The sequence below is a fragment of the Bombina bombina genome, chromosome 7 (assembly GCF_027579735.1).
Source record: "Bombina bombina isolate aBomBom1 chromosome 7, aBomBom1.pri, whole genome shotgun sequence".
NCBI classification, from domain to species: domain Eukaryota; kingdom Metazoa; phylum Chordata; class Amphibia; order Anura; family Bombinatoridae; genus Bombina; species Bombina bombina.
Window position 1 is genome coordinate 617,609,484 of NC_069505.1, and position 72,089 is coordinate 617,681,572.

The 72,089-nt window shown below is 40.6% G+C and overlaps 1 protein-coding gene across 1 annotated transcript; it reads left to right on the forward strand.

The window, feature by feature from the left end:
* The first annotated feature begins 28,992 nt into the window (after positions 1–28,992).
* LOC128636730 (olfactory receptor 1G1-like) lies at positions 28,993–30,006 on the forward strand. Its single transcript, XM_053689714.1, has one exon. The coding sequence runs from the start codon at positions 28,993–28,995 to the stop codon at positions 30,004–30,006; it is 1,014 nt and encodes a 337-aa protein (XP_053545689.1).
* The last annotated feature ends 42,083 nt before the right edge of the window (positions 30,007–72,089 follow it).

The window sequence follows — 72,089 nt, forward strand, 5'->3', positions numbered from 1 at the left end:
CGAAGCTGCCCGCAGCATCTGTGAACAAGTGCAGCGACAGATTCGACATTGGGTCGTGACGCCAAAGTCAGACCCCGTTAAAATGAGACAAAAATGACTCCCATACCCTGAGATCATCTCTCATCTCAGAAGTAACCCTGAATCCGCCAGAGCTCCTCCTCTGACCTTTCAGCTGCTCTTCCAACTTCCTATTAAACACGTAGGAATTGCCCTACCCGTGAAATTCAGCATGCCTAACAAGGACTGCAACTGTTTAAGAGAAATGGAAGTGGATCCCGCCACTGTCCTGACCGCCACCAGTAACTTGGCCACTTTGTCCTTCAGTAACCGACATTCCGCTGCCACTGTGTCTATTTCGATCCCTAGAAAAGTAAGGCACGTACATGGGCCTTGTGTTTTTTCCTTGGCTAGCGGGACCCCAAAGTCCGCCGTCACCGACCACATAACCCTCATTAACCGATCGCATTCTCACGATCCTGTTCTGCCTATCAGCAGGAAGTCATCCAGGTAATGGGCTATCCACCCCACTCCTGCAGACTCCTGGACCACCCAGTGCATGAAGGAGCTAAACACTCGAACAGAGTGCAGGACAATGAACAGCCCATGGGCAGGCATCTGTCCACATAATATCCCCCATCAACCTTCAAGCCCATCAGCTTGAAAGCAGACGGGTGCAATGGGAGCAATCTGAAGGCTGATTCTATATCCAGCTTCGCCAGCATTGCCCCCCTTCCTGCAGCCTTCACTAGCTCCACTGCTTTGTCAAATGATTGATAGTGTACCAAGCTCATTGCCGGATCTATCGCATCGTTAACCAAAGCCCCTTTTGGGTAAGAAAGGTGGTGAATGAGCCTGAACTTCCCAGTCTCCTTTTTGGGAACTACTCCCAAGGGGGAACCACCATATCCTGGAATGGTTGGCGCAGAAATGGACCAACCACCCGCCCCAATGCCACCTCCTTTCTAATCTTCTCCCGCACTATGTCCGGAAATTTGTAAGCCGACTTAAGGTTACGATGTACTGCCGATCCCTGCACAAAATGTTGCACAGGAATCCTAAAACCTATCGTCAGCCCTTCCCGCAGCACCCCCGCCGCCTCCCTATCCGGGTAGCGCGCCAGCCACGGGATCATGGCGCTTGCCTTAAGAGGCGTTGGGGCCCTTGCCCCCAGCTCCACCTCTAGGCACTCCTTTGTCACCCCCATTGTCTTTTCTCTTAGCGCATTCGCTTCCCGGGTGTGGGCCGCTACAGAACCTGCAGATGTGACGAAAGGAGCAATTCGCTCCCATTTCACACAGTTTGTCTTGGAACTTCCAGCACTCCCTTCCCCGCTTTTTTGCGCGCGGCACTGACCTAGAACTGCCTGCCCTAGTACTCCAAGGAGGGGGGGGGGGAACGCTCCGACCCCAGTTTTGACCACAGGTGCAATTCCTGGGTGCCGAAGTGCAACAACGGGTTGCCTACCATCTTTCTCCGAAAGGCCATATCATAATCCCTCCAACCGCCCTCCTTGAAGCATTTATGAATGTCATCTATTGTAGCCACATATTTAAACACATTGTGCCCCTGTGCTGGCCACCTGTCAATATAGCAGGTAGCCAGGACCCTGAAGCACCTTTGCTATTCCTCGTAGGTTTCTGGATGCTTGACCCTCTTGGGTCCAGTCCCGTCCTCCGCCTTTTCTTTTTCCCTATACGCCTCAGCGGACAATTAGAAGATATTCACATACCTCCCCTCTTGGATCTTCTTGATAACTTTTGTTTTCAAGTGACCATAGAGGGAATGTACCAGGCAGGGATACGTGTCTCCCTGCATGGCCACCTTCATAGACATAGACACCTTCATAGCACCGCCCTCCCCCCGGAGCCTCCCCAACTTACTGGGAGCTCCGTGGGTGAAGACGCTCCTGCTCCTGTGTCTCCTCCGACTGCGGCCACGCCCGTCGTCTGACTCAGCGTCAGATGATGACGACGTGCATGCCGCGTCATCGGAGGGGGCGTGGCTAATCTCGGGCCTAACCGCCCCAGCCTCCATATTGACGAGTGGGCCCAAAGCCTCCCCCCTGCGCCCTCGGCCATCCCGAACTAACCCCGCCCCCGCCGGAGGGGCTGACAGAGACCGGGCCAGCATCAAGAGGGCTGAGATAGTGGCAGGAGGGAGGGCAGCTAACTCAGCCAGACCGGAAGCCTCCGGTAGCTGCTGCCTGGGAGAGGTGCTCCCCTGCTGCTGCGACTGCAGCACCATGTGGCCTGTGTCCTGAGTCAGGCCTGAAACAGAGCTAAGGGATATCTCTCTCTGTCCCACCCCACCAGGCCTTCCAACCACCCCTGCACTAGTGCTGGGGGCAGCCATTACTTTTTCTGGCCTAGCAGGGGCCTTGCTTTTTCCCCCACGCCCTCTAGCCCTAACGATGTGGGACACAGGGGACCGGGCCTGGGGAGTAGGTGGTACAACCTCATCTGAACTCTCCATGCTCTCTCCTGCAGGTCCCCGGACTCTAGATACTCCTAATTCTTCATCTCTGAACCTCCTTGGACGAACTGAAGCTCTACTCGTGCGTTCCATAGCTCAGCAGACAGATAGAAAATCCTCTTGAAGTCTGGAAGCAGGAAAAGAGGCCGGAACCACTGCAACCTGGACCTATAAAGGTAAGCACACTCTCCGCCCCTCAGATTGCAACAAAGTAACAATAATACCCCTGCAAGCTCCAGACTTCAACTCAGTTATCCCTTAATTTTGTTACAGCCCCACTAGAGGGCCCTCCACTGTCATATTGTGTGATAAATGGTATGTTAATATTCCTACGGCTAAATTTAGAGTTTGGCGGTAGCCGTGAAAACCAGCGTTAGAGGCTCCTAACGCTGGTTTTAGGCTACCGCCGGTATTTAGAGTCACTCGAAATAGGGTCTAACGCTCACTTTTCAGCCGCGACTTTTCCATACCGCAGATCCCCTTACGTCAATTGCGTATCCTATCTTTTCAATGGGATCTTCGTAACTCCGGTATTTAGAGTCGTTTCTGAAGTGAGCGTTAGAGCTCTAACGACAAAACTCCAGCCGCAGAAAAAAAGCAGGAGTTAAGAGCTTTCTGGGCTAACGCCGGTTTATAAAGCTCTTAACTACTGTACCCTAAAGTACACTAACACCCATAAACTACCTATGTACCCCTAAACTGAGGTCCCCCCACATCGCCGCAACTCGATTACATTTTTTTAACCCCTAATCTGCCGACCGCCACCTACGTTATACTTATGTACCCCTAATCTGCTGCCCCTAACCCCGCCGACCGATGTATTATATTAATTAACCCCTAATCTGCCCCCCACAACGTCGCCGCCAGCTACTTACAATAATTAACCCCTAATCTGCCGACCGCAAAGCGCCGCCACCTACGTTATCCTTATGTACCCCTAATCTGCTGCCCCTAACACCGCCGACCCCTATATTATATTTATTAACCCCTAATCTGCCCCCCTCAACGTTGCCGACACCTGCCTACACTTATTAACCCCTAATCTGCCGAGCGGACCTGAGCGCCACTATAATAAAGTTATTAACCCCTAATCCGCCTCACTAACCCTATCATAAATAGTATTAACCCCTAATCTGCCCTCCCTAACATCGCCGACACCTAACTTCAATTATTAACCCCTAATCTGCCGACCGGAGCTCACCGCTACTATAATAAATGGATTAACCCCTAAAGCTAAGTCTAACCCTAACACTAACACCCCCCTAACTTAAATATAATTTAAATCTAACGAAATTAATTAACTCTTATTAAATAAATTATTCCTATTTAAAGCTATATACTTACCTGTAAAATACATCCTAATATAGCTACAATATAAATTATAATTACATTGTAGCTATTTTAGGATTAATATTTATTTTACAGGCAACTTTGTAATTATTTTAACCAGGTACAATAGCTATTAAATAGTTAAGAACTATTTAATAGTTACCTAGTTAAAATAATAACAAAATTACCTGTAAAATAAATCCTAACCTAAGTTATAATTAAACCTAACACTACCCTATCAATAAATTAATTAAATAAAATACCTACAATTACCTACAATAAAACCTAACACTACACTATCAATAAATAAATTAAATACAATTCCTACAAATAACTACAATTACATAAACTAACTAAAGTACAAAAAATAAAAAAGAACTAAGTTACAAACAAAAAAAAAAATATTTACAAACATAAGAAAAATATTACAACAATTTTAAACTAATTACACCTACTCTAAGCCCCCTAATAAAATAACAAAGACCCCCAAAATAAAAAAATGCCCTACCCTATTCTAAATTAATAGAGTTAAAAGCTCTTTTACCTTACCAGCCCTGAACAGGGCCCTTTGCGGGGCATGCCCCAAGAAAATCAGCTCTTTTGCCTGTAAAAAAAAACATACAATACCCCCCCCCCCAACATTACAACCCACCACCCACATACCCCTAATCTAACCCAAACCCCCCTTAAATAAACCTAACACTAAGCCCCTGAAGATCTTCCTACCTTGTCTTCACCTCAACAGGTATCACCGATCCGTCCAGGCATCCGGTGCTGAAGAGGTCCAGAAGAGGCTCCAAAGTCTTCCTCCTATCCGGCAAGAAGAGGACATCCGGACCGGCAAACATCTTCTTCCAAGCGGCATCTTCGATCTTCTTCCATCCGGTGCGGAGCGGGTCCATCTTGAAGCAGCCGACGCGGATCCATCCTCTTCTTCCGGCGTCTCCCGACGAATGACGGTTCCTTTAAGGGACGTCATCCAAGATGGCGTCCCTCGAATTCCGATTGGCTGATAGGATTCTATCAGCCAATCGGAATTAAGGTAAGAATATTCTGATTGGCTGATGGAATCAGCCAATCAGAATCAAGTTCAATCCGATTGGCCGATCCAATCAGCCAATCAGATTGAGCTCGCATTCTATTGGCTGATCGGAACAGCCAATAGAATGCGAGCTCAATCTGATTGGCTGATTGGATCAGCCAATCGGATTGAACTTGATTCTGATTGGCTGATTCCATCAGCCAATCAGAATATTCCTACCTTAATTCCGATTGGCTGATAGAATCCTATCAGCCAATCGGAATTCGAGGGACGCCATCTTGGATGACGTCCCTTAAAGGAACCGTCATTCGTCGGGAGACGCCGGAAGAAGAGGATGGATCCGCGTCGGCTGCTTCAAGATGGACCCGCTCCGCACCGGATGGAAGAAGATCGAAGATGCCGCTTGGAAGAAGATGTTTGCCGGTCCGGATGTTCTCTTCTTGCCGGATAGGAGGAAGACTTTGGAGCCTCTTCTGGACCTCTTCAGCACCGGATGCCAGGACGGATCGGTGATACCTGTTGAGGTGAAGACAAGGTAGGAAGATCTTCAGGGGCTTAGTGTTAGGTTTATTTAAGGGGGGTTTGGGTTAGATTAGGGGTATGTGGGTGGTGGGTTGTAATGTTGGGGGGGGGGTATTGTATGTTTTTTTTTACAGGCAAAAGAGCTGATTTTCTTGGGGCATGCCCCGCAAAGGGCCCTGTTCAGGGCTGGTAAGGTAAAAGAGCTTTTAACTCTATTAATTTAGAATAGGGTAGGGCATTTTTTTATTTTGGGGGTCTTTGTTATTTTATTAGGGGGCTTAGAGTAGGTGTAATTAGTTTAAAATTGTTGTAATATTTTTCTTATGTTTGTAAATATTTTTTTATTTTTTGTAACTTAGTTCTTTTTTATTTTTTGTACTTTAGTTAGTTTATGTAATTGTAGTTATTTGTAGGAATTGTATTTAATTTATTTATTGATAGTGTAGTGTTAGGTTTTATTGTAGGTAATTGTAGGTATTTTATTTAATTAATTTATTGATAGGGTAGTGTTAGGTTTAATTATAACTTAGGTTAGGATTTATTTTACAGGTAATTTTGTTATTATTTTAACTAGGTAACTATTAAATAGTTCTTAACTATTTAATAGCTATTGTACCTGGTTAAAATAATTACAAAGTTGCCTGTAAAATAAATATTAATCCTAAAATAGCTACAATGTAATTATAATTTATATTGTAGCTATATTAGGATGTATTTTACAGGTAAGTATATAGCTTTAAATAGGAATAATTTATTTAATAAGAGTTAATTAATTTCGTTAGATTTAAATTATATTTAAGTTAGGGGGGTGTTAGTGTTAGGGTTAGACTTAGCTTTAGGGGTTAATCCATTTATTATAGTAGCGGTGAGCTCCGGTCGGAAGATTAGGGGTTAATAATTGAAGTTAGGTGTCGGCGATGTTAGGGAGGGCAGATTAGGGGTTAATACTATTTATGATAGGGTTAGTGAGGCGGATTAGGGGTTAATAACTTTATTATAGTAGCGCTCAGGTCCGCTCGGCAGATTAGGGGTTAATAAGTGTAGGCAGGTGTCGGCGACGTTGAGGGGGGCAGATTAGGGGTTAATAAATATAATATAGGGGTCGGCGGTGTTAGGGGCAGCAGATTAGGGGTACATAAGGATAACGTAGGTGGCGGCGCTTTGCGGTCGGCAGATTAGGGGTTAATTATTGTAAGTAGCTGGCGGCGACGTTGTGGGGGGCAGGTTAGGGGTTAATAAATATAATATAGGGGTCGGCGGTGTTAGGGGCAGCAGATTAGGGGTACATAGGGATAATGTAAGTTGCGGCGGTTTACGGAGCGGAAGATTAGGGGTTAATAATATAATGCAGGGGTCAGCGATAGCGGAGGCGGCAGATTAGGGGTTAATAAGTGTAAGGGTAGGGGTGTTTAGACTCGGGGTACATGTTAGAGTGTTAGGTGCAGACGTAGGAAGTGTTTCCCCATAGGAAACAATGGGGCTGCGTTAGGAGCTGAACGCTGCTTTTTTGCAGGTGTTAGTTTTTTTTTCAGCTCGAACAGCCCCATTGTTTCCTATGGGAGAATCGTGCACGAGCACGTTTTTGAGGCTGGCCGCGTCCGTAAGCAACTCTGGTATCGAGAGTTACATTTGCGGTAAAAATGCTCTACGCTCCTTTTTTGGAGCCTAACGCAGCATTTTTTTGGACTCTCGATACCAGAGTTAATTTTATGGTGCGGCCAGAAAAAAGCCCGCGTAGCGTTAACAGCCCATCTACCGCCAAACTCCAAATCTAGGCCCTACTTCTTAGTTTCGAATTCTGCTGTTTCTTTTGTTTTGTAGCTTAGCAAATCTGTTCTTTTAATTTTTCTTGCTACATCAATGTCTTGTTCAATTTTATTTCCATTGTATCCTCTATCTACGAATTTTTGTTTAGGTATTTTTGATTGCTGCTCAAACAATTTCTTTTTAATCTGAGGAATTGTCCTTTTGGAATATTTTTTTACCAAGCTTTAAGATGTCAACTTCTTTGAAATATGTTTTTGTATTAATTTTCTCAATTTCAATTGAGATTTCCAAATCTAGATAATGTATCTGTTTTTTATCGTAGGTGTATGTGAATGTTAGATTTTTGTCGTTTAAATTCATGTCTTTAAGGCAACAGATAAGATCATTTTCCGTACCTTTCCAGATGAAAAATAGATCGTCTATATACCTTTTATACATTATAAAATTGTCTTTATATATGGTCTTATTCATGAAGTCTTACTTCCAATGACCTATGAACAAGTTTGCGTAACTGGGGGCAAATTTTGTCCCCATCGCAGTCCCGCAAACTTGTTCATAGAGAGTTCCTTCATACAGGAAATAATTATGTGTTAGAATAAAATTTATGCCTTCCAAGATGAAATCTATCTGTTTGGAAGGCATATCTCCATCTTTAATGAGAAAATGTTTCGCTGATTCTATTCCATCGTTATGTTTAATAGAAGTGTAAAGAGAGGAGACGTCACAGGTCACTAATAGATCATTTTATTCCCACTTTAGACTTTCTAAGATGTTTAATAGACTTGTTGAATCTCTTAGGTGTGATGTGAGGTTTTTTACATGTTTTTGTAAAAATCGATCGATATAAGATGATAAATTAGCTGTGAGTGAATTTATGCCCGATATAATAGGGCGCCCCGGGGGATTTTCCAAAGATTTGTGTATTTTGGGAAGTGCATAGATTATTGGAATTTTTTATATTAATGAGCCTATGACTAGAAACATTTAGACCATTTGTTTTAACATATTAAATATAATTTATTTGAATCAGTACTTTTAGCTGTCTGTCTTAAATACTCTTAGGCATTAATACACGGATACAATCAGTTTTCTTCATGGCATAATTTAGCAAAAATACTTAATTTTTAGTTTAAATAAGTATTGGAAGTAATATTTTTCCTTTCTAAAAGACATACTCATATAGGTTTAAGCATCCATTTGCGCTTTTTCTCCTACCATTTGTAACAAATTTACATTTTTTATATTAATGAGCCTATGACTAGAAACATTTAAACCATTTGTTTCAACATATTAAATATAATTTATTTGAATCAGTACTTTTAGCTGTCTGTCTTAAATACTCTTAGGCATTAATACACGGATACAATCCATTTTCTTCATGGCATAATTTAGCAAAAAGACTTACGGCTAGATTACGAGTTCTGCGTTAGCTTTAAAAAGCAGCGTTGAGAGGTCCCAACGCTGCTTTTTATCTAACGCTGGTATTACGAGTCTGACAGGTACAGGTCTACCGCTCACTTTTCTTCCACGACTCGAGGCTACCGCAAATCCCCTTACGTCAATTGCGTATCCTATCTTTTTAATGGGATTTGCCTAACGCTGGTATTACGAGTCTTGGAAGAAGTGAGCGGTAGAGCCTCTACCTCCAAGACTCCAACCGCATATAATTGTCAGTAGTTAAGAGTTTTATGGGCTAACGCCGGAACATAAAGCTCTTAACTACAGTGCTACAAAGTACACTAACACCCATAAACTACCTATGAACCCCTAAACCGAGGCCCCCCCACATCGCAAACACTATAATAAAATTATTTAACCCCTAATCTGCCGACCGGACACTGCGGCCACCTACATTATAGCTATGCACCCCTAATCTGCTGCCCCTAACATCGCCGACACCTACATTATATTTATTAACCCCTAATCTGCCCCCCCAACATCGCCGCCACCTACCTAAAATTATTAACCCCTAATCTCCTGCCCCCAACGTCGCCGCTACTATAATAAAGTTATTAACCCCTAAACCTAAGTCTAACCCTAACCCTAACACCCCCCTAACTTAAATATAATTTAAATACAAAGAAATAAAATTACTATCATTAAATAAATTAATCCTATTTAAAACTAAATACTTACCTATAAAATAAACCCTAGCTACAATATAACTAATAGTTACATTGTAGCTATTTTAGAATTTATTTTAATTTTACAGTCAACTTTGTATTTATTTTAACTAGGTACAATAGCTATTAAATAGTTAATAACTATTTAATAGCTACCTAGTTAAAATAAATACAAAATTACCTGTAAAATAAATCCTAACCTAAGTTACAAATACACCTAACACTACACTATCAATAAATTAATTCAATAAATTAACTACAATTACCTAAACTAGAATACAATTAAATAAACTAAACTATAATACAAAAAAAAAAAACTACATTACAAAAAATAAAAAAATATTAGAAGAAGTTTAATCTAATTACACCTAATCTAAGCCCCCTAATAAAATAAAAAAGCCCCCCAAAATAATAAAATTCCCTATCCTAAACTAAATTACAAAGTAATCAGCTCTTTTACCAGCCCTTAAAAGGGCTTTTTGTGGGGCATTGCCCCAAAGTAATCAGCTCTTTTACCTGTAAAAAAAAATACAATACCCCCCCAACATTACAACCCACCACCCACACACCCCTACTCTAAAACCCACCCGAACCCCCCTTAAAAAAACATAACACTACCCCCTGAAGATCACCCTACCTTGAGCCGTCTTCAGCCAGCCGGCCACCAATGGGACAGAAGAGGACATCCGGACCGGCAGAAGTATTCATCCTATCCAGGCAGAAGAGGACATCCAGACCGGCAGACATCTTCATCCAGGCGGCATCTTCTATCTTCATCCTTCCGGAGTGGAGCCATCTTCTATCCAGCCGACGCGGAGCCATCCTCTTCTTACGATGTCCTAAGGCCGAATGAAGGTTCCTTTAAATGACGTCATCCAAGATGGCGTCCCTTGAATTCCTATCACCCAATCGGAATTAAGGTAGGAAAAATCCGATTGGCTGATGGAATCAGCCAATTGGATTGAAGTTTAATCCGATTGGCTCATTGGATGAGCCAATAGAATGCAAGGTCAATTCTATTGGCTCATCCAATCAGCCAATCGGATTGAACTTCAATCCGATTGGCTTGTTCCATCAGCCAATCGGATTTTTCCTACCTTAATTCCAATTGGCTGATAGAATCCTATCAGCCAATTGGAATTCGAGGGACGCCATCTTGGATGACGTCATTTAAAGGAACCTTCATTCAGCCTTAGGACATCATAAGAAGAGGATGGCTCCGCGTTGGCTGGATAGAAGATGGCTCCGCTCCGCTCCAGAAGGATGAAGATAGAAGATGCCGCCTGGATGAAGATGTCTGCCGGTCCGGATGTCCTCTTCTGCCCGGATAGGATGAAGACTTCTGCCGGTCCGGATGTCCTCTTCTGTCCCATCGGTGGCCGGCTGGCTGAAGACGGCTCAAGGTAGGGTGATCTTCAGGGGGGTAGTGTTAGGTTTTTTTTAAGGGGGGATCGGGTGGGTTTTAGAGTAGGGGTGTGTGGGTGGTGGGTTGTAATGTTGGGGGGGGGTATTGTATTTTTTTTTACAGGTAAAAGAGCTGATTACTTTGGGGCAATGCCCCACTAACAACCCTTTTAAGGGCTGGTAAAAGAGCTGATTACTTTTTAATTTAGTTTAGGATAGGGAATTTTATTATTTTGGGGGGGGGGTTATTTTATTAGGGGGCTTAGATTAGGTGTAATTGGATTAAACTTCTTGTAATATTTGTTTATTTTTTGTAGTGTAGTGTTTGTTTGTTTTGTATTATAGTTTAGTTTATTTAATTGTATTCTAGTTTAGGTAATTGTAGTTAATTTATTGAATTAATTTATTGATAGTGTAATGTTAGGTGTATTTGTAACTTACGTTAGGATTTATTTTACAGGTAATTTTGTAGTTATTTTAACTAGGTAGCTATTAAATAGTTATTAACTATTTAATAGCTATTGTACCTAGTTAAAATAAATACAAAGTTGCCTGTAAAATTAAAATATATTCTAAAATAGCTACAATGTAACTATTAGTTATATTGTAGCTATATTAGGGTTTATTTTATAGGTAAGTATTTAGTTTTAAATAGTATTAATTTATTTAATGATAGTAATTTTATTTATTTAAATTATATTTAAGTTAGGGGTGTGTTAGGGTTAGGGTTAGACTTAGGTTTAGGGGTTAATAACTTTATTATAGTAGCGGCAACGTTGGGGGCAGGAGATTAGGGGTTAATAATTGTAGGTAGGTGGCGGCGATGTTAGGGAGGGCAGATTAGGGGTTAATACAATTTATTATAGTGTTTGCGAGGCGGGAGTGCGGCGGTTTAGGGGTTAATACATTTATTATAGTGGCGGCGATGTCCGGTCGGCAGATTAGGGGTTAATAAGTGTAGGTAGGTGGCGGCGACATTGGGGGGGGGACAGATTAGGGGGTATTAAATATAATGTAGGCGTCAGCGATGTTAGGGGCAGCATATTAGGGGTTCATAGCTATAATGTAGGTTGCGGCGGTGTCCAGAGCGGCAGATTAGGGTTTAATAATTATAATGTTGGTGTCGTGATGTCGGGGGCGGCAGATTAGGGGTTAATAAGTGTAAGATTAGGGGTGTTTAGACCCGGGGTTCATGTTAGTGTGTTAGGTGTAGACTAAGAAACTGGTTCCCCATAGGAAACAATGGGGCTGTGTTAGAAGCTGGACGCTGCTTTTTTGCAGGTGTTAGTTTTTTTTTTAGCCAGCTCAGCCCCATTGTATCCTATGGGGAAATCGTGCACAAGCACGTTCAGCCAGCTTACCGCTACCATAGGCAACGCTGGTATTGAGTGTTGAAGTGGAGCTAAATTTGGCTCAACGCTCACCTTTCTGAGGCTAACGCAGCCATTCAGAGAACTCGTAATACCAGCGTTGCTTTATGTGAGCGGTGGAAATAAAAGGCTCGTTAGCACCGCAGGTCTTTACCGACAAAACTCGTAATCTAGTTTTTTTTACAAAGTAATCAGCTCTTTTACCAGCCCTTAAAAGGGCTTTTTGTGGGGCATTGCCCCAAAGTAATCAGCTCTTTTACCTGTAAAAAAAAATACAATACCCCCCCAACATTACAACCCACCACCCACACACCCCTACTCTAAAACCCACCCGAACCCCCCTTAAAAAAACATAACACTACCCCCTGAAGATCACCCTACCTTGAGCCGTCTTCAGCCAGCCGGCCACCAATGGGACAGAAGAGGACATCCGGACCGGCAGAAGTATTCATCCTATCCGGGCAGAAGAGGACATCCAGACCGGCAGACATCGTCATCCAGGCGGCATCTTCTATCTTCATCCTTCCGGAGTGGAGCCATCTTCTATCCAGCCGACGCGGAGCCATCCTCTTCTTACGATGTCCTAAGGCCGAATGAAGGTTCCTTTAAATGACGTCATCCAAGATGGCGTCCCTTGAATTCCTATCAGCCAATCGGAATTAAGGTAGGAAAAATCCGATTGGCTGATGGAATCAGCCAATCGGATTGAAGTTTAATCCGATTGGCTCATTGGATGAGCCAATAGAATGCAAGGTCAATTCTATTGGCTCATCCAATCAGCCAATCGGATTGAACTTCAATCCGATTGGCTTGTTCCATCAGCCAATCGGATTTTTCCTACCTTAATTCCGATTGGCTGATAGAATCCTATCAGCCAATTGGAATTCGAGGGACGCCATCTTGGATGACGTCATTTAAAGGAACCTTCATTCAGCCTTAGGACATCATAAGAAGAGGATGGCTCCGCGTTGGCTGGATAGAAGATGGCTCCGCTCCGCTCCAGAAGGATGAAGATAGAAGATGCCGCCTGGATGAAGATGTCTGCCGGTCCGGATGTCCTCTTCTGCCCGGATAGGATGAAGACTTCTGCCGGTCCGGATGTCCTCTTCTGTCCCATCGGTGGCCGGCTGGCTGAAGACGGCTCAAGGTAGGGTGATCTTCAGGGGGGTAGTGTTAGGTTTTTTTAAGGGGGGATCGGGTGGGTTTTAGAGTAGGGGTGTGTGGGTGGTGGGTTGTAATGTTGGGGGGGGGTATTGTATTTTTTTTTACAGGTAAAAGAGCTGATTACTTTGGGGCAATGCCCCACTAACAACCCTTTTAAGGGCTGGTAAAAGAGCTGATTACTTTGTAATTTAGTTTAGGATAGGGAATTTTATTATTTTGGGGGGGGGTTATTTTATTAGGGGGCTTAGATTAGGTGTAATTGGATTAAACTTCTTGTAATATTTGTTTATTTTTTGTAATGTAGTGTTTGTTTGTTTTGTATTATAGTTTAGTTTATTTAATTGTATTCTAGTTTAGGTAATTGTAGTTAATTTATTGAATTAATTTATTGATAGTGTAATGTTAGGTGTATTTGTAACTTACGTTAGGATTTATTTTACAGGTAATTTTGTAGTTATTTTAACTAGGTAGCTATTAAATAGTTATTAACTATTTAATAGCTATTGTACCTAGTTAAAATAAATACAAAGTTGCCTGTAAAATTAAAATATATTCTAAAATAGCTACAATGTAACTATTAGTTATATTGTAGCTATATTAGGGTTTATTTTATAGGTAAGTATTTAGTTTTAAATAGGATTCATTTATTTAATGATAGTAATTTTATTTATTTAAATTATATTTAAGTTAGGGGTGTGTTAGGGTTAGGGTTAGACTTAGGTTTAGGGGTTAATAACTTTATTATAGTAGCGGCAACGTTGGGGGCAGGAGATTAGGGGTTAATAATTGTAGGTAGGTGGCGGCGATGTTAGGGAGGGCAGATTAGGGGTTAATACAATTTATTATAGTGTTTGCGAGGCGGGAGTGCGGCGGTTTAGGGGTTAATACATTTATTATAGTGGCGGCGATGTCCGGTCGGCAGATTAGGGGTTAATAAGTGTAGGTAGGTGGCGGCGACGTTTGGGGGGGACAGATTAGGGGGTATTAAATATAATGTAGGCGTCAGCGATGTTAGGGGCAGCAGATTAGGGGTTCATAGCTATAATGTAGGTTGCGGCGGTGTCCAGAGCGGCAGATTAGGGTTTAATAATTATAATGTTGGTGTCGTGATGTCGGGGGCGGCAGATTAGGGGTTAATAAGTGTAAGATTAGGGGTGTTTAGACTCGGGGTTCATGTTAGTGTGTTAGGTGTAGACTTAGAAACTGGTTCCCCATAGGAAACAATGGGGCTGTGTTAGAAGCTGGACGCTGCTTTTTTGCAGGTGTTAGTTTTTTTTTTAGCCAGCTCAGCCCCATTGTATCCTATGGGGAAATCGTGCACAAGCACGTTCAGCCAGCTTACCGCTACCATAGGCAACGCTGGTATTGAGTGTTGAAGTGGAGCTAAATTTGGCTCAACGCTCACCTTTCTGAGGCTAACGCAGCCATTCAGAGAACTCGTAATACCAGCGTTGCTTTATGTGAGCGGTGGAAATAAAAGGCTCGTTAGCACCGCAGGTCTTTACCGACAAAACTCGTAATCTAGGCGTTAATTTTTAGTTTAAATAAGTATTGGAAGTAATATTTTTCCTTTCTAAAAGACATACTCATATAGGTTTAAGTATCCATTTGCACTTTTTCTCCTATCACTTCTCTTTTCTGTCCACCACGAATTGATATTTAAAGGGGGAATATCATAGGAGATTTAGCTTACCTTTAAAATTAGCAGCGCAAGAAAGATTTACCCAATTGCTTACTAGTGATGTCGCGAACCTAAAAATTTCGGTTCGCGAACGGCGGACTTGAACTTCCGCAACTGTTCGCGAACGGGCGAACCGCCATTGACTTCAATAGGCAGGCGAACTTTAAAACCAACAGGGACTCTTTCTGGCCACAATAGTGATGGAAAAGTTGTTTCAAGGGGACTAACACCTGGACTGTGGCATGCCGGAGGGGGATCCATGGCAAAACTCCCATGGAAAATTACATAGTTGATGCAGAGTCTGGTTTTAAGCCATTAAGGGCATAAATCACCTAACATTCCTAAATTGTTTGGAATAACGTGCTTTAAAACATCAGGTATGATGTTGTATCGATCAGGTAGTGTAAGGGTTACGCCCGCTTCACAGTGACAGACCAAACTCCCCGTTTAAAGGTACAGTCTACACCAGAATTTTTATTGTTTTAAAAGATAGATAATCCCTTTATTACCCATTTCCCAGTTTTGCATAACTAACACATTTATAATAATATACTTTTAACCTCTGTGATTATCTTGTATCTAAGCCTCTGCAAACTGCCCCTTTTTTCAGTTCTTTTGACAGACTTGCAGTCTAGCCAATCAGTGCCTGCTCCCAGATAACTTCTCGTGCACGAGCACAGTGTTATCTATATGAAATACGTGAACTAACACCCTCTAGTGGTGAAAATTTTTTAAAATGCAATCTGAAAGAGGTGGGCTTCAAGGTCTAAGAAATTAGCATATGAACCTCCTAGGTTAAGCTTTCAACTAAGAATACCAAGAGAACAAAGCAAAATTGGTGATAAAAGTAAATTGGAAAATTGTTTAAAATTACATGATCTATCTGAATCCTGAAAGTTTATTTTGGCCTAGACTGTCCCTTTAACGCACCGCAAACAACCGCAAACAGTCCATTTGCACAACCGCAAATTCCCCATTTGCACAAGGTTGGATACCAAGCTAGCCATGTCCCGTTCCTTGCCCTCACTGATGTCATTGAAGGTCTCTTCCTCCACCCAGCCACGTACAACAGCAAGGGTCCCCGAAAGGTGACAACAAGCCCCCTGGGATGCCTGCTGTGTTTGGTCTTCCACCTCCTCAAAGCCACCTTCCTCCTCTGACTCCTCTTCTTCAGACTCCTCTCTCTGCGTTGCCTCTCTCTGCATTATTATAAGGTGTGTTAAGTAGTACTATTCCTATCAGTTTAATCCCTGTGGTGTCCCCTATCAGGGGACGTGTATATGGCATGGATTTTAGGAACCGGGAGATGGAAAAAGATGCTTGGTCGGTCCTCCTACTTCAAATTTGGGGCACTGTGCATGCAATCTACTGTGCCACCAGATAGGAGTGGTGTGTTAAGTATTACTATTCTTATCAGTTTAATCCCTGTTAAGTGCCTTTTTTTGGTTTGGTTTTTGAAGCCACAGTGCAGCACCAGAGGCCAGAAAAATTTGGCATGTACACATGCCTGAAAAATTAGGTATTGTTGCAGCCGCTGCTGTAGCAGCAGCCAGAAAAATTGATCTTTATTTCCCAGGCAGAAAGTGCCCTAAAACATTGCGGATTGAACCCTAGTTGGTGGCGGATAAGTCACGCAAGTCATCCGGCATTCGAAGATAAAATACAGCAGCGTGTGGACCATTTTTAGCCCAAGGCAGCTCATCTCATCAGGCCATTTTTACTCAAATGTATCGCCCAATGTCAGTCCCTTCAGGATCCATCCCTCATTCATCTTAATAAAGGTGAGGTAATCTAGACTTTTTTGACCTAGGCGACTTCTCTTCTCAGTGACAATACCTCCTGCTGCACTGAAGGTCCTTTCTGACAGGACACTTGAAGCGGGGCAGGCCAGAAGTTCTAGTGCAAATTGGGATAGCTCAGGCCACAGGTCAAGCCTGCACACCCAGTAGTCAAGGGGTTCATCGCTCCTCAGAGTGTCGAGATCTGCAGTTAAGGCGAGGTAGTCTGCTACCTGTCGGTCGAGTCGTTCTCTGAGGGTGGACCCCGAAGGGCTGTGGCGATGCATAGGAGTTAAAAAGCTCTGCATGTCCTCCATCAACAACACGTCTGTGAAGTGTCCTGTCCTTGCCGGCGTGGTCGTGGGAGTCGGAGGATTACTTTCACCTCTTCCCCTGTTAGATTCCCGTTGTGCTGTGACATCACCCTTATACGCTGTGTAAAGCATACTTTTTAATTTATTTTGGAACTGCTGCATCCTTTCCAACTTGTGGTAATTTGGTAACATTTCAGGCACTTTATGCTTATACCGGGGGTCTAGTAGCGTGGACACCCAGTACAGGTCGTTCTCCTTCAGCTTTTTTATACGAGGGTCACTCAACAGGCACGACAGCATGAAAGACCCCATTTGCACAAGGTTGGATGCCGAGCTACTCATGTCCCGTTCCTCGTCCTCAGTGATCTCACTGAAGGTATCTTCTTCCCCCCAGCCACGTACAACACCACGGGTATCAGATAGGTGACAATGAGCACCCTGGGATGCCTGTTGTGGTTGGTCTTCCTCCTCCTCCTCAAAGCCACATTCCTCCTCTGACTCCTCTTCCTCACAATCCTCTTCCAGCGTTGCTGCTGGTCCAGCAAGCGATGCTGATAAGAGGTTGTTTCTGGTGGTGATGGTGACCACAACTCTTCCTCTTCACGCTCATCTACGGCCTGATCCAGCACTCTTCACAAGGCACGCTCCAGGAAGAAAACAAATGGTATGATGTCGCTGATGGTGCCTTCGGTGCGACTGACTAGGTTTGTCACCACCTCAAAAGGACGCATGAGCCTACAGGCATTGCGCATGAGCGCCCAGTAACGTGGCAAAAAAATTCCCAGCTCCGCAGATGCTGTCCTAGCACCCCGTTCATACAAATACTCGTTAACGGCTTTTTCTTGTTGGAGCAGGTGGTCGAACATTAGGAGTGTTGAATTCCAACATGTCGGGCTGTCACAAATCAAGCGCCTCACTGGCATGTTGTTTCGCCGCTGGATATTGGAAAAGTGCGCCATGGCCGTGTAGGAACGCCTCAAATGGCCACACACCTTCCGGGCCTGCTTCAGGACGTCCTGTAAGCCTGGGTACTTATGCACAAAGCATTGTATGATCAGATTACACACATGTGCCATGCACGGCACATGTGTCAACTTGCCCAATTTCAATGCCGCCACCAAATTACTTCCGTTGTCAGAAACCACTTTGCCGATCTCCAGTTGGTGCGGAGTCAGCCACTGATCCACCTGTGCGTTCAGGGCGGACAGGAGTGCTGGTCCGGTGTGACTCTCTGATTTCAGGCAAGTCAACCCCAAGATGGCGTGACACTGCCGTATCCGGGATGTGGAATAGTACCTGCGGAGCTGGGGGGGTGCCGTTGATGTGGAGCAAGATGCAGCAGCAGAAGAGGACTCAGCTGAGGAGGTTATGGAAGAGGATGGAGTAGGAGGAGTAGAGGAGGTGGCAGCAGGCCTGCCTGCAAGTCGTGGCGGTGTCACCAACTCATCCTCTGCAGAGCCACGCATTCCATGCTTGGCAGCCGTCAGCAGGTTTACCCAATGCGCAGTGTAGGTGATATACCTGCCCTGACCATGCTTTGCAGACCAGCTATCAGTGGTCATATGGACCCTTGCCCCAACGCTGTGTGCCAGACATGCCATTACTTGCTTTCGCACAATCGAGTACAGGTTGGGGATTGCCTTTTGTGCAAAGAAATTTCGGCCGGGTACCTTCCACTGCGGTGTCCCAATAGCTACAAATTTTTTGAACGCCTCAGACTCCACCAGCTTGTATGGTAAAAGCTGGTGGGCTAAGAGTTCAGACAAGCCAGCTGTCAGACGCCGGGCAAGGGGGTGATTTTGGGACATTGGCTTCTTACGCTCAAACATGTCCTTGACAGACACCTGACTGTGGGCAGATGAGCAGGAACTGCTACGGAAGAGAGACGGAGTGGTGGATGGTTGAGAGGGGGCAAGGAGGACAGCAGTGGTTGACGTGGCTGAAGATGCTGGACCAGGAGGAGGAGGGCGGCTTTGAGTATGTGTGCTGCTTCTACTCATGTGTTCATCCCATCGGCGTTTGTGATGTGAGATCATGTGCCTTCGCAAAGCAGTTGTACCTAGGTGGGTGTTGGACTTCCCACGACTCAGTTTCTTTTGGCACAGGTTGCAAATGGCATCGCTGTTGTCAGAGGCAGACACACACAAAAAATGCCACACTGCTGAGCTCTGCGATGACGGCATTCTGGTGGTGGCAACAGCATGCGTTGATTGGCGTGCTGTCTGGCTGACCCCAGGTGCTGATGCATGCTGTCTGACTGTGCCACTAGCTCCTTGCGACGACCTCCCCCTGCTTCCAACTCGTCTCCTCCTCCTCCTCTCTGTCTCCCCATCTGAACTTTCCCCCTCTTCTTCTTCTCTTCTAGTGGGCACCCACGTGACATCCACGGACGCATCATCATCAACCGCTTCACTTGTATCTGACAAATCAACAAAGAAAGCAGCAGCGGGTACAACATCATCATCATCACACCATACGTCCATGTCTGTAATGCTGCCTGACTGAGACATATCACTGTTATCTACATCCTCTGTCAATGATGGTTGCGCATAACTCATTTCTTCAAACTGATGTGTCAATAACTCCTCTTACAGATCAAGTGAAGAGGCTGTGATGCTAGTGTTGGTGGTGGCAGCAGGCGGGCGAGTGGTCACTTGAGAGGTGCCCGAAGCTAAGCTGGAGGTGGATGGTGCGTCAAGGTTCCGAGCGGAAGCTGTAGAAGATTGGGTGTCCTGTGTTAGCCAGTCAACTAGGTCCTCCTCAGAACTTTTCGCGTTCATGGTACGTGGCCTCTGAACACTGGTCATTATTGTAGGGTCAAAGGGAATCACAGCACCACGACCACGACGGCACCTGCGGGGTGGCCTGCCTCTGCCTGTCATTTTTTTTTAAATGTACACTTACACTACTATTAAACAAGATATGAGTTGTGGCACTGGGCAAGTGGGCACAGTATACGCTGTGAGCCTGACACAAAAAAGCAGACTGATGTTTCACAGTCCAAAAAGTTTTTTTTTTTTTAAATGTACACTTACACTACTATTAAACAAGATATGAGTGGTGGCACTGGGCAAGTGGGCACAGTATACGCTGTGAGCCTGGCACACACACTGGCAAGCAGGCAACTGCAATTAGATTACACAAGCAGACTGATGTTTCACAGTCAAAAAAGTTTTTTTTTTACAAAATTTACACTACTGTTACAACAGATATGAGTGGTGGCACTGGGCAAGTGGGCACAGTATATGCTGTGAGCCTGGCACACATGCTGGCAGGCAGGCAACTGCAATTAGATTACACTAGCAGACTGATGTTTCACAGTCAAAAAAGTTTTTTTAAAAAAAAAATTACACTACTGTTACAACAGATATGAGTGGTGGCACTAGTTGGCAAGTAGGCCTGGCACACACGCTGGCAGGCAGGCAACTGCAATTAGATTACACTAGCAGACTGATGTTTCACAGTCAAAAAAGTTTTTTTTTAAAATTTACACTACTGTTACAACAGATATGAGTGGTGGCACTAGTTGGCAAGTGGGCCTGGCACACACGCTGGCTGGCAGGCAACTGCAACTAGATTACACTAGCAGACTGATGTTTCACAGTCAAAAAAGGTTTTTTTTAAAAAATTTACACTACTGTTACAACAGATATGAGTGGTGGCACTAGTTGGCAAGTGGGCCTGGCACACACGCTGGCAGGCAGGCAACTGAAATTAGATTACATAAGTAGACTGATGTTTTACAGTCAAAAAAGTTTTTTTTTAAAAAAAATTACACTACTGTTACAACAGATATGAGTGGTGGCACTAGTTGGCAAGTGGGCCTGGCACACACGCTGGCAGGCAGGCAACTGCAATTAGATTACACTAGCAGACTGATGTTTCACAGTCAAAAAAGTTTTTTTTTTAAAAAAATTTACACTACTGTTACAACAGATATGAGTGGTGGCACTAGTTGGCAAGTGGGCCTGGCACACACGCTGGCAGGCAGGCAACTGCAATTAGATTACACTAGCAGACTGATGTTTCACAGTCAAAAAAGTTTTTTTTTTTTAAATTTACACTACTGTTACAACAGATATGAGTGGTGGCACTAGTTGGCAAGTGGGCCTGGCACACACGCTGGCAGGCAGGCAACTGCAATTAGATTACACTAGCAGACTGATGTTTCACAGTCAAAAAAGTTTTTTTTTTAAAAATTTACACTACTGTTACAACAGATATGAGTGGTGGCACTAGTTGGCAAGTGGGCCTGGCACACACACTGGCAGGCAGGCAACTGCAATTAGATTACACTAGCAGACTGATGTTTCACAGTCAAAAAAGTTTTTTTTTTTAAAATTTACACTACTGTTACAACAGATATGAGTGGTGGCACTGCAGGCAGGCAACTGCAGTTAGATTACACTAGCAGACTGATGTTTCCCAGTCAAAATTACACAGGCAAAAAAAAAAAAAAAAAGACTGATGTTCTAGCCCTAAAAAAAGACTGATGTTCTACAGCAGAGATCAGATGAGTCCTTCAGGACTGTAGTGGACACTGAATACACTAGCCTAGCTATCAATTTCCCTATAAAATCAGCAGCAGCTACACTATCCCTCCTCTCACTAAGAATGCAGGATCAGAATTAATCTAAAATGGCTGCTGTCCAGGAGCTGGGAGGGTCTGGGAGGGAGTGTCTGCTGCTGATTGGCTGAAATGTGTCTGCAGACTGTGAGAAACAGGGTCAAAGTTTACTCAATGATGACGAATAGGGGGCGGATCGAACATCGCATATGTTCGCCCGCCATGGCGAACGCGAACAAGCTATGTTCGCCGGGAACTATTCGCCGGTGAACTATTCGTGACATCACTATTGCTTACACTCTTAGAGGTTACAAGGGCCCCTATCTAGCAGATTTAGGTGTATTCACTGTAGATATTCTTGTATCTTACCCACAATATTTTTATCATACTGAGTAATGGACACCACTATGTATGTACAAATGTTTTTTGCACTGTTTTATCTTTCTTTGTTTGAGGTTCCGTTTCTTTTAGTATTTACATGGGGTGTCTTTCTCTGCAGCCTGTCTCCGTTTACAGTTGAATGTTGGGATAATATCCTTATTACTCATGTGAGACATTCATTATTCCCATACCCTTGCTAGTACCTACCAGGACTCATTTGGGGGCTTAATACTTTGAATGTTGAGTCTTTTTTCTCTATAGCACAGGCGTTGCCAGCAGCCGAGGCTCCGCCCTAACATTTATTACGTCCAGCAATATAGCTGTTATATAATGTTCAATTGCTTCGGCCCTTTTCCTATAATGATGTAGCTCCATTGTTGTCATCTAACTTATACAGAGTGTGCCGTCTGTTCCCACACCAACCCCAACCACAAGGTCCCCTATCATTCTAGGAGCAGTCTTTCATAGTTAAGTGTGTTTTATATTACAAAGGTCCCATTCTAACTCCTATAGTCCATTTTTGTTTATGCATATAACTTGCATATTTATGGTAATTTACCACATCTTAGCCTATTCAGACTACATGTGTCGCTTGTATAGCGCATCTAATGATAAATCATAGAGCTCATTATATTCGCTAAATTTAACCCAAACTGATATGCCTACTATTGGGAGCTTGCCAGACCTGAATAGAGGTTAGAAGTTACAATCCATTTGCTACTAGGTTTAGCTGCTTAGTTTACAAGTATCCTACTGAGTGTTCTGTTGTCCTAGTACGAGGCATAGTGTGCAAATTCATAAACCTGCTGGTGTGGACATAGATACACTGTGACGCATAGTTCTATTTAGAAGTCTAACACATTGTTTTTAGTGCAGGCAGGTCCTGAGTTACTATTATTATTTATGGCCTTATTATGCACCGCATTTCGAATAAGCTCCATAAGCTATGCCAGCCCTGTGAATATAGAACTTGAGGCTCCCTCGTACTGGGTATACCATCAATCCAATATATAACTAGCATATAAGTTACCTACTACGCTTCAATAACCACCTCCCCCCCACCACCACCACCACATAATACGCCTCCTAGTTTAGGAGGACTATCCACGCGGTTTCTCTAACCAAAACCGCAACCTACACTATTCTTTTATTCACAGCTCTTAAACTTTACCATAGTGTTGACTTTATCTTTCCTACCTAGCTCAGCAAAAATGATCAGCATCACTTACAAATTGAGTTAAAAGTTTTAAACCCAATAATTCAAATTTCATCATACTACTTATATAAAATAAAACTAGTTTCGCTACAATATAAAAAATAAGGAAGACACATGAGGATCATTCTTTATTTCCATATTATAAAATACATAGTACGATTATTGTTTGCATTTGACTTGTTTTGGAATTCTGAATTCTTTTCATTGGCGAGTTTGTGTATCATAAGCATGCCTACAGATTTAGAATATGTATAATCTTACATTTCTATACATTATTATGTGTCTATGTAACATTATGACAATATGTATGTAACCTTATTGCCTCTTCTATGTGTCTTCAATAAAAAGAAAAAGAAAAAAGAAAAAAAATTAAAACATTTTAGTTTAATAATTATAATAGTTTAATTGTTAGTTTAAAATTAATTTTTTTAATTTGACAGGTAAGTTTTCATTTAATTTAAGCTATTGAAATTGTAATTTTAATATAACGTTAGGAGGTTGTTAGGTTTAGGGGTTATTAGTTTAAATTAGTTTATTTTGTTGTGGGGGGCTTTCGGTTTAGGGGTTAATAGTTTATTTTAGTATATTTCGTTGTGGGGGGCTTGCGGTTTAGGGGTTAATAGGTTTATTATAGCGGCGGTGTGGGAGGACGGCAGATTAGGGGTTAATAATATTTCAAAAGTGTTTGCGATGCAGGAGGGCGGAGGTTTAGGGGTTAATAAGTTTATTATAGTGGCGACAATGTTGGGAAGCGGCGGAATAGGGGTTAATAAAAAAATTTAGTGGTGGCGATGTCAGGAGTGGCAGATTAGGGGTTAAATTTAATATAGTGTTTGCGATGCGGGAGGGCCTCGGTTTAGGTGTTAATAGGTAGTTTATGGGTGTTTAGTGCACTTTGTAACAGTTTAGTTATCAGTGTTATGCTACAGCTTTGTTGCGTAAAACTCATAACTACTGACTTTAGATGGCGGTACAGATCTTGTCGTTTTAGGCTGTAACACTCACTTTTTTAGCCGTACCGAAAAACTCGTAATACTAGCGCTATGGGAATCCTGTGAAAAAACTTACGGCTAGATTTAGAGTTTTGCGTTAGCCGTCAAAACCAGCGTTAAGGGGTCCTAACGGTGGTTTTTACCGCCCGCTGGTATCTAGAGTCAGCCAGGAAAGGGTCTAACGCTCACTTTCCAGCTGCGACTTTTCCATACCGCAGATCCCCTTACGCCAATTGCGTATCCTATATTTTCAATGGGATCTTCCTAATGCCGGTATTTAGAGTCTTGGCTGAAGTGAGCGTTAGAACTCTAACGACAAAACTCCAGCCGCAGAAAAAAGTCAGGAGTTAAGAGCTTTCTGGGCTAACGCCGGTTCATAAAGCTCTTAACTACTGTGCTCTAAAGTACACTAACACCCATAAACTACCTATGTACCCCTAAACCGAGGCCCCCCCCACATCGCCGCCACTCTAATAAAAAATTTTAACCCCTAATCTGCCGACCGCACACCGCCGCCACATACATTATCCCTATGTACCCCTAATCTGCTGCCCCTAACATCGCTGATACCTACATAATATTTATTAACCCCTAATCTGACCCCCCAACGTCACCGCTACCTTACCTACACTTATTAACCCTTAATCTGCCGACCGGACCTCGCCGCCACTATAATAAATGTATTAACCCCTAAACCGCCGCACTCCCGCCTAAAAAACCCTATAATAAATAGTATTAACCCCTAATCTACCCTCCCTAACATCGCCGACACCTAACTTCAAGTATTAACCCCTAATCTGCCGACCGGACCTCACCGCTACTCTAATAAATGTATTAACCCCTAAAGCTAAGTCTAACCCTAACACCCCCCTAAATTAAATATAATTTTAATCTAACAAAATAATTTTTTTCTTATTAAATAAAGTATTCCTATTTAAAGCTAAATACTTACCTGTAAAATAAATCCTAATATAGCTACAATATAACTAATAATTATATTGTAGCTATTTTAGGATTTATATTTATTTTACAGGCAACTTTGTATTTATTTTAACTTATTTACTATTTAATAGCTACCTAGTTAAAATAATAACAAAATTACCTGTAAAATAAATCCTAACCTAAGTTAAAATTAAACCTAACACTACACTAGCAATAAATAAATTAACTAAACTACCTACAATTACCTACAATTAAATCAACTAAACTAAATTACAAAAAAAACAAAACACTAAATTACAAAATAAAAAAAAAGATTACAATAATTTTAAACTAATTACACCTACTCTAAGCCCCCTAAAAAAATAACAAATCCCCCCAAAATAAAAAAATGCCCTACCCTATTCTAAAATAAAAAGTTAACAGCTCTATTACCTTACCAGCCCTTAAAAGGGCCTTTTGCGGGGCATGCCCCAAAGAAATCAGCTCTTTTGCCTGAAAAAAAAACCATACAATACCCCCCCAACATTACAACCCACCACCCACATACCCCTAATCTAACCCAAACCCCCCTTAAAAAACCTAACACTAGGCCCCTGAAGATCTCCCTACCTTGTCTTCATCCAGCCGGGTATCACCGATCCGTCCAGAAGAGGGTCCGAAGTCTTCATCCTATCCGGCCAGAAGAGGTCCTCCAGAGGGTCGGAAGTCTTCATCCATGCGGCATCTTCTATCTTCTTCCATCCGGAGCGGAGCGGGTCCATCTTGAAGCAGCCGGCACGGATCAGCCAATAGAATGCGAGGACCATTCTATTGGCTGATCCAATGAGCCAATCGGATTGAACTTCAATCTGATTGGCTGATTCCATCAGCCAATCAGATATTTCCTACCTTAATTCCGATTGGCTGATAGAATCCTATCAGCCAATCGGAATTCGAGGGACGCCATCTTGGATGACGTCCCTTAAAGGAACCTTCATTCGGATTTAGGACGTCGTTAGAAGAGGATGGATCCGTGCCGCTGCTTCAAGATGGACCCGCTCCACTCCGGATGGAAGAAGATAGAAGATGCCGCATGGATGAAGACTTCCAACCCTATGGAGGACCTCTTCTGGCCGGATAGGATGAAGACTTCGGACCCTCTTCTGGATGGATCGGTGATACCCGGCTGGGTGAAGACAAGGTAGGGATATCTTCAGGGGCTTAGTGTTAGGTTTTTTAAGGGGGGTTTGGGTTAGATTAGGGGTATGTGGGTGGTGGGTTGTAATGTTGGGGGGGGTATTGTATGTTTTTTTTTCAGGCAAAAGAGCTGATTTCTTTGGGGCATGCCCCGCAAAAGGCCCTTTTAAGGGCTGGTAAGGTAATAGAGCTGTTAACTTTTTACTTTAGAATAGGGTAGGGCATTTTTTTATTTTGGGGGAATTTGTTATTTTTTTAGGGGCTTAGAGTAGGTGTAATTAGTTTAAAATTATTGTAATCTTTTTTTTTTTATTTTGTAATTTAGTGTTTGTTTTTTTGTAATTTAGTTTAGTTGATTTAATTGTAGGTAATTGTAGGTAGTTTAGTTAATTTATTTATTGCTAGTGTAGTGTTAGGTTTAATTTTAACTTAGGTTAGGATTTATTTTACAGGTAATTTTGTTATTATTTTTTCATTTTATTTTTTTATGTTTTTTATTGAGGTTATAAGAGATATTACAGAAAATGTTCATCCAGTGAAATAAAGGGTTTAACATTGGGACATATATAGTATACTCATAAACATAGTGAGGAATTAAGGATATAATAATTCTGGACATATATTCTGTGCTTCTCCAGAAGAATAACAAAACAGTAACCATGTGGCAAGTGACTGCATCTGGTATTCCTGTTGTACAAATTGTGAATAAAGAAATTTGTAACAAATATCAAGTCAACAAAAGTATTATTGTAGAGTATAGATAACTGGTAAAACCACAAATAGTAATGAAACCTCATTTTTATATTATATAAGTAATAAACCTGGTCTCCACATTGCAACTTGTACTGTTAGTTTTAATAGAATAAAAAGGAAAATTGGGGCAAGTGGTGATTAGCTGTTGGTTGGTCACTTTTAGACCAAGTTGGCGGGGAAGGGGAAAGGGAGTTCAGCGGGCAAGAGCCGCTCGAAGTGGAGTGGGGGAGGGGAATGGGAGGGCGGAGCCTGGATTATATCGAAATCATCGAGTGCCAAGGGTGGATATAGAGTGTATTACAGAGCCAAAGGGATGGATAGCAAGGCCCAATCTGTTGTTCATGTAGTTAACAGGGGGGAACAGAGATTGCTCAGGGTATAGTAATTTATGTACGTAAACAAAATATCTATGGGTCTGCTAATCCTAACCAGATCAAGTACCTGCTATGCTTAATAATTCGTATATAGGCATTATGTACATACAATCTCAAAACTAGCTATCAGGAATAATATGGCAAAAATACAATGTGAAAGTGTAAGACATATACATTAGCTACTAACAATATTCACATGAGATGGAAAACACACATTTTGTTATTATTTTAACTAGGTAGCTATTAAATAGTAAATAACTATTTAATAGCTATTGTACCTAGTTAAAATAAATACAAAGTTGCCTGTAAAATAAATATAAATCCTAAAATAGCTACAATATAATTATTAGTTATATTGTAGCTATATTATGGTTTATTTTACAGGTAAGTATTTAGCTTTAAATAGGATTAATTTATTTAATAAGAAATAATTTATTTCGTTAGATTAAAATTATATTTAATTTAGGGGGGTGTTAGGGTTTGGGTTAGACTTAGCTTTAGGGGTTAATACATTTATTAGAGTAGCGGCGAGGTCCGGTCGGCAGATTAGGGGTTAATAAGTGTAGGTAAGGTAGCAGCAACATTGGGGGGGCAGATTAGGGGTTAATAAATATAATATAGGGGTCGGCGGTGTTAGGGGCAGCAGATTAGGGGTTCAAAGGGATAATGTAGGTTGCGGCGGTGTACGGAGCGGCAGATTAGGGGTTAATAATAATATGCAGGAGTCAGCGATAGCGTGTGCGGCAGATTAGGGGTTAATAAGTGTAAGGTTAGGGGTGTTTAGACTCGGGGTTCATGTTAGGGTGTTAGGTGCAGACTTAGGAAGTGTTTCCCCATAGGAAACAATGGGGCTGCGTTAGGAGCTGAACGCTGCTTTTTTGCAGGTGTTAGGTTTTTTTGAAGCTCAAACTGCCCCATTGTTTCCTATGGGGGAATCGTGCACGAGCACGTTTTTAAAGCTGGCCGCTACCGTAAGCAACGCTGGTATTGAGAGTTGAAGTTGCGGTAAATTATGCTCTACGCTCCCTTTTTGGAGCCTAACGCAGCCCTTCAGAGAACTCTCAGCGTTATTTAAAAGGTGCGGGGGGGAAAAAACACGCGTACTAACGCATCCCCTTTGGCCGCAAAACTCTAAATCTAGCCGTTAATTTTTACATGTGCGGGACTGACGTTGCGTTACAGGCTAAAAAGTGTGCGGTACAGCTATACCGACAAAACTTGTAATAGCTGCGGTGCTGTTTTAACATTGAAAATGCCATATTTTCAGCGTTACAAGCCGCAACACAAAACTTGTAATCTAGGTGTATGATTTTAATTAACTTTTCAGTAAATATAATGGGTATTATTTTGTAAAAAGATAATGTCTATGGTACACAATGTCTAAATGATCTTTATACTGATGTTAGTAAAAAAAATTGGTAAAATAAAATAGTTTTAGAACACACACAGGTATCAATATAAAATAATAAATAATGATCTCCATCAGTACAAAACAATATCCATACAATAAATACATCATTTCTTTTTGTTCTATAAACTTAATAAAAGGATAAGGATTCAGACACAAGTAACTGTAATATTTACATAATTCTTCAGGACAGAATGATAAAATAAATAACATCTCCATGACAAATAACAATTTATTTCTCCCTTTTACCAAAGGAAATATCCCAAGTACAACTGTAAAAAACAACACATCACTAACAGAATTCTTCCTTGTGTCATTTTTTGCTACCACAAACAACCAAGCTGTAGTATGTACAGGAGTTTTTCTCATGTATCTGCTGGCTGTGCTTAGTAACCTAATGATTATTACAGCTGTGTGCCTGGTATCTCAACTTCACACACCAATGTATTTCTTCCTGTGCAATCTGTCAGTTGACGACATTGTGTACGTCTCTACAGTTTTGCCAAAACTACTGGTCACCACTCTCACCGGAGATACCAGCATTTCTTTGTCAAGCTGTGTTTTACAGATGTTTTTATTTGCATTATGTGTTGTTGCAGAATTTGTATTATTGTCTTTCATGGCTTATGACCGCTATGTGGCTATATGTATTCCTCTGCATTATATACTCATTATGAACAAAATGATGTGTATCCTTTTAGCCAGTTCCTCCTGGTTTTTTGGAGCCATAATGTCATTAATATTTACTTTAATGGTGAATAACTTGACATTCTGTGATGTACAAGACATTAACCATTTCTTCTGTGATCCCCAAACTGTGATAAAGATCTCTTGCAGTGACACAACAAGCATTATAATGTATACAAGTATTGTTGGTGTGTTAGTGGGATGTTGCCCTTTTTTACTCATCATAACCTCATATATCTACATCATATCGAACATCCTGAAGATTCAGACCTCAGATGGAAGAAGTAAGATGTTCTCCAGCTGTTCCTCACATCTTATGGTTGTCGTTTTATTTTATGGGACCTCTCTAAGTATGAACATGAAACCAAAGTCTGAAAATTCACAGAAACTAGATATAATTCTCTCCTTACTGTATATTGCTGTGGTTCCAGTGTTAAATCCACTAGTCTATAGTTTAAGAAATAGAGAGGTTATGAAAGCCATTGAAAAGTCTTTCAAAACACTGTTTAATTATAAGAATAATACTGAAATAAAGACTGAATAGAATATATATATATATATATACACAGTATATATAGAGTGAAAGAAAGAGAGAGAGGGAGAGAGAGAGAGAGAGAGAGAGAGAGAAAGAGAGAGAAAGAGAAACAGAGACAAAGAGAGCGAGAGAGAAAGAGAGAGGGAGAGAGAGAGAGAGAGAAAGAGAGAGAGAGAGCAAGAGAGAGAGAAAGAGAGGGAGAGAAAGGAAGAGAGTAATAAAGAGAGAAAGAGGGAGAGAGAGAGAAGGAGAGAGAGAGAGAAAGAGAGACAAAGAGAGAAAGAGAGAGAGAGAGACAGAGAGAGAGAGCGAGAGAGAGAAAGAGAGAAAGAAAGATAGAGAGAGAAAGAGAGAAAGAGAAAAAGAGAAACAGAGAAAAAGAGAGAGAGAGAGAGAGAGAGAGAGAGAGAAAGAGAGAGAAAGAGGGAGAGAGAGAGCAAAAGATAAATAGAGAGAGAAATATATATGTATATGTATACTGTATATATATATGTATAGAATAAAGAGACAGGTGCCCTCTCACAAACAGTTTCTCAAGTGCCAGGGTGCTAGAATATGGGTGATGATATGGCAAGTAGAAGACATTATTTCAGTTACGTTTCGGGGAATGCTCCCCTTCCTCAGACCAATGCAAAATACAGTGTTACAAACATTTATACACACACATGAACCCCATCCCCTGTGGGAAAAAACGACAAATCTTGTTGCTAGGCAACCAATACATTGTGAGTAAACATATATAGAGACAATAGTTACAGTGAAACAAAAACCATTATATACAGATAAACGAATAAAAGGTTTACAAAACTCTTAGTTACATGTCTATATACAGAAACAACTGTATTGCACAAGCACTGTCTCAAGCATACACAGACCTATGTGTGCATAATAAAAAAATGGAAGTGTATACTCGGTAATAAGCCTGTAGTATCAGAGTATAGATCAGTGAGCGATCAGGTCTATGTGCAACCGTTATCCAGCAGCATAAATGTATTCATTATCAATTCTGCAGATCAAATGGTCATGTCCAGCAATCATTGTATAATCAGGGTACACATATCGGGAAGGAGGTTACCTCGCACTCCACTTGGGATACAAAGGCGGATGGGAAAACGATCATAACAAGTGATATTAACTGTAAAAATGCGCAACATATGACACAGGCTGCTCAGTAGTCAAATAGGTCAGCAGCCATAAGTACCTGTGTGTCAATATCTCATAGTGGTTCTGAGTGGCTAGTACCGCCCCTTAGAGACATGTGGTATTACCTGATTGGTTGTATGTGGCATGCCCCTATAACTGTTAAAATAGAATGTATCGTAACTCGCACTGTAGCGTATGGTAGCAGTACAGTCATCTATACAGGATCATAGGGACCTATAATGCGAGTAGCAAACACATGCCAACATATAAGAGGTGCACCTATTACCTAACATCTCATGAATAATGTACAGTGCCAATATCGCTACCCACTAAGAAATTCCAGGCAGCTAAATGTAATAAAGGAGGTGAGGGGGGTCAAGCTACGCACCCACCGGTACCAGTGCATTCCTCAACAATAACTAGTAGATAAGTACACCCCCAAGAAGCTACCTCTGTCACCTAATGGGCTGCTGCGGACAAGCCCCTACATGGACTAGAAACAGAAATATCTATAATAAGGCAGTGTCTGATTATATGCTGGCTAAGTAATGTGTGGGTTTGCGATAGCATCTAGATAAGGGGAAGAGATGCTTACATATAGATGAAGGAAGATCATCCACTCTTCTATCAGGTACAGCTTGTGTGTAGATGAAACACCCAATAAGTGGGAGCCCATGTGGGGATGTAATGTTACCCCTAACAGATATAAAATAACGCAATAGTATGTGAGGGGATCCCAAACAGGGGTCACGGATCGACGGGTCTGAAAAGGGTACAAAGAGTCTACGCACAGGTCACAAGACATGTACAGACAATGTGGACATGTTTGGGCAATACAATAAATAAGATGCGTAACACAAGATTTAAAGTACAGTCACACATCAGTCCATAAACATAATGATAATGGTATCAAGTACATAGGGTATGTATCTTTTCTTTCCAGCCACAGGACATGTAAAGAAAATGTGGCCATGTTTGGGCAATACAATAAATAAGACGTGTAACACAAGATTTAAAGTACAGTCACACATCAGTCCATGAAAATAATGATAACGGTATCAAGTACATAGGGTGTGGATCTAAGCTTTCCAGCCAGGTAGTAATCTTTCTCTGGGCAAGATAACACCTATCAGAAAGGCCAACGAGTTCATAGAAAACAATGCCAGTCAATACCCATGTTCAGTCCTCTTGGGTGGATAGTGCCCAATTTATAAATCCATTACACTTCTTTTTTCAGAAGCAGTTTACCTCTAACACCAACACGGGATAAAGGAGGGACATGATGAATTAGAGTAAACCTCAAGTCTGCTACAGTGTGGCCATGTTCCAAAAAGTGCCTTGCCACCGGTTGGTCACTGGCATCTTTGTCAATGGCAGTACGGATGTCACATTTATGATTTGCCATCCGTTTCCTTATGTCATCAGTAAAAACTGTACAATCTGATTTAAAAGCCTTTCAATCAGACAAGGACTTCAAATCCTATGATAAGAGGTTTGAGGAGAGCATGGCACGTTTTTCAAAGGATTTATGGGACTTTAAAAAACAAAAATTATCACGTGACAAAAGAGATTACGATTTTAATAAAGTTTATAAATGGCAGGTGCAGACTGGAAGGGGTCAACAACATATTAGAATGTCCCAGAGAAATAGCAAGATAGATTCTAAGATGGGTGTTTTGCCCAAAATAAACAAAAAAGTACACTTTGAAGAGACAGAGTATGATGTTGACACCTCAGAGCATGAGTCTAATGAAGAATTAGAGGTTGTAAGCAATGTGTCAGCATTAGATACACCACAAATTGATAGTGGTACACAGCCAAAAAATGAGTGGCGCACAGGGAGCAAGCAAAAAAGAAAAAAACAAGAAGGGGGAGCAGAGGGAAGAGAAAAACCAAAAGAGAACAAAATTCAATATCAGACACGCACTTACATGAGGAAATATGTGTAAAAAAATGTGGTCAATCTTTCCCAGTATAAGTTATCTAAGATAGAAGTAGAAGTGCTGGGATTAGGTCTGGGTTTTGTACCTACAACACATTTTAATTTGTTCAGCACTATCCACGATGTTAATAAATTTGTTAGAAAAGTTACATTAAAGAAACATTTTGATAGTTCCATGGATGGTGCTGAACAAATGAAGACTTCACTTGAGACACCTGCCCCTAACAAAGAACCTAGTACTCTTAATTTTGTATGAGCAATGCCTTGTGTTGGAACTTACTACCCTTTTAAATAAAAATGCTAACCAGGAGCCCCTTGAAACAGCTCCAATCTTTAGACCAAGTATGAAACAAAGTAACTTTTATCGGGTACAAAGTCGTAGCACATCTATGGACATATTTCAACGTACAGTGGAACATAAATTAAAAACACTATCAGAACAAATTCAGGGGGGGGGGGTGAAGGCCAAAGATTACTATACACACAATTTAACTTTTTTTTTTATTATTTATTTTTTAAATGAGTTTTTTATTGAGGTATTCAACAGGTGCAATACAATAATATACTCGAGTATATCAAGGCAGGAATGACAATTTGCCAAGGATTCACATGCGGAGACAATTACAACACTTAATAGTGAGAAGTGTGAAACAGCAGAAATAATATAGTACAATATAAAGGTAGTACCTCTTTTTATGACAAGTATGATTTCCTCTAATAACAGGTGGAGCTATTCAAAGACCCTACGGGGTTGGAGATACTATGGAGGAGGAATTATTTTCCTGAGTATAAAATAAGTTGCGATAAAAGCAATAGCTGTGAAAAAGTTATTAGTAATGCAAATGTTAAACAATCTTGCTATTCCATGAAGGGGAACTATGGTCAATCTTATGGTGCACTGCAAGATGAACATATAAAGATAGTAGTTAGGGTGCGGTACAAGCTAGAAAAACCGCATAGTGAACCCTCCTGTAAGAGGTATATTATATGAGAATATGGGGGGGAGGAGGTGGGATTTTAAGTAGATTAAACGAGGTATATCAGGGAGTTGCACATTGCTAAAAAAAAATAAGATAAACCCCTGCATCCTGACTTAGAGTAACCAGGTCGCAATAGAGCAAAGCTTTATATCTATGTAGGAGACTAATTGGGCATGAGCGAAAGCCATATTCTGTACACTGAAACCTAGGAGACTAAGATGGTACAGATAGCCAGGGTTATACAGTTCTAGAATTAAATATAAGGGCGAGAAATTGTACAACTAAATATAAGCGCAGGTCCAGCCTGCGTTAGAAGACAGGTCATCCTGGAGTAATTGAAATCCGTACATAGTATAGGTATTAGTAAGCAGTATGGTTACAGCACTCCTGTATAAATATTCAAATATAAGTAATATTGAAATCACATGTGTTTGCCGTGGTTATACAACAGTTGTAGAAAGAATACTGGGAACATGTCCAGAACTTTAACATAAAGCAAAAAATGAGAGCACTACTTATGTACATTAATATGCATTATGGTGCAAAACTGTGTCCGAAACTATGCTATGGAGCTATATATTTGTTAAATATAGGCATCATGCTGCCCCGGCCGCTGACAGTGAGATGTCATGTACACAAACTTCACCTAAACTCCATGCATACACATAAAGTATGAAAAACCTGCAGACATAGGGGGGTAGTTATCAAACCGTCTACTTTTCTGGCTTCGCCGGCCCAATACGCCCGCCTAAGCTCGCCTACCTTCGCCGCCGCGGACCTGAAAAAATACGCCTAAGTTATCAAATAAAGCTGTCAAAAAGCCGCGGGGCGATGAGCAGCGGACTGTGACAGTTATCACTCATCCGATCTCGCTGCCCTTCGGCTTTTTCCCAGCTTTATTGCTAGCCTGTCACTAAGCACTCACACTAAACTACACTGTTCTACCCCCTATACCGGCGCCCCCGGAGCCTCCCGCAACTCAATAAAGTTACTAACCCCTAAACCGCCGCTCCTAGACCCCGCCGCAAGTCTTATAAATGTATTAACCCCTAAACCGCCGCTCCTAGACCCCGCCGCAAGTCTTATAAATGTATTAACCCCTAAACCACCGCTCCTAGACCCCGCCGCAAGTCTTATAAATGTATTAACCCCTAAACCACCGCTCCTAGACCCCGCCGCAAGTCTTATAAATGTATTAACCCCTAAACCGCCGCTCCCGGACACCGCTGCCACCTACAGTATACCTAGTAACCCCTATCCTGCCCCCCACTACACCGCCGCCACTGTAATAAAATTATTAACCCCTAAACCTAAGTCTAACCCTAACCCTAACGCCCCCCTAACTTAAATATTAATTAAATAAATCTAAATAAATTAACTCTTATTAACTAAATGAATCCTATTTAAAACTAAATACTTACCTGTAAAATAAACCCTAAGATAGCTACAATATAATTAATAATTATATTATAGCTATCTTAGGATTTATATTTATTTTACAGGTATCTTTGTATTTCTTTTAGCTAGTTAGAATAGTTATTAAATAGTTAATAACTATTTAATAACTACCTAGCTAAAAGAAATACAAAATTCCCTGTAAAATAAATCCTAACCTAAGTTACAATTAAACCTAATACTACACTATCATTAAATTAATTAAATAAACTACCTACAAATAACTACAATTAAATACAATTACATAAACTAACTAAAGTACAAAAAATAAAAAAAGCTAAGTTACAAAAAATAAAAAAATAAGTTACAAACATGTTAAAAATATTACAACAATTTTAAGCTACTTACACCTAATCTAAGCCCCCTAATAAAATAACAAACCCCCCCAAAATAAAAAAATTCCCTACCCTATTCTAAATTAAATAAATTTCAAAGCTCTTTTACCTTACCAGCCCTTAAAAGGGCCATTTGTGGGGGCATGCCCCAAAGAAAACAGCTCTTTTGCCTGTAAAAGAAAAATACAACCCCCCCAACATTAAAACCCACCACCCACATACCCCTAATCTAACCCAAACCCCCCTTACAAAAACCTAACACTAATCCCCTGAAGATCATCCTACCTTGAGTCGTCTTCACTCAGCCGAGCCACCGATGGAACTGAAGAGGACATCCGGAGCGGAAGAAGTTAATCCTCCAAGCGGCGCTGAAGAAATCTTCCATCCGATGAAGTCATCATCCAGGCGGCGCTGAAGAAAAGTCTTCGATCCGGCCGATGTCATCTTCAAAGAGGCGCTGAAGAGGTCTTCTATCCGGGCGAAGTCATCTTCCAAGCCGGGTCTTGAATCTTCCTTCCGCCGACGCGGAACCACCTTCTTCACCGACGGACTACGACGAATGACGGCTCCTTTAAGGGACGTCATCCAAGATGGCGTCCCCTCAATTCCGATTGGCTGATAGGATTCTATCAGCCAATCGGAATTAAGGTAGGAAAATCTGATTGGCTGATGGAATCAGCCAATCAGATTCAAGTTCAATCCGATTGGCTGATCCAATCAGCCAATCAGATTGAGCTCGCATTCTATTGGCTGATCGGAACAGCCAATAGAATGCGAGCTCAATCTGATTGGCTGATTCCATCAGCCAATCAGATTTTTCCTACCTTAATTCCGATTGGCTGATAGAATCCTATCAGCCAATCGGAATTGAGGGGACGCCATCTTGGATGACGTCCCTTAAAGGAGCCGTCATTCGTCGTAGTCCGTCGGTGAAGAAGGTGGTTCCGCGTCGGCGGAAGGAAGATTCAAGACCCGGCTTGGAAGATGACTTCGCCCGGATAGAAGACCTCTTCAGCGCCTCTTTGAAGATGACATCGGCCGGATCGAAGACTTTTCTTCAGTGCCGCCTGGATGATGACTTCATCGGATGGAAGATTTCTTCAGCGCCGCTTGGAGGATTAACTTCTTCCGCTCCGGATGTCCTCTTCAGTTCCATCGGTGGCTCGGCTGAGTGAAGACGACTCAAGGTAGGATGATCTTCAGGGGATTAGTGTTAGGTTTTTGTAAGGGGGGTTTGGGTTAGATTAGGGGTATGTGGGTGGTGGGTTTTAATGTTGGGGGGGGTTGTATTTTTCTTTTACAGGCAAAAGAGCTGTTTTCTTTGGGGCATGCCCCCACAAATGGCCCTTTTAAGGGCTGGTAAGGTAAAAGAGCTTTGAAATTTATTTAATTTAGAATAGGGTAGGGAATTTTTTTATTTTGGGGGGGTTTGTTATTTTATTAGGGGGATTAGATTAGGTGTAAGTAGCTTAAAATTGTTGTAATATTTTTAACATGTTTGTAACTTATTTTTTTATTTTTTGTAACTTAGCTTTTTTTATTTTTTGTACTTTAGTTAGTTTATGTAATTGTATTTAATTGTAGTTATTTGTAGGTAGTTTATTTAATTAATTTAATGATAGTGTAGTATTAGGTTTAATTGTAACTTAGGTTAGGATTTATTTTACAGGGAATTTTGTATTTCTTTTAGCTAGGTAGTTATTAAATAGTTATTAACTATTTAATAACTATTCTAACTAGCTAAAAGAAATACAAAGATACCTGTAAAATAAATATAAATCCTAAGATAGCTAAAATATAATTATTAATTATATTGTAGCTATCTTAGGGTTTATTTTACAGGTAAGTATTTAGTTTTAAATAGGAATAATTTATTAAAGTATAGTGTAGTGTTAGGTGTAATTGTAACTTAGGTTAGGATTTATTTCACAGGTACATTTCTCTTTATTTTAGCTAGGTAAGCTATTAAATAGTTAATAACTATTTAATAGTTATTGTACATGGTTAAAATAAATTGAAAGTTACCTGTAAAATAAATATAAATCCTAAGATAGCTAGAATATAATTATTATTTATATTGTAGCTATATTAGGGTTTATTTTAAAGGTAAGTATTTAGTTTTAAATAGGATTCATTTAGTTAATAAGAGTTAATTTATTTAGATTTATTTAATTAATATTTAAGTTAGGGGGGCGTTAGGGTTAGGGTTAGACTTAGGTTTAGGGGTTAATAATTTTATTACAGTGGCGGCGGCGTAGTGGGGGGCAGGATAGGGGTTAATAAATTTATTATAGGTGGCGACGGTGTAGGGGGGGCAGATTAGGGGTTAATAAATTTATTATAGGTGGCGACGGTGTAGGGGGGGCAGGATAGGGGTTAATACATTTAATATAGGTTGCGGTGGGCTCCGGGAGCGGTGGTTTAGGGGTTAATATGTATAGAGTAGCTTGCGGTGGGCTCCGGGAGCGGCGGTTTAGGGGGTAATAACTTTATTTCGTTGCGGCGGTGTAGGGGGGACAGATTAGTGGTGTTTAGACTCAGGGTACATGTTAGGGTGTTAGGTGTAGACAGCTCCCATAGAAATCAATGGGATGTCTGTCAGCAGCGAACTTGTACTTTCGCTATGGTCAGACTCCCATTGATTCCTATGGGATCCGCCGCCTCCAGGGGTGGCGGATTGAAAACCAGGTACGCTGGGCCATAAAAGTGCCGAGCGTACCTGCTAGTTTTTTGATAACTAGCAAAAGTAGTGAGAATGTGCCGCACTTGTGTGCGGAACATCTGGAGTGACGTAAGAATCGATCTGTGTCGGACTGAGTCCGGCGGATCGATGCTTACGTCACAAAATTCTACTTTTGCCGGTCTCGAGCCTTTGATAACTAAGGCGAATCAGCCTCGCCACAAATACGCTGCGGAATTCCAACGTATTTGAGGTTGACGGCTTGATAACTAGGCCCCACAGAAGAGTTCTTTGATGAAATGTTTAAATTCTATTTATATCACGGTAGGTGCAAACAATGAGGAGCCTGTAAATATAATGTAATAAACATAAGGGGGCAGAAATTTGTGTAGAGCTCAGAAGTTAAATTGTCAATATTGCACCCTAATATGGTAGTATCTGGTTGCAAGCAACAACTTTAAAAATAAGGGGCAGTACCACCCAATGAAGCTTGCAGTGATAGGTTGAAAGCTAACAATGCTTTAAGAAGTCTAGCAAACTTTCAGTGCCCGTTAGGAAAAACTTAGTAAATCTCACACTCCATTTAGGGTAGATAAGTCATCTTAAAAATCATGCATTTAACATGGGCGCTAGTACAGTGAGGTTTCAATAAAGAGTTCAAGTAATTATATAAGAATGGGAGCTTATTAAATGCCAGTGAATCAGATATGGGGTATGCTAGTAAGAGAAACGTATGAACTTAACAAGAGAGCTCCACATCTATATATGAAGTATGGACAACATGTCTAAAGCCCAAGCCTGAAATAGGTCTCCTTGAGGACTAGGAAATAACTAGAGAGATGATAATCTAGCCCCATTGAAATATACATGGGAGTGCATAGGAATAGTATTACAGTTAATTTCCATTAATATCCCAGTGGGTGTAGAGAAGCTATAAACAACTTGAACACAAAACTGAACCGTGTGGGTGAAATGGAATGACCCTGTGTTATGGAAGCCTTCACACCCCCATGCACTACCAGAGTTTACAGACATTGTTGTCATCACATAAGACAATTTAGCTAGTATATACTAAAACAGAATATTGAACAAAAATACATACAAACTAAACTATGTAAATAAAATAGGACTGGCTAACAAATGAATAACTAAGGCTCCAGATACATTCATATTCCAACCTCTAGCATAGTGCCTTCATCGAAAATAAAAAGTATCTTGGCTCGCCCTAGATGAGTACCATGCGCAGAGGAGAAAGTCAAACATGACTGTGAAACACTACATATGCCCTTCAATTAAACTCTAAGCAGCTCTTAGCAGTCCCATATGCAAGGTCCCATTAATTTAAGATAGAGTCCAAATCGACTGAGAACCACACCTGATGATCTTAGTTTAGCCTACTCCGGAACGACTCCAACAATGCGCTAGAGCCAGTAGAAACACAGGACCTGTATTAGAAGCCTCCACATGATCTAGTGTAGTAGCTCGAGAGTCCAGCAATGCTGAATGTTGCGTAAGCTTGTTAAGCACATTATAATTTCTCTGTGGTAGGGCCAGGTCAGAATGCAGGGTAAAGTGAGCTCCAAAATCTGTTTCGCTAGTGCGCAATGAGGCTTCCTTAACAGTAGATACCAGGCTGTTATGGCCATCAGGATCTTCCCCACAGTGAGAAATTGCCTCGTGGCTAGTGCTATCCAACTTACAAGACACCGGCTCATGATCATCAGATGCTATTGCTGTAGTTGTGTGAGGTATGCGTGGGTCTTCTACCTCATGAGCATTCCCAAAAGCCTTTAACATTGAGATCTCCAGCCTTATGAAATGTGCCTGAAGCAGCTGTGTGATCTCCTCAGTCAACGCGGTAAGCAACACAACATGATGGCCAACAGCAAGTGGGGTGTTTCCTCGCCGAACTCAATGCAGCGTTATCAGTATACTGTGAGTCACAACTCCTCACGGAGACCAACGGGGGAAATCCCCAAGTGCCGGGTTCTCAGAAACTCCGCCAGCTATGACTGTGCTGTGTGTAAAGGCAATCATTAGGTTATGGCGGCGTCTTGTTGCGCATTGCAGTCCCCTCCGACATAGGCATGTAATTCACCTTAAGACAGCAGACTCGATGGCTATCGCTCAATGCGTACCAGACCTCCACAAGGCTATTTCCCCCTCTCTGTATATATCTTGTGCGAGTTTTAGGCTTCAGTAAGGCATGTTAAGTGACTGGTATCACAGAGCTCCCATGCGATGCGACCATCTTGGTCTCTAGTTGGCTCCACCCCCACACAATTTAACATTTGAACAAAATAAGGCAATAAAAAAGTTAGATCAAATTCAGAGATCGTCATCAAAAATTCGGACAAGGGAGAGAATGTTGTGATTATGGACAGGGAATACTATATATCAGAGGCCCAACGCCAATTAAGAGATGAGTCAGTGTACCTTAAATTAAGCTTTAATCCAACCAAGAAATTTCAAATGAAATTGCGAGATATTCTTGAATTAGGCAAACAAGTGGGGGCCTTTTAAGGAAACATTTTTTGAAACTCTCCTTCCCTCCACATCATATACCCCCATTTTTTATTTTTTACCCAAGCTACACAAGGATAGTACCCATCCTCTGGGTAGGCCAATCATATCAGGGGTGGGATCCCTATTAGAACCTCTCTCAGAATTGGTGGATGCCTATTTGCAACCTTTGGTGGTAGAGCTTATGAGCTATATTAGAGATTCTACTCAAGTTCTGAATGTGGTTAAGAATCTTACCTGGCAATCAAAGTATAGATTTATGACAATTGATGTTGTATCACTGTATACATCCATCCCGCACCACCAGGGGTTAAATGCAATTTCCTATTTTTTGGATAATCATTCGAATTATGGTACTGATGTGAAATATTTTTTGTTAACGGCTATAGAATTTCTGCTGACACATAATTTTTGTCTTTTTAAAGGGTGTTGCTACCTCCAGAGACGTGGGACGGCCATGGGGGCAAAATTTGCCCCATCCTATGCCAACCTTTTTATGGGTTGGTGGGAGGCCGCCCACGTCTATGGAGATAGCAACCCCTCTAAGTCTAATATTGTTTATTATGGCCGGTATATTGATGACCTCCTGGTGGTATGGGATGGAGATGCAGGATCTGCACAGGATTTTGTGGACAATCTTAACACCAACACAGTAGGTATAAAATTCACAGTTGAGCAACATGAAACAAAGATTAAGTTCCTTGATGTGGAACTTGAAGCTGATCCGTGTACTGGTCATATCAGCACAAGTGTTTATAGAAAACCCTCAGGAGGGAACACCATTCTTAACTATAAATCATGTCATCCAGGGCATGTAAAAAGAGCTATTCCAAAGGGGCAATATATTAGAACTAGACAAATTTGCTCAGATGACAGGACCTATAAAGAACAATGCGAAATCCTTGAAAATAGGTTACAAAATAGAAGCTATCCGGATAAACTATTAAGTAATGTTTAAAAGGAGGTAGAGCAGATACATAGCGAAGAGTTATTACAGTATAAAAACATCAAAAGGGAAACACAAACAAGTGTGGGGGACAAAATTATTTTTAGTACCCCCTATAGTTTGGAATTTAACACGGTCTGCAACATTATAAAACAATGTCTCCCAATTTTGTCTGGAGAGCCAAGTTTGGAAGGCATAGCTATGGGGGGTGCAAATGTGAAGCTAAAAAAGGGAAAAACCTTGGGTAATATATTAGCTCCCTCTGATCTTCAAAATAAAAATATAAAAACATGGCTACCTAATAGACTGGGCTTTTACAAATGTAGGGCCAATCGTTGTAAGGCGTGCACATATGTTAAAGAGGGGACACATTTCTCCTCTACTGTTACAAAGAAATCTTTTGAAATTAGATTTAAACTCAATTGCAAATCCACACATGTAATTTACCTTTTAACCTGTAGAGGGTGCCAGATTCAATATGTCGGAAAGACTAAACATTTCCTGAAAGATAGGGCACTTGAACACATCAGGGATATTGAAGACCCAGACATATTCACCCCTGTGGCTAGACACTTCAAAAATGCAGATGCCTCACTCCTCTCAATACAAGCTATAGATCATGTTCCAGCACATAAGAGAGGAGGGGACAGAGAATATTGCTTAAATTATAATGAAGCCAAATTAATTTTTTAGCTGAACACTAGACATCCCCAGGGGATAAACATGGAAAGTGATGTTAATTTGTTTATTTAGCCCTATACTGTGTGCTGTGTCCCCATAATAGAGTTGATCCCTTGCTTATCCCTATTTGCTATTTAATAAGAGACTCTATATTAAATTGAAAAAGTTCTCTTACAAAAAATCTTTGGATTGAAAAGTGTACCTATAAATATGCAATGGGGATAATAGCATTGGATGAGTTGATTTTGAACATATAGACAAATTATTATACTCCTCTGGAAACATAAATGTATTTTTTCACATGTATATATATATTTTCTAAATTTAATATGACTTTTACAATAATGTATTTATTCTAATAATTTATGATAGGGTTAAATAGTCCAGACACCAGGGCATATACTAATAGAGAATGTAAAATTTAGGTCAGGTAATGGTTAACTTTTGAGCAATTGTTTTTACCAACTGTGTGTAATTAACTCTTTAATCAATTACTGTTTGTCTCTTTAAGTAGAGAGTTTAGTGGTGCCATCAGTAAGCAGTGAGCAAGTGTGGAAGCCCCACACGAAACATGTCTGCTCTTTTCTGTCTCCACTGAAAACCTTTTGCTGACATTGTGAGCTGCGAGCTCTATTTTGTTTTTATGCTGTCTCATGAATAAAGGTAAACTTTTTTACGGATTCAACCTGTATCCTCTTTCTTACTTACCTCCTTGTGATGCCCGGCAGTCCTGGTTTGCCGTTTCCTTATGTCATCAGTAGTTTTACCAATATAGAACAGGCCACAGTTACAATTCAGCATATAAACTTCATACTTTGTAGAGCATGTGAGATAGTATTTAATGTTGAACCTTTCGTTGGTATGTGGGTGTTGAAATTGGGTGCCCTGAAGCATTGCATTGCAAGTCACACAGCTCGGGCAATTATAAGACCCCTTCTTAGTACTGGCAATTACCTTGCTGTAGCTTCCAACAGGGTCTGTCTTCATAAGGATATCCCTCAGATTCCTGCCTCTCTTATATGCGATCCTGGGTGGTCCATAATCAGTATAGGGAAGCGACTCGTCAGACCCCACAATGTCCCATTTAGCTTTAAGGGTGGCCCCCAATGTCCTAGTTGTTGGGGTGTAAGTAGTGATGAAATTGATCCTTTTCTTTGTGTTCCTCTTGTCAGTGTGAACCGCATTCAAGTCAGATCTAGCATCCTTAATCAGTGCCTTGCTGTAGCCTCTGGTAATAAACCAATTCTCAATCTCAGTCAACTGTGCCTCCCTCCGCGACTCTGTTGTGTTATTCCTTAGCACTCTCAGCATTTGTGCCCATGGGATTGCTTTAATCAGTGACCTTGGATGATAACTAGACGCATGCAGCAGCGTGTTGCGGTCTGTCTCTTTCTTAAAAAGTGTGGTACCTAGACCGGTATCTTACTTAAATATCCTGAGATCAAGGAAATCCACCTCTGTATAGCTCGCAACCGCCTTGAGTTGTACTTGTCCTCCAATGTTATTGAGTTCCTCAACCCATTCGTGAAATGTTTCCAAGGTGCCACGCCAGATGACTATGATATCGTCAATATATCTCTTATAGAACATCACTTGACTGTGGTCAAAAACTTTAAATATCTCCATTTCAACATGTTCCATAAATAGGTTTGCAAAGGCCGGGGCCATGTTTCAACCCATGGCTGTGCCCATAAGTTGTAGAAAGAATTTCTTTTCAAACTTGAAGTAGTTCAGTGTGAGACATAAGGAGAGAAGATATATGATGAACTCAGTGGGTGGTCCCACATAGGGATATTTATCCAGGCTCCTTGCCACGACTTCCATACCCATCTTGTGTGGGATGGTCGTGTATAGACTTGCCACGTCCATACTGGCCAAGACATACCCTGGTTGTACATCAGTTAGTTGTGCCAGACAGGTAATCAGTGCTGATGAGTCCCTTAAGTACGATCTCATATTCAGAACCAGTGATTGTAATAGGGCATCAAAATATGTAGACAGAGGTTGTAGCAATGACCCACAGGCTGACACAATGGGACGTCCGGGAGGGGGGTTGACTGCTTGTGGATCTTAGGGATGGTGTATAGTATCGGTTTTATAGTATCAGTTTTGAATCAATCCAGTTGTTATTAGCTGCTTGCTCAATAACTGCATCAACTTTGCATTTATATGATATCGTTTGATCACCTGAGAGTGCCCTGTATGTGTTGGTGTCAGCCAGTTGTTTCTCAATTTCATCACGGTAATCCTGATAGTACAATAGCCCCACCTTTGCCTGCCGGACGGATCATTATAGAGGTATCGTTTGTCAAGGTCTTTATGGCTTTCCAATCACTTGAATTCATATTGTTCCTAGCAGTTATCTTGTCATTCTCCCCAGTTTCTGTTGGACCATCCGTGTGTAAGTACGGATACTGGGGTTAGTGGTAGGTGGATCAAAATTACTAGGTTTCTTGAAGTGGTGTTTGGTGTCTTCCATTGTCTTTCCTTGAAAGAAATCCTCTAATTTAAGTTGTGTTTGGAAGCGCATGGTGTCAATATAGGTGTTAAATTTATTTTGCACAGTGGTAGGAACAAAGGACAAGCCTTTTCTAAGTACCCGTTGTTCCTGTTCGCTAAGAATGTGCTTGCTCAAGTTCACAGTTACATTCTCCTCCCTCTGCATGAGAATGGGGGTCTTCTTCCATACCCCACTAATTAGTAATCCCTAAAAAAGGCTGTTCAGTATTATTACTGTGGCAAAACTCGCCACTTATGAACTATGCAGGAATTGTTATTTAGGCTAATGGTTAAAATGTATGTTAAACTGTATGTTACTGTTTAATCTCCCTGCTGTTTCAGTTGGGAAACCCCTTGTAGAGGAGACTGTTTTTTTAAAAAGTGTTTGTTATTTTTGTTCTGTTGAAGAAATAGTTGTTGTTGACTCCCAAGCTATGTGTCGTCTAGTTCTTGGTGGAAAGGGGTTATTATTACAATTACCAAGAGTAGTTACTTGCTTGTCTCTGCTTATCCAAAAGATATTACAGATCCTACTACCTCTATGCTACAATTACCAAGAGTAGTTATTTGTTTGTCTCTGCTTACCAAAAAGATATTACAGATCCTGCTGCCGCTCTGCTACAATTACCAAGAGTAGTTACTTGCTTGTCTCTGCCTACCCAAAATATATTACAGATCCTACTGCCTCTCTGCTACAATTGGTGGCAAGCAACGGGATTCAAACCGCACAGCAAGTTGTAGGACATGTGATGTATATGAACTGACGGTGAATGGGGACAGATTATACCAGACTAAAGAGAACTGCATTGAAGGAATTACTGGAGGCGAGAGGAATTTTTGCCAGCAATAAAACCAAAGCAAGGCTGATTGCAGAGCTCATGGAGGGAGACCGGGTAGCAGGTACGGCCGTACCCATGGCGAACAACGAAACTGAATTCCAAAAAGAGATGCGGACCCGGTTGGCTTTTTTTCCGCTACCCCATTCGGAGGAGCTCCTGACACGGACATCAGCAGACGTACATGAGTACTTGATGGTGACCCGACAAACCACCCCGAGACCCGGAGAGGGGCTACCAGTACACTCCAGTGCTGGTACAGGGAAAGCTAAGATTCCCTACCACGCATTCAAGGATCATACCGACACAGAGGATATCGATGGGTACCTACAGGACTTTGAGCGATTATGCCAACTGCATAATATTAGTACCGCTGACCAAGTTCCCCTACTGGCTGGCAAGTTATCCGGGCGGGCTGCTGAAGCCTACCGCACCATACCAGATGAGGACAGCAGGGACTACCAGAAGGTAAAACAGGCCACCCTGACTAGGTATGCTATTACCCCGGAGGCATACCGACAGCAGTTCCGAGACCTGAAGAAGCTGGAGAAAGATACCCACACTGAGTGGGCGCATCGGCTAACCAGGGCCGCTAAAGGCTGGTTGCAGGCAGCCCAAGTCACCCAGTTGGAAGACCTTTTACAACTCCTGTTGATGGAGCAATTCTTCCAAGAGGTGTCCACTGAATTGCAAAACTGGCTGAGAGATCGAAAACCGTGCACGGTACATACCGCAGCGACCTTGGCCGACGAATACCAAGACGCTCGGAGAGCTCAACGAACACAGCAACGCTCCAGTATTGGGGTCACCCCAACCCCCACTGCAGCTCCCACACCTCTGCTACCCCATCCTGGAGGGGGAATCTACCCACCCCCTCCCTGATACCAGACTCGATCAGCTATCCGTTTCCATCTTTGTAACCAACAAGGGCACATTCAGAGAGACTGTCCCAGGAACAAGAACCGATCCACCTGGAACAACTAGAACAACTTGTCAAACAACCGGGTAGCTGTACACTGCTACCAGAACGAGCCCCGACTACAGACCCAACCTGCAGTCTTCCACGAGGAACCCTTGGGCATCTTACACAAGGTAAACCCAGTACAGGCCGCTTCGGACAACCTACAAAGCCACCGTCAGGTGGTCTATATAGAGGGCCGACGTGTCCAAGAGCTGCGTGACTCTGGGGCCACCATAACCTTGCTTCGGCAACATTTAGTTTCTACCAATCAACTCACCGGAGACTGTGTAGCTGTCCGGGTGGCCGGGGGAGCCATTTACAAGATTCCCACGGCCAAAGTACACTTGGATTGGGGAGCAGGGTCGGGGAACGTAGAAGTGGGCCATATGCAAAATTTGCCCGCAGAAGTTATTTTAGGCAATGACTTAGGGGAGCTGACTTCAGCGTTTGCACCCCGAACCTCCCCACAAGCAGCACTGCCCGTGGTTACCCGACAACAGGCCCGCACCAACGCACTGGCTGATCACTCTGAGGCTCAGGTAAGCAATCACCCCCCTAATATCTCTTGGGCCCCTCCACTAGAGTTTGGTAGCGAAGGGGCCACTGACCCCTCATTGCAAGTATATAGGGATAAGGTAGACCAGAATCAGGCGGGGTTGGAAGGAGAGAGGTATGGTTGGGATAAGGGGTTACTGTACAGGTATGCAGAGAAGATAGTGGCTGGATCTATTCCCCTGTCCGTTCAGCAGTTAATAGTACCTCAGAGGTATAGACGAGAACTGCTACGGGTTGCCCACGATATTCCGCTGTCAGGCCACCTAGGAGTTAGTCGGACAAAGCACCGCCTAACTCAGAATTTCTTTTGGCCAGGGATCACCAAAGATATTGGGCAGTATTGCAAGACGTGTGACACCTGCCAACGAGTAGGGAAAAGAGGAGACCGATATAAGGCGAAGCTACACTCCCTCCCCATAATAGAGGAGCCTTTTAGTCGAGTGGCGGTGGACCTCATTGGCCCCCTAGCCAAGCCTAGCCCCTCGGGGAAGAGGTATATACTCACGGTCGTGGATTATGCCACCCGATATCCCGAGGCAGTGGCTCTGGCTAATATTCATGCCGAGACCGTGGCGGATGCCCTCATCAGAATCTTCTCCCGCATGGGATTTCCCCGGGAGATTATTTCGGACCGGGGCACCCAGTTTACGGCCGAGATTACCCACCAGTTGTGGAGAGCATGTGGGGTGAAAACCATTGTAAATTCCGCTTATCACCCCCAGTCTAATGGGCTCTGTGAACGGTTTAATTGAACACTAAAACAGATGCTCCGCACGTTCATGGATACCCAGAAGAACTGGGAGCGGTTTCTACCCCATTTGCTTTTCGCCTACCGGGAGGTACCTCAGGAGTCCACGGGGTTCTCTCCCTTTGAATTATTATTCGGAAGGAGGGTACGGGGTCCCCTAGACTTAATCCGAGAGCATTGGGAGGGGGAAGTCACTAGTGACGGTACTCCTATCGTACCATACGTGCTGGAGTTTAGGGAGCGCCTGGAGGCCCTGACTCGGACCGTCCGCTCCAATCTTCAGGCGGCTCAAACCCGTCAGCGCCGTTGGTATGATAGGGGCGCCAGGGACCGCAGTTTTCAGACTGGGCAGAAGGTGCTAATCTTAAAACCGGTCAAAAATGATAAACTGCAGGCCTCCTGGCAGGACCCATACAAGGTAGTGGAACAAATCTGTGACACCACCTATGTGATCGGCCCATGTACTGCAGCAGGCGGTAGACGCATGCTCCATGTAAATATGTTGAAGCCGTACCATGAACGCGCAGAGGAGGTGAATGCTATTTGCGCCCCTGCCGCGGACGACGCAGACAGTTTACCTCTTCCCGACCTCCTAGGAATGAAGAACCGGAACGAAGGTCTGGGAGAGGTACAATTGGGTGAGCGGTTAAGTCCTCGGGAACGAACTCAAATAGCAGAGCTACTGCAGGAAAAGAGAGACACGTTCTCCAACGTGCCTGGATATACTCGACTGGCCACCCATAGGGTAGAAACCCCAGGTCACCTCCCCATGTGTCAACCTCCTTACCGCATACCAGAATCAGTGAGAGAACATATGCGGAAGGAGATTGATGAGATGCTACAGTTAGGAGTGATTGAGCACTCGGACAGCCCCTGGGCCTCGCCGGTAGTTCTAGTGCCGAAGCGGCACAGCACGACCCGCTTCTGCGTAGACTACTGGAAACTTAATGATAAAACCGTCTCTGACGCCTACCCTATGCCCCGGATAGATGAGCTCCTAGATAAAATGGCTCGAGGCCAGTACCTCACCACCATAGATCTGTGTAAGGGGTACTGGCAGATCCCACTAGCTGAGGATGCCATCCCCAAATCAGCGTTCGTCACCCCGTTTGGCCTGTACCAATTCAAGGTCATGCCATTCGGGATGAAGAACGCTCCGGCTACTTTCTCCAGCGAATGGTAGATCGGCTACTGGATGGGTCCCACGAGTACGCATGCGCCCATTTAGACGACATAGCTATATTTAGCAGCTCCTGGGACGAGCATTTGAACCATATAGGGGCAATCCTAGATCGCATTAGGGAGGCAGGATTAACCCTTAAACCTAGCAAATGTCATATAGGGATGGCGGAGGTCCAGTACCTAGGGCACCGAGTAGGTAGCGGGCAGCAGAAGCCCGAACCGGCCAAGGTAGAGGCCATAGCCAAGTGGCCCACTCCCCATACCAAGACCCAAGTGCTAGCCTTTCTAGGTACCGCAGGCTATTATAGGAAGTTTGTACCTAATTATAGTACCCTAGCCAAACCCCTCACTGACCTCACCCGTAAAAACCTTCCTAAGATTGTTACCTGGAGCCCAGAGTGTGAACAAGCATTCCAAGAACTGAAAAACGCTCTCGTAAATGCCCCTATCCTTGCTGCCCTGGATTCAACTAAACGCTTTCTCGTCCATACAGACGCTTCTATGTTTGGATTGGGAGCCGTGCTGAGCCAAGTTGGGGCTGATGGCAGCGAGCATCCTGTGGCCTACCTAAGCAGGAAACTGTTACCCCGAGAAGTTAGCTACGCCGCCATCGAAAAGGAATGCCTGGCCGTGGTGTGGGCCCTCAAGAAACTTCAGCCATATCTATATGGACAACAATTTTCCCTGCTCACAGATCACAACCCGTTGGTGTGGCTGAACAAGGTATCCGGAGACAATGCCCGGCTGTTGCGCTGGAGTTTGGCGCTGCAGCTGTTTGACTTAACAATCCATTACCTACCTGGGAAGCAAAACGGCAACGCCGACGGGTTGTCCAGACAAACTGAACTTGAACCTTGATCTGTGAACACTCCTCCGGACCTCCCCAAGCCAATCCGTTGGGATCAGACTGGGTATACCGGCTTGGTTCTGGGGGAGCATTGTGGCAAAACTCGCCACTTATGAACTATGCAGGAATTGTTATTTAGGCTAATGGTTAAAATGTATGTTAAACTGTATGTTACTGTTTAAACTCCCTGCTGTTTCAGTTGGGAAACCCCTTGTAGAGGAGACTGTTTTTTAAAAAGTGTTTGTTATTTTTGTTCTGTTGAAGAAATAGTTGTTATTGACTCCCAAGCTATGTGTCGTCTAGTTCTTGGTGGAAAGGGGTTATTATTACAATTACCAAGAGTAGTTACTTGCTTGTCTCTGCTTACCCAAAAGATATTACAGATCCTACTACCTCTATGCTACAATTACCAAGAGTAGTTATTTGCTTGTCTCCGCTTACCAAAAAGATATTACAGATCCTGCTGCCTCTCTGTTACAATTACCAAGAGTAGTTACTTGCTTGTCTCTGCCTACCCAAAATATATTACAGATCCTACTGCCTCTCTGCTACAATTACCTTCCTGTCCTTGTCTTTGGTTCATGTTGCCCTCTGATTCTGAGCTGGTGTCCACTGTATTGAGCTGACGGTGGGTATATACCCTATGTTGCGCTGTCGTCTGGGTTGATAGTAAGCCCGCTCTTCAGGTCCTAGGGTCCACCTGTATTCCTTCTTTTCTTTATAATCTTCAGTCACATATACTATTTTCTTGTTTTTGAATGCGACCAAGGCATTATTGTATGCGCGGAGCTGCGTGGTGATCTTTTCTGTCTGGTCCTGTAGTAGGATTTGTCCCTTGGTTGTTTCAATAGTCTCAATGTCTGTTTTTGATTTCTGCAGTAAGCTTCTAACTTCATCTATCACTAGCAGGATCAAATCCAATGAGCACTTATTAAGTACTGCACAACATTTCTTGCAGAATTCCGGGTTGGGCCTACCTATGGTAGGTACATTGTTAATCCTGAATCCCCTTGGAATAAGTTTTTTTCTGTGGTATTCTGAGAGATAAATACCATGCAGTTTTAAGTCCACTTCTCGCTTCTTGAGTTTTAGAATTTGGTGGAATATTGTGAGTGCACTCTCTGTTGGATCGTCTGGTAGTAAAGTGTCAAAGAGTATCCATTCAACATCAATATCACTCAGGGACAGTGTTTCTGCCCCATCTACATCCACTGGGATGGTAGCTGTGGCTTGTGTAAATCCGCTTGGTTCCATGTCACTTGTGCAGAAGGACACGACAAGAGTGTAAATAAATAGTTCAACCAACACCGTGGTGAATGAGAAATATAAAGACAAATGTAAAAGTCCGGTACAACAGCAGAGTGATGGGTCCAACGTGGAATCCTCAGGTGGGTGCAACCAGATGGTTGAAAACAGAATAAAGAGACAGGTGCACTCTCATGAACAGTTTCTTAAGTGCCAGAATATGGGTGATGATATGGCAAGTAGAAGACAGCACTCTCTGGTCTTAATATAACAGAAGATTTATTTCAGTGACGTTTCGGGGAATGCTCCCCTTCCTCAGACCAATGCAAAATACAGTGTTACAAACATTTAACACACACATGAACCCCACCCCCTGTGAAAAAACTGCCAAAGCTTGTTGCTAGGCAACCAATACCTTGTGACTAAACATATATAGTGACAATAGTTACAGTGAAACAAAAAACATTATATACAGATAAACGAATAAAAGGTTTACAAATACACAGTGTCCTTTCTCTTAGTTACATGTCTATATACAGAAACAACTGGATTGCAAAAGCACTGTCTCAAGCATACACAGACCTATGTGTGCATAATCAAAAAATGGAAGTGTATACTCGGTAATAAGCCTGTAGTATCAGAGTATAGATCAGTGAGAGATCAGGTCTATGTGCAACCAGAGAGAGAGAGAGAGAGAGAGAAAAGGAGAAAGAGATAGAGAGAGAGAGAGAGAGAGAGAGAGAGAGAGAGAGAGAGAGAGAGAAAGAGAGAGAGAGAGAGAGAGAGAGAGAGAAAGAAAGAAAAAGAGGGAGAAAGAAAGAAAGAAAGAAAGAGAAAGAGGGAGAGAGAAAGAGGGGGAGAGAGAGAGAGAGAGAGAAAGAGATAAAGAGCAAGAGAGAAAGAGAGAAAACATAATTTATGTATAGTGGCAAAAGTCCATGAGCTAGTGACGTATGGGATATACATTCCTACCAGGAGGGGGCAAAGTTTCCCAAACCTCAAAATGCCTATAAATACACCTCCTACCTCACTCATACCTTAGTTTAACGTGTAGCCAAGAAGTGAGGTGTAAAAGAAGGAGTAAACGGCATACAAAAAGGGGAACTGGAAAAAATAAAGTGCTTTATACAAAAATCATAACCACAAAAAATAGGGTGGGTCTCATGGACTCTTGCCACTATGAAAGAAATGAATTTATCAGGTAAGTTCTTACATAAATTATGTTTTCTTTCATGTAAGTGGCAAGATGGGATATAATACCCAAGATGTGGAAATCCCTGAGTCACTAGAGAGGGAGGGCTAAAATAACAACAGCTAAATCCGCTGAGGAATTAAATCCAAAATTATTAAGTTTTCTTAAAAAAAATAAAAAAAAATCAAATCAATAGGCATCAGAATCAAACTGAGACAACTGCCTGACTAACCTTTCTACCAAAGGCTGCTTCCGAGGAAGCAAACAGATCAAAATGGTAAAATTTATTAAAAGTATGCAAAGAAGACCAAGTTGCTGCTTTGCAAATTTGATCAACTGAAGCTTCATTCTTAAAAGCCCAAGAAGTGGCAACTGATCTAGTAGAATGAGCTATAATTCTCTGAGGCGGAGACTGCCCCACCTCCAAATAAGCTTTGTGAATCAAAAGTTTTAACCAAGATGCCAAAGAAATGGCAGAGGCTTTCTGACCTTTCCTGGAACCAGAAAAAATAAAAAATAGACTAGAAGTCTTCCTGAAATCTTTAGTAGCCTCAACATAATATTTCAAAGCTCTTGCCACATCCAAAGAATGTATAGACCTCTTAAGAGTATTCTTAGGATTAGGACACAAGGAAGGAACAACAATTTCCCTATTGATGTTGTTAGAATTCACAAAAATTTATATGAAGTCCGCAAAACAGCCTTATCCTGATGGAAAATCAGATAAGGAGACTTACAAGAGAGAGCAGACAATTCGGAAACTCTTCTAGCAGAAGAGATAGCCAAAAGAAATAACACTTTCCAAGAAAGTAGTTTAATATCCAAAGAATGCATAGGCTCAAAATGAGGAGCCTGTAAAATCCAGCCAAATTGAGACTCCAAGGAGGAGAAATAAATTTAATGACAGGTTTGATACGAATCAAAGCCTGAACAAAACAATGAATGTCAGGAAGTTTAGCAATCTTTCTATGAAATAAGACAGTAAGAGCAGAAATTTGTCCTTTCAAAGTATTTGCAGAAAATCCCTTATCCAAACCATCCTGAAGAAACTGTAAAATCCTAGGAATTCTGAAAGAATGCCAAGAATAATTTTGAGGGGAACACCATGAAATATAGGTTTTCCAAACACGATGATAAATTTTCCTTGAAACAGACTTACAAGCTGGTATCATAGTGCTAATCACTGAGTCAGAGAAACCTCTATGACTAAGCACTAAGCATTCAATTCCCATGCCTTCAAATTTAGCGATTTGAGATCCTGATGGAAAAAATGGCCTTTGAGACAGAAGGTCTGGCCTTAAAGGAAATGGACAAAAGGAATAAAGTACTGGCACTAGTCAGCTAGGGGGGAAGTCTATAAGTAGGACATAATGTCTAAAATCAGAATATGGAACCAAAGTTTGTGGGAATCGTTGTAGAAACTAAATAGATGCACAACTCTAAGTATTGATAGTGGTGGATAAAAGCGTGTGTGATTAACACTACAGACTAGCCTAAGATAAGCAAGCTGCTAAAGTGATTGAATGAATCCTATAGACTAAGCAGTTATAATGATTATTGCAGTTGATATATTTGCTCAAATATTAAAGACTAGCTTGATAAAAGCAGATTACGATAATATTTAGGCATACAGGATGTTTGCAATATAATAGCAATGAGGAGTGTTAGCAGCAAATAGGGGAAACACAATCAAGTAAAGGGTATCAGCTAAATGGCTATTTAAGTCTGATAACTCTATAAGACCCAAGTTTAAGCTAAATGGTTATATTGTATATCCGACTTAATATATTGTAAAAAAAAAAAACAATGACTATGTCACAAATAAAAAAGAGATTAATTTATTACAAAAATAAATATATATATAAACATGAACATAATAAAGCACTCTGGATGTCCAGGAATCAAAACAGTTAAAAATGTCTGAGATACTGTGCACAATCCAAGTTGCAATATGTAAGTGGTTTAGTACCTTAGTACCGCTGTCTCTACATCTAGAGAGAGGGGTAATGTAGAGAAATAGTGGTGTACTTAGAATGGATCAGCTCTAATTAGTTGGTCAGAAATGGCCCAGGAGATTGGCGTTCCGTTTGCTTATGCGGGTTGGTAAAATTGATTCCTCCTTGATAGTGGTAGCATGCAGGGTCTGATCATGAGCGGTCCTTCTTTCTTTTGGCGTGGTATCCTGCTGTATTACTGGATAGATCCTTGCACTTTCGGGTATGCCGAGTGCCGCTGACGTCATGTCTGATGTATTCCTCCATTACAAGATTGTGGGTACCGATCTTCATTACACAGTGTGTAATTTTTGGAATAGGTTGGCCCCCTGGCGTCTATGTGAAGACAGTGAAGTATTTGCCTTAGGTGCACTTATTAAGTGTAATGTAGAACAGTGGAAATTTTCTTCACAATGAAGTAGCAGCCTCAGGATAAATGTAACTCAGTTCAACGTGTTTCACCCCATGCTGGGGGCATTTTCAAGAATGAGTTGCATTTAAAATTTGTTCTTATTTAAGGCAGTTGTCTGAACTCCCATTGGATAATTGGATGGTGGGCGTGATCCTAAAAGACCAGTGCTTGACAGTGTTCTTAAAGTGGAATATACCACATTTTCTGATTCTCTGTTATCAGAAAATAGTTCTTATTTTGTATGCATCATGGTTGTTGTACATTATAAACCCTCTATGTAAAAAACATCTATATATTTCACAAAGACAATCATTTACTGTTATGAAATCATAGGTTTCTTAACAAACACAGCTACCAGGGGAGAGATAAAGTGGACAACCTAATATCTCTGATTGATTCTTATAGAGTGCTCAATATTCCCTCTGGGGATATGCAGATCCGTGTGTTTTATATGTCCTAGATGTGCTACAAGGTGTTTTTCTGAAAGTCTGTAAAAAAATATAGTACAGGGGTTGATATATAATTTCATGTGTCAGCTATAATTGGTTACTCTGTATATAAAATGTATTAATGGATAAAATAATAAATACATGATTGGATGATATATATATATATATATATATATATATATATATATATATATATATATATATATATATATATATGAGTGAAAAGTTTGGTATTAGGCGCACAGGCTAAAGAACAAAGACCTGTTTAGTGTCAATATTATTGCCAGAGGAAAATATTATGCAGATGTAAGTCAGGTATATGTTATATGTATCACCTATATTACATGAGTAACAATGTTAATATAATGTAGTTTAGTTTTGTCGCTCGGTATGAGTGAAAATAATTGGGTACAGCAACTAGTTATTGGATTTTTTTAAAAAAAAGGAAAATTCCACAATATGTATATGTCATATAAATAGGACCTGGTAAATGCAAAGATGTGACTTTGAACCAAGTCCACAAATAAAATAGTCCCAAATTTTTAAAAGATTGTGCAGTATCAATTCTTTTTTTCTTATTTCTTAATCTTGTGACATCCACATATTAGAGGTGAGTGCCCACTTACTAGATTAAACCTCAATCCTATGAGGTAAGTGAATGCGTCCCTTTAAGATAAAGTTGTCCTTCAGCAATCCAGAAAAACTGCTTCTCTGCCTCCTTAGTGTGGTAGAAAGTTAATTTCTCACTTTTTAGTTGAGTCTTTTGTTCTCCTTCCAGTGTCACTTGGTGTCATGCACATAGATAGGGGAACACAAATGTGGAAAAAATAGTGCAATACTGTTTGTAGACTTAAAAACATATATTTATTAAATATGTTAAAAATGCTCACATTGTTAAACCTCAATCCAATATGAGGTATCAGTTAGGCATATCAGGGTTAGTTGAAAACAACAGGTACAATTTTCCACAGCATATAAGTTGGTTTATGTCAGTCAAGTATGCAGGAAGCAGGCTTAAAAGCAGTTTGCAGTGTACAGTTTAAATACAGTCTCTTTAAATTTTCTCCTTACGCGTTTCAAAGGTCTTTATAAAATAGGGTACCTTCTTCATCAGAGGTTAAATCGAGTGTGATTGCTGGTAAAGACTGGGGACTTAATATAGGGTGTTTTTAATTAGCTTCGAGTTTGAATGATTCTGATTGGCTCCCGCCTCCATGTGACTGGGGACGTGTGTGTGTACTATTCAACCAATTAGGTTTTGTACACTTCGTGCCATATAGAGAACAATAATGAGCTACAAATGGGCAAAAAACATTAAGTAAAACTACCCCTCTCTTTCAGCTATATTGACTGCATTATTTTTTCTAGTTTATGTGATATGTGACCAATATCGTTACGATCCGAGTAATTGCGCATGCGTACTAATGTAGGAAACTCTATTAGTGATTGATTTGGGGGTTTGAGCTCATCCTCTAATCAGGTTCGAGTATGAGCGTTCCCCTTCTCCATTAATGTTTTTGTACTGATTGCGTGACTATTTGTGTGCTGCAAAGGATAAATGCACGCATACTTCCTTCTTTTCGATCGTTTCTATGTGGTTAGCCCTCAACTTATTCTATTTGGGCACTGTGTGTTTTTGTGCTTGCGTGTAGATCCTAACATATGATTGAGACTTTTTGCGCATGCGTGAAGATCTTTATTGCGCTCTCTCTGTATGGCTGGTGACTATTTATGTTATTATTTTGGTAAGGATTTTCCGTCATGTTGTTTCCTTACACCTGTTATCATTGCTTGTTTAGCAAGAAAAGCTTGGAGTGTCCTTCAAATTAAAGTGTCTAAAACCGTGCACTGCTAAAAATCACAGCAAAAACTGTGCACTGCTAAAAATCAATAACAGCAAAAATGGGATTTTAAAAACAAACATGAGTTATTACAGACATTTTCTTGGTTCTCTTTAGAAATTGTGTTTAGCAATTCTGTATCGAGATTCACTTATTCCAGGACATAAGTAATAAATATTTGTAGTACAAATTTGTCACATTTGTCACATTGTATATACATCCCTCATATGAGATACAAAACATGTATCAATCAATACATAGATCAATGGGTATCTATATATATATTGGATCAGCCAATAGGATGAAAGCTTAATCCTATTGGCTGATTGCAACAGCCAATGGGATTTTTTTCCCCTTAATTCCTATTGGTTGATATAATTCTATCAGCCAATCAGAATGTAAGGGATGCCATCTTGGATGACATCATTTAAAGGGAAATTTCATTCTTCAGTAACCATCGTAAGAAGAGGGTGCTCTGCGCCGGATGTCTTGAAGATGGACCCGCTTCTTGCCGGATGGATGAAGATAGAAGATGCCGTCTGGATGAAGACTTCTGGCTGCTTGGATGAAGACTTCTGCCGGCTTCGATGAGGACTTTGGCCCGCTTGGATGAAGACTTCTGCCGGCTTCGATGAGGACTTCTGCTGCTTGGATGAGGATGGATGTCCGGTCTTCAAAAACTGTAAGTGGATCTTCAGGGGTTAGTGTTAGGTTTTTTAAGCATTTATTGTGTGGGTTTTATTTTTAGTTTAGGGACTTTTGGCAATGTAAAGGAGCTAAATGCCCTTTTAAGGGCAATGCCCATCCAAATGCTCTTTTCAGGGCAATGGTTCGCTTAGGTTTATTTAGATAGGATTTTATTTGGGGGGTTTGGTTCTGTGGGTGGTGGGTTTTACTGTTGGGGGGTTGTTTGTATTTTTTTTACAGGTAAAAGAGCTGATTTCTTTGGGGCAATGCCCTGAAAAAGGCCCTTTTAAAGGCTGTTGGCAGTTTAGTGTAAGATAGGGTTTTTTTTATTTTGGGGGAGGCTTTTTTATTTTGATAGGGCTATTATATTAGGAGTAATTTGTTTTTATTTTTGATAATTTCTTTTTTTATTTTGTATAATTTAGTGTTTATTTTTTGTAATTTAGATAAATGTATTTTGTTTATTTAATTTAATTTTATTGTAATGTTAGGTGTTAGTGTAACTCAGGTTAGGTTTTATTTTACAGGTAACTTTGTATTTATTTTAACTAGGTAGCTAGTAAATAGTTAATAACTATTTACTAACTAGTCTACCTAGTTAAAATAAATACAAACTAGTTGTGAAATAAAAATAAAACTTAAGATAGATACAATGTAACTATTAGCTATATTGTAGCTATCTTAGGGTTTATTTTACAGGTAACTAAGTATTTAGTTTTAAATAGGAATTATTTAGTTATTAATAGTAAGTTTTATTTTGAATTATTTTAATTATATTAAAGTTAGGGGTTGTTAGGGTTATGGTTAGACTTAGAGTTATGTTAGGGGTTAATATATTTATTTAGTGTTAGTGATGTGGGAGGCCAGAGGTTTAGGGGTTAATAAATTTAGTATAGTGGTGGCGGCAACATTGGGGTGGCAGATTAGGGGTTAATAAGTATAGGTAGGTGGCAGTGACTTTGCGGGTGGCAGATTAGGGGTTAATAAATGTATGTAAGTGGCGGCAACATTGGGGGCGGCAGATTAGGGGTTAATAAGTGTAATGTAAGTGACGGCTATGTTAGGAGCAGCAGATTAGGGGTTAATAAGTGTAATGTAGGTGGCAGCGATGCTAGGGGCAGCAGATTAGGGGTTAATAAGTGTAATGTAGGTGTCGGTGATGTGGGGGGTGGCAGATTAGGGGTGTTTAGACTCGGGGTTTATGTTAGGGTGTTAGGTTTAAACATACATTTTTTTTCCCCATAGTCATCAATGGGGCTGCGTTACGGATAATAGCAGTGCTATTAAAGGTGAGCAGTGAAAATAACTTGCAAGTTATTAGCGAGCAGCCATAACGCAAAACTCGTAATCTGGCTGAATGTTAATTCTTTTTTGAAGTTTTTGAATTTTTTTTAATTTAATTTTTATATGTTTATACTGTAAATATGCGAAGTAAGAAAATATAGGGTAAACAGCCACCACGCTACCTTCGGTCAATGTTGGTGGAAACACCCAGGAGTGAAGCTTTATCTCCACCTATGCCAATAACACTATTGGATATTGAATTATCTCCCAATCCTTTTTCAACAAATGAGTGTAAACACACAGACAGGTAATGGTCAGAAGACATCTAATTTATATTTATTAAAATATTTTTTGGCTTCATAGTTGTTTATGTATCTCTTTTTTATTACTGTAAAATAGATATTACCATGGAAGACCTAGAAAATATGGCTGAAATAGATGATTTTCAAACTCCTGACAAGGTGCCATTAGGTGAAGGGTTGAATTCAGATGATAGTCAGCCAAGAATTGAAGTTTTAAGAACAATTATGGAAGATAAAGGTACGTTTCATACTCATTACTCTTAAAACAAAAAAAAATTGAAAAAATTAAATATTGAATATTTTTAGGAATTGGATCTGATGAAAACATTAAAGGAGTAGACAAAAGTATAGAAGCCAATATAGTCATTAATATAGATAATACACCAGCAGGAGGTAATAATTGTGCCAACTCCTTTTTTTTTGTTTTGATCAATCAATAGTAATTGAAGATTTTGAGTTTTTGTGAATAAAGGATATTTACAACAAATTTTGTATTTATTTACTAACAAAAATAAAATTGAAAAAATCAAACAAAATAAATAATAAAACGTTATAGAACAAATATATATGTTTTAAAAAAATAAAAGTAAAATATAACCTTTGAAATTTTGGGGGTATAAATAAAAAATAAATTGTTCATCATAGCCTTAGTCTTTTGGGGTCTGTTGTACCCTCTTTTTCACTTAAAATAGATAATAGTGATTGGAGTGTCCTTTCAGTGAGGCTTATAGCTCAATTTATTTGCTGGTTTTTTTTCTTCATCCATCTGCCTCTGCCACTGAACATTTCTCTTTGAAGATTTAATTTTTGCCTTTCAATTTCCATTTTTTCTTTTTTAATTTCAATATTTTTTTCTGATATGGCTGCCCAACGTTCAATATTAGTATTAATTACATTCTGCATCTCCCTGTGGTCCTCTCTATATTGTCTGGCAAGTGACAACATTTCAGTTAAGCCAACATCGGCCAATAGTCCAACAGCTGGTGGATTTGCAATATTTACATCCCCTGTTTCTTGTGGTGATGCCTGTGTTTCCACTTGTTCGTCCTGATTCTTTGGGGTATGTATTTCAAATTGTTGGGCATCTCCAAACTCATCTAGAAAATCTGGAGTCTGACTTCCATCCTGACGTCCTGTAATTTCTTCTGAATTTGGATTTTCCTCTCTTATTGGTAATAGATTTATGACTATCTCCCTTGATGAGCTTTCTACTTCTAGATCAAACAATATAAAATTTAAGAAGATTGTAAAATAAAATCACTAACAGACGGTTTAATAGATAGAATTGAAAGAGAGAGATTATAATACAGTCCTCCCAAAAAATTTACATATTAACCAATGTAAAAAATAAAAAATAAATGAGTAAATGAGAAATAACAGATCTATCATTGATACATAACATCAGATAATGGCGATGAATGTCCGGTCAAACTATGGAACAAACGTTCCAAATCAGCTATAAAAATTTTTGGATAATTAAAACTGAGTTAATTTTAATAATTGACATATATTATAATGTGATTACATTCCCTTTAAATTAATTGTAAAATTACATTTAATATCAACTAATTTTGAGATTAATGACAAGCTCAGCTCATTAGTATGTCATTCACCTGCCATTCCTATCTCTAAACTATATCGAAGTAGATTCAATGTAATGTCAATACCTATCGTTGTACATTTTTAATTGTTTAGAAAAAAAATATTAGTTTTAATCAAAATTTTGGAATTTGATAGATGAAAGACATAACCCACGCTTGTTAATTTTTTTTTCAACCATTTTTTTTTTACACATAGATAAATGATAGTGCTAATTTGTGATTTTGTTAGAAAGAATCATTTACTTTCCAGTTCCTCTTCCAACACCGGTATCTGGAGTGCTGGTCCTTACATTAAGGAGTGTATCCGCAGATGAAGAACTGTGTGTGACAGTAGATGTCGACCTTATAAATTGACCATGAGCTGCACTTGTAGATGGTTTCAAAACAGCTGCAGAAGATCTTAAAGAAGTGGGCGCTTTATTGGTACTTCTCCCTGGCTGTGGTGTCGGTGTCGGTGTAGCTTTAAAATAAAAAATATTGTTATTAATCAATTTGTTTTTAAATTTACAGTTCAATAAGAGCTAATACTGGTGATCACGCCATTGCCTGCTGGCACAATCATTAAAGGGACATGAAAACAAACTTTTTTCTTTCATGATTTACAAAGAACATGCAATTTTAAAAAAAAAATACTTGTATTATCTATTTTGCTTCATTCCATTTTGCTGAAAAGCATATCTAGATAGGCTCATTAACTGATGATTGGTTGATGCACATAGATGGCTTGTGTGATTGCAACACCCATGTGCATTGCTATTTCTCGAACAAAGGATATCTATAGAATGAAGAAAATTAGATATTAGAACTAGTTTGGAATGTTGATTAAAATTGTATTCTATACTCGAATCCTGCAACAATATTTTTTGGATAAGTGTACCTTCCATTGTGTAAAATGAAAGTCAATAGATAATAAATAAAAAAGGCATGTGATCATGGGGCGGTCAGAATATGCTGAGATCAAAGTAAATATCATGTTATTTACTTGTATCTAAGCATATTAGAAAATAAACATGGTCACATAGCATTTAATTACATAAAAATTACAATTAAATAGGGCCTATTCTTTAAATTTTTGACTAATTTTTATTACAAAATCACATTACATACTTCTCCCCTATATTTATAATGAACTAATAAATAAAAAGGTTTATATGCCTCATAAAATGGTCTTTTACTATCGAGTAAGAATTTAATATTTAGCTTTTGAATAAACTATTGTTTTCATGAACAATACAGTAGATAAATATTAAATTTTTCTTATATTCTCGTTATAGATTCATACAACAGATAGAGAAACCCGATTAGTGTAGAATCACATATTTTTTGAAATATATTTGTATTATATATATATATATATATATATATATATATATAAATATTTATATTTAGTTTAAAAAAATCGATAGTCATTTTTTTTTTTTAATAATAATAATAATGAATCATAATTTATATGAATCAAAATCGTTGGGGCCTATGTGCGACTTAACGTACGTAAGCAGCTAATTTCTTTAGTAAGAAGACCAATAAGGTTATTTTTCATCCATAATTTTGGACAAATAAAACTATCGTTATTTCACAAGCATTTGGCTTCAATTATTATGATAATACATTTACCTTTCAAATCACTGTCACAGTTGTCCGTTATGCCGGTGATGATCTCAGGCCCTAGACGCTGAACAAGCATCTGCTCGTAGTCATTTAAGTCGGCCACATATGCTGGTCCACCCCCGGTAGCACGTGCAGAATTTTTTTTCTCTGGCCAATTTTGCCTTGGTGATAAGTTTGATGTCATAACGTTTCTTGAGCTGTTCAACATCCTTTTTTTCCAGGACCCTGGGCACTAACTGCATCACTTATCCGTTGCCAAATCATCTTCCTCCTTGAAAAATTGGTGTGTTTGACACGACATCCAAATAAATAATCATAACAGTCAATAATCATATCAATCAAAACTACGTTTTGCTGATGAGAAAAGTGTGGATTCTAGGATTTCTAAGTGGTAACTGATCCAGATGAAGCCATATCAAATTTGTAAATAAATATTACAAAAATAACAAACTGTTTGTACTGATCAAAATTTTTTGAACAATAATAAAGTTGTTTAGAAACATTGCACTTTTATAGTAGACAAATTCTGTTCCCGTGACTACTATGACGTTTCTGACACCTTGCATGTCATTTGTTAATTAATGTCCATACAATTCTACTGACATTTAAGTACATTAGCTTAGTTGCGGTGAGTGAGGAGTCAAATTTATCAATAATCTGCCACTGTTCGCGGCGGTCTAAATGTCTCTATTTCTGGGTGGATTTTTAGTACATAGTGACAGCGGACTCCCTTTCGCCCACTGTGAGTAACAGTGAGTTTATCCGCGTCTACAATGTCAGATTAATTGATGGCTTAGTACATGGAGCCCTAAGTCGAGAAATGATATCCTAGTTTTGCTAGTTTCGTAAGTAAATTGTAGCCCTTTATAATTCTGGTTCATGTCTCTAAAGAAATCAAGTAGGCTAGCTTTGCTGCCTTTCCAAATAATAAGTATATCGTCTATGTACCTTCTATAGGTCACCAGATGTTGCACCAAGCTACATGACCCAAGGAAATCTTCCTCCCAGTTTACCATAAATAAGTTGGTGTAGCTTGGTGCAAATCTGGTGCTCATAGTGGTCCCCTTCGTTTGGACATACATTTTGCCATTAAATGCAAAAGTATTAAAGGAAGTGGCCGAGGCTGGCAGCTGGACATCTGGACAAGATCCGCATACCAAAACCTGTGAGGCCATGCTGGTGCTATCAGAAACACATGAGATTGTTCCATTATGATCTTGAAGATCACCCTTGGAAGAAGAACCAGAGGCAGAAAAATATAAGCAGGTTGGTAAAACCAATGAACTGCTAAAGCATCCCCCATCTCCGCCTGAGGATCCCTGGAAAGGTATCTGGGAAGCTTCTTGTTTAGACGAAAGGCCATCAGATCTATTTCTGGAAGACCCCACATCTGTACAAGATGAAAAAACACATCTGGATGGAGAGACCACTCCCCCGGATGTAAAGTCTGATGGCTGAGATAATCCGCTTCCCATTTGTCTACACCTGGGATATGAATTGCAGATATTTGACAAGAGTTGGATTCCACCCAAGAAAGTATCCAAAATAATTATTTAATTGCTGAATGACTGTGAGTCTCTCCTTGATGATTAACATATGCCACTGTTGTGATATTATCTGTTTGAAAATAAATGTAAAGTTCTCTCTACAATAGAGGCCACGTCTAAAGAGCTCTGAAAATAGCACAGAGTTCTAAAATATTGATTTGTAACCTCGCCTCTTGAGGTTTCCAAACCCCTTGTGCTGTCAGAGACACCCCCAGACAGCTCCCCAACATGTAAAACTTGTATCTGTTGTGATCACAGTCCAGGTAGGAGGAACAAATGAGGCCCCTTGAATAATTAGGTGATGGTCCAACCACCAAATCAGAGAGAGTTGACTGCTGGGATTTAAGTATATCAATTGTGATAATCCCTGCACCATTGGTGCAACATGCAAAGCTGTAGAGGCCTCATATGAAAATGAGCAAAGGGGATCACGTCCGATGCTGCAGTCATGAGACCTAAAACTTCCATGCACATAACCACTGAAGGGAACAATAGAGACTGAAGGTTTAGACAAGCTAAAACTAACTTCATTCGTCTCTTGTCTGTCAGAGAAAGAGTCATGGACACTGAATCTATCTGGAAACCTAAAAAGGTGACCCTTGTCTGAGGAATCAAGAAACTCTTTTTAAATTGATCCTCTAGCCATGTCTTTGAAGAAACCACACTAGATGTTTCGTGTGAGATTCTGCTAAATGAAAAGATTGGGCTAGTACCAAGATATCGTCCAAATAAGGAAATACCCTGCTCTCTGATTACAGATAGAAGGGCACCGAGAACTTTTGAAAAGATTCTCAGAGCGGCAAATTGGTAATGCTGGTCTAGAAAAGAGAATCTCAGAAAACGATAGTGGTCCGGATGAATCGGAATATGAAGATATGCGTCCTGTAAGTCTATTGTGGACATGAAATGACCTTGCTGAACAAAAGGCACAATAGTCCTTATAGTCACCATCTTGAAAGTTGGGACTCTTACAAAATGATTTAGAAATTTCAGATCCAGAATTGGTCTGAACAAACCTTCCTTCTTTGGGACAATGAATAGATTTTTTTTTTTTTTTTTTAAATAATTTTTATTGAAGTTGTGAGAATAACAAACAGAGGAAAAAACAACATACATAATTCGTCCAAAGATAAGAATGACATCCGGGCTAGGTACATATTACAGTCGTATATCAGGTTCTAATGGAAGGCTAGGACGAATATAAATTGAACTTCATTTTATAATTTAGTATATAACATGTGTTCCCCACAGTGACAGATGAGAGCTTCTTCATAAACCAAGCTAATGATGTCAGTTTGTGTGGAGTTGGCTTATGTTTCAGCCACTCCTGGACCATAGTACGTGGGGGAGAGGAAAAATTCAGCGGGCAAGAGCCACTCTAGTTAAGGAGGGGAATGAGTAGGAGGGACGGAGCCTATTAAGATAAGTCAATATAGAGATAAGGAGAGTGATATAGGAGCATATAGTATGGGTGTCATGGGTAAATAAGGGACAACAAAGTAAACTGTAACCAGTTAAGACGTAAAATATGTGAATGTTGGCGGTCGCATAAGATGACTCCCCTTATACCACTTACCTGTGGTGCAGTAATCAAACCTAAAGGTCATCATCAATACAATTCCACAGGGAAAAGGTGTGACTATAAATCTTTGGCCACTCAGGTAACAGGGTCAAGATTGTATTCATATAAACATAATGTTAAGGTACAGAGGTATGACATGTACCGTATATACTGTATATGGAAAAACATTAAATTGATAAATAATAAGCCCATTAGATCAGCTTTAACATCCATAACACGGGCAGGTATGAGACCTTATGAGTTGTTTTCAACAGATCATATTCGATTTTGGCTAAAGCTAGATTAGCGAACCAAGAGTGATGCCTCTATGTGGGGTAGCAAGAAGTAAGTGATTATACACTCACTATACATATCCTGTATGTTCCTCAATGTGAGCAAGGTAAAGCCTCATATTTTAAAGTATAAGCTGATGAGAATAGTGTGTGACATTATTGTAAAAGGCATAGCATCAGTATGGGCTTTTGCATATAATCAGAGTAGTGGTTAATTGAGATATCGTATGAGAATATATCACCTATAAAGTATAACAAGAGCACCAATGTATAACATGTCTTAAGGAGAATATGATATAGGATGTTATCGGCTATATTAGAACAATATACATATGAAATACAGTGCATATGTTTAAAAAGGGGTCACTCTTAGGTTCCCTTGAAAGCTAATGCGAGGTAAAATAACATGTCTCACAAATACTTAATTCACCATATATATATATATATATATATATATATATATATAAATATATATAGATATATATATATATATATATGCACATAGAGGGTACATAGAGCCATCATCCATTCAGATTATGCGATTTATAAGAACAGTATATAATGACCTCAGTTATTTCCTGTAACATAGGGGCTCAGGTGGTACCAGGGTAGGAGCCCTTAAAATAAAGCCACACCCCTCAGATAGCTCCACCCACAAAGGGGGTAAACACATAGTTAAAGTACCACTACTAGTATTATAATTTAGCCATACTAATTACTTTATGCAGGTTAAATCATCAACCTCCTCATCTCCCTTATCCCCTTCTCAAGCACATCCTTGGTGGAAGAATAACTTTATAGCACATTATCAAAATAAGCAAGTAAAGGTTAAATTAATAACCGTCTGGCATCTGTATAGCAGGACACCACAAATAAGCAGTATACAGATAATACAGAGCCTGAATTTAGACTGATATTAACTCAATATTTTAAAACTGCTAACTACTACTGTCTTAGGGCTTCACACACACATATACACACATACTCACACATACATACTCACATTCACATACAGTACATACTCCACCTAAAGCATCAGGTTTTCTAAATGTTTTTCTGAGTTCTTGATATAAAAAAACACATAGTGACACAGGAGACATTGGGTAGCCATAAAACACATCAGGCAAAGGTGATTTAGAGGGATCAAAAACTAAAGGTGACAGAATGAAAGTGGGAAACAGGAAAGGTGTCAGATCCATTAAGAAGGGAGGAAGAGAGAAAGACTAGGATAGTGGAAAACAAATTGAGGGCAAAGAGAGAGACATGAACAAAGACACATGGGAAAAAGATACAAAAAATATTTATTCTGTGTATTCATATATACCTATAAAAATATACATGCTTTAGCCAGGAACCACATCTGCATAATAGTAAGCAGTAAAAGAGAAGATAAAGCAAGAGGTATTACAGTGACATTCTGTTTCTATTTAATGCACTTAAACACATGATGGCATCATTTTGTGCTAAAGGGTTAAACTGGATCAATTCCTCTTAACATACACCCTGTCACCTTTCAAACGCCTAGATTTAGAGTTCTGCGGCCAAAGGGGTGCGTTAGCTACGCGTGCTTTTTTTCCCCCGCACCTTTTAAATACTGCTGGTATTTAGAGTTCACAGAATGGCTGCGTTAGGCTCCAAAAAGGGAGCGTACAGGCATATTTACCGCCACTGCAACTCCCAATACCAGCGGTGCTTACGGACGCGGCCAGCTTAAAAAACGTGCTCGTGCACGATATCCCCCTAGGAAACAATGGGGCCGTTTGAGCTGAAAAAAAACCTAACACCTGCAAAAAAGCAGCCTTCAGCTCCTAACGCAGCCCCATTGTTTCCTATGGGGAAACACTTCCTAAGTCTGCACCTAACACCCTAACATGTACCCCGAGTCTAAACACCCCTAACCTTACACTTATTAACCCCTAATCTGCCGCCCCCGCTATCGCTGACCCCTGCATTATACTATTAACCCCTAATCTGCCGCTCCATACACTGCCGCAACATACGTTATCCCTATGAACCCCTAATCTGCTGCCCCTAACCCCCGCCGACCCCTATATTATATTTATTACCCCCTAATCTGCCCCCCCCAACGTCGCCGCTACCTACCTACAATTATTAACCCCTAATCTGCTGACCGGACCTCACCGCTACTCTAATAAATGTATTAACCCCTAAAGCTAAGTCTAACCCTAACCCCCCCCCCTAAGTTAAATATAATTTTTATCTAACGAAATAAAATAAATCTTATTAAATAAATTATTCCTATTTAAAGCTAAATACTTACCTGTAAAATAAACCCTAATATAGCTACAATATAAATAATAATTATATTGTAGCTATTTTAGGATTAATATTTATTTTACAGGCAACTTTGTATTTATTTTAACCAGGTACAATAGCTATTAAACTATTTAATAGCTACCTAGTTAAAATAATTACAAAAGTACCTGTAAAATAAATCCTAACCTAAGTTACAATTAAACCTAACACTACACTATCAATAAATTAATTAAATAAACTACCTACAATTATCTACAATTAAACACTACACTATCAATGAATAAATTAAATACAAATACCTACAAATAAATACACTAACTAAAGTACAAAAAATAAAAAAAGAACTAAGTTACAAAAATTAAAAAAAGAACTAAGTTACAAAAAATAAAAAAATAATTTACAAACATTATAAAAATATTACAACAATTTTAAGCTAATTACACCTACTCTAAGCCCCCTAATAAAATACCAAAGCCCCCCAAAATAAAAAAAATGCCCTACCCTATTCTAAAATAAAAATTGAAAAGCTCTTTTACCTTACCAGCCCTTAAAAGGGCCTTTTGCGGGGCATGCCCCAAAGAATTCTGCTCTTTTGCCTGTAAAAAAAACATACAATACCCCCCCCCAACATTACAACCCACCACCCACATACCCCTAATCTAACCCAAACCCCCCTTAAATTAACCTAACACTAAGCCCCTGAAGTCTTCCTACCTTGTCTTCACCACGCCAGGTATCACTGATCCGTCCAGAAGAGGGTCCGAAGTCTTCCTCCTATCCGGGGCTGAAGAGGTCCATCATCCGGCTGAAGTCTTTATCCAAACGGGGGCTGAAGAGGTCCATCATCCGGCTGAAGTCTTTATCCAAGCGGAGGCTGAAGAGGTCCATCATCCGGCTGAAGTCTTCTATCAAGCGGCATCTTCAATCTTCTTTCTTCCGGATTCATCTTCATCCCGCTGACGCGGAACATCCATCCTGGCCGACAACTTCCCGACGAATGACGGTTCCTTTAAGGGACGTCATCCAAGATGGCGTCCCTCGAATTCCGATTGGCTGATAGGATTCTATCAGCCAATCGGAATTAAGGTAGGAAAATTCTGATTGGCTGATGATATCAGCCAATCAGATTCAAGTTCAATCCGATTGGCTGATCCAATCAGCCAATCAGATTGAGCTTGCATTCTATTGGCTGATCGGATCAGCCAATCGGATTGAACTTGAATCTGATTGGCTGATTCCATCAGCCAATCAGAATTTTCCTACCTTAATTCCGATTGGCTGATAGAATCCTATCAGCCAATCGGAATTCGAGGGACGCCATCTTGGATGACGTCCCTTAAAGGAACCGTCATTCGTCGGGAAGTCGTCGGCCAGGATGGATGTTCCGTTGGCGGGATGAAGATGGATCCGGAAGAAAGAGGATTGAAGATGATGCTTGATAGAAGACTTCAGCCGGATGATGGACCTCTTCAGCCCCCGCTTGGATAAAGACTTCAGCCGGATGATGGACCTCTTCAGCCCCCGCTTGGATAAAGACTTCAGCCAGATGATGGACCTCTTCAGCCCCCGCTTGGATAAAGACTTCAGCCGGATGATGGACCTCTTCAGCCCCCGCTTGGATAAAGACTTCAGCCGGATGATGGACCTATTCTTGCCGGATAGGAGGAAGACTTCGGACCCTCTTCTGGACGGATCGGTGATACCCGGCATGGTGAAGGCAAGGTAGGAAGATCTTCAGGGGCTTAGTGTTAGGTTTATTTAAGGGGGGTTTGGGTTAGATTAGGGGTATGTGGGTTGTAATGTTGGGGGGGGGTATTGTATGTTTTTTTTACAGGCAAAAGAGCAGAATTCTTTGGGGCATGCCCCGCAAAAGGCCCTTTTAAGGGCTGGTAAGGTAAAAGAGCTTTTCAATTTTTATTTTAGAATAGGGTAGGGCATTTTTTTTATTTTGGGGGGCTTTGTTATTTTATTAGGGGGCTTAGAGTAGGTATAATTAGCTTAAAATTGTTGTAATATTTTTATAATGTTTTTAAATTATTTTTTTATTTTTTGTAACTTAGTTCTTTTTTTATTTTTTGTAACTTAGTTCTTTTTTATTTTTTGTACTTTAGTTAGTGTATTTATTTGTATTTATTTGTAGGTATTTGTATTTAATTTATTTATTGATAGTGTAGTGTTAGGTTTAATTGTAGATAATTGTAGGTAGTTTATTTATTTAATTTATTGATAGTGTAGTGTTAGGTTTAATTGTAACTTAGGTTAGGATTTATTTTACAGGTACTTTTGTAATTATTTTAACTAGGTAGCTATTAAATAGTTCTTAACTATTTAATAGCTATTGTATCTGGTTAAAATAAATACAAAGTTGCCTGTAAAATAAATATTAATCCTAAAATAGCTACAATATAATTATTATTTATATTGTAGCTATATCAGGGTTTATTTTACAGGTAAGTATTTAGTTTTAAATAGGAATAATTTATTTAATAAGATTTATTTTATTTCGTTAGATAAAAATTATATTTAACTTAGGGGGGTGTTAGTGTTAGGGTTAGACTTAGCTTTAGGGGTTAATACATTTATTAGAGTAGCGGTGAGGTCCGGTCGGCAGATTAGGGGTTAATAATTGTAGGTAAGGTAGCAGCGACGTTGGGGGGGGGGCAGATTAGGGGTTAATAAATATTATGTAGGGGTCGGCGGTGTTAGGGGCAGCAGATTAGGGGTACATAGGGATAATGTAGGTTGCGGCGGTGTGCGGTCGGCAGATTAGGGGTTAAAAAATGTATTAGAGTGGCGGCGATGTGGGGGGGCCTCGGTTTAGGGGTACATAGGTAGTTTATGGGTGTTAGTGTACTTTAGAGCACAGTAGTTAAGAGCTTTATGAACCGGCGTTAGCCCAGAAAGCTCTTAACTCCTGGCTTTTCTCTGCGGCTGGAGTCTTGTCGTTAGATTTCTAACGCTCACTTCAGCCAAGACTCTAAATACCGGCGTTAGAAAGATCCCATTGAAAAGATAGGATACGCAATTGACGTAAGGGGATCTGCGTTATGGAAAAGTCGCGGCTGGAAAGTGAGCGTTAGACCCTTTCCGTACTGACTCTAAATACCAGCGGGCGGCCAAAACCAGCGTTAGGACCCCCTAACGCTGGTTTTGACAGCTAACGCAGAACTCTAAATCTAGGCGTATGTGATTTGTAAATGTTCACAGTCTAATACTCTGTGTCTGCAATGTTATCATAGACCTGCACTTTTCCCCATCCAGATCCTTCTGGGTCTCTAGCACAAATTATCTATGCAGGCATGGGCATGCAAAGGTGGAAGGTGGGATATATATATTAGATACTGTGCTATTCAGTTGAATTACAGTATTACATTTATTTGGAGGGCCAGTCACCCCCCCCCCCTACTTTTTTTCTTTGCTGGCTGCAGTGAGATCAAGTCAAGGGAATCTGCAGAGAGAGCGTCTGGACTGGAGTTAGCCCACGTG

Coding starts and splice junctions, on each gene's coding strand:
- LOC128636730 (XM_053689714.1), top strand. CDS start 28,993: ATGACAAATAACAATTTATTTCTCCCTTTTACCAAAGGAAATATCCCA.